Source organism: Anopheles ziemanni, chromosome X (assembly GCF_943734765.1).
Source record: "Anopheles ziemanni chromosome X, idAnoZiCoDA_A2_x.2, whole genome shotgun sequence".
Taxonomy (NCBI): Eukaryota; Metazoa; Arthropoda; class Insecta; order Diptera; family Culicidae; genus Anopheles; species Anopheles ziemanni.
The window spans coordinates 13052515-13124603 of record NC_080707.1 but is presented as its reverse complement, the minus strand read 5'-3'; the positions used below and the strand labels follow the sequence as shown (position 1 = coordinate 13124603).

Here is a 72089-nt window from a genome sequence, read left to right as displayed (position 1 = left end):
TGCACCATGGAAAGGATGAAGGAGAGTGGGATCATTTTGCGCAGGTCGGTAGTAGCGAGTGAACGGTGCGCACACATAAACGACCGAACTTCTCCTGTCCGCCAAAAGCAACTCGCCAAACTTCGACGTCCGTCCATCCGTACAAGTGGGACAAGCTTAGAGGTGGTGAAGCTGCGCTGAAATTAAAAACAATATCGTATGAGTTTCATCCGGTTGGCGAAAAGTGAAGCATGTTGCCCTACCGATTGGATGAAGTTTACCGACGCCGCTTTTTCTTCCCTCTGCTGCTCCACCGCCTAATCATGCTCGGCATGCTCGGCTGTTATCGGGGCACCCGTGTGGCCACTTACAATTTCTTCAGCGAGTGCACCTTATCCCAGTAAGGAGGAAAACTTTTGCTTGTTTCAAACCTAGGGAGCAACCGGATCGAAACAAAGAAACTCCGAAAAAAGTAGCTTAGAGCAATGTGCTTTTGATGCATGGCAACGGAACGAGCATCAGCAAACCATCACTCCCTATTTTACATAAACATCATCAAACACATTTCGGTACACGGGCGGATTACTTTAATGTAGAACAGGGGTCGGTAAAGTCCGGCCTGCGGGCCAAATCCGACCAACCAATTAACGGCCTGACGACTCGCAATTTATATTTATATTTTATAATTATTTTAGATACTCAGAGAGTAGTACGACAGTAAAACTAAGATATTATAAAAGAATTTGGGTACAGGATGAATTTCAACTACAATTTAAAAACATTCAGCAGTACAATAAACCAATAATGACCAAAATTCGACGAAAATATGCATGAAAATTATTATAAAAAATCAACGATAAAATACCAAATTTACAAAAAAAAAACAATTTGTATGTAACTTTACTATTTAGAACAGGGGTGAGCTTTAGGGTGTAACTTTAGAAAGTTGGGATTTAAACATCAATTCATCGTTTAAAGTATCCGGCCCGCGCTTTCAGTTTCTCTTTAATCATCTGGCCCAGTGTGGAAAACGTCTGCCAACCCCTGATGTAGAACATCGTTCATCGCTGTGCGGGTAATGCTCGGTGCTCTGTTGTTTTTCTTTTCCACCTACTTAAATCTATTTCATTTCATTCTCCAGGTTCCGGGTTATGTTGGCCCATGTTTTACGCTTCCATCCCATGCCACACCGGGACCTGACCTTCCCTTCGGTACCGGTGACCATTCACCCGGACGATCCAAAGCCGCTTGGGTTTCATTTACCGCCCCAAACTAGATTTGGAAGCGGTCCGTGTGCGGTTGGGGTCTTGATGGCCTGCATACGGAAACACCGAGCAAAATTGATATTGCCGGTATCGCACACGCTCGCCTCATCACCGCCAAAAGGTTCTTGAATAAATTATGCAAATCCAGGGCCACATCCCCGGGTGTGGCGGAATACGTCCTGGCTGTCGCTCATCTTTCCCGTTTTATCCGTCGCAATCAATCAGTCTCGGAGCGCACGGTTGAAAATGACCAACGAGATGCGATGGTGTTGTAGTCGCGTATCCCATCCGTTCTATTTTTATTTGCGAACGCAAAAGCTTCTCTCGCTGACGATGTGAGCTCACAAAGGAATTCCTTTTTGCCGGACGGTGTTTGAGAGGCTTGTAATTAATTTTTCAATTCCACTCCGAACGTTCGGAGTCACAGTCGGTCTCCGATTTGCGAGCCGCCGTTGGCAGCAAGTGTGCGCAACACGTAGGCAATATCTACAAGAAGCATAAAGAAAAAAATACATAAAAAATGAAAAATGAAAATGCAGCGCGAGAATGCACGTTCAAACACATCCATTTCCTTTTGAAAGCCCCTGGCCAGGATGGTTCCGCGAAAACGCGACCAATCGAGAAGTGGAATCATCATCATCGTCGTCGCCGTCGAATTCGTTCGACACACAAATGGGTTCCGGCCCGGCTCGGATCGGTTTGCTTTTCATTTCCGGTGCCAAACGGTGCGAGGGTGGGACCCTGGGAGGCCCAGAAAAAACATGTCAAAGGAATTTGGTGCTGAAATGAAAAGAACAGTCAGAGTGTGAAGCAGTACAAAAATAAGGCACATGAGTTTTTACAGCAAACGGCAGTTAGAGTTCTCGTTGGAGCCGAACGCGCGTTGATACTTTGTATCGGAACCCGCTCCGAGACTTGGTTAGTTTTTTTTACAGCAATCTGGATTTCTAGTTCTCGCTGGAACCAAATATTTGCGCGGTGCTACTTTGTATCGTCATCGGTATCCGACAGTTGGTCTTCTACAAATGTATATCTGCACGGAATGTTCAAATGGTGATACACAAAGTAGCTCAAAGACGACCGCAGTAACTAAGCCCCGGGAAAGGCTGCCACTGTACCCGAACCCGCGCCAAGTATGGACCAAGGGAATTGGCTTTTCCTCACGATTTGGCTTCCCGTCGCTGGCTTCAACGACAACAGGATGGGTCGGAGAGAATCGTTGAAGGACTAAATACACCTTCACCGCCACCGGCAGGGACTATAATTAATATTTTACAGACTACTACAACCATATCTGTAACATACAACTGCCGCGAGCGAGTGTAACTGGCGAAAGATAAAGCTAGCAAACACTGTCTGTGATACGCGAAGATGGGAGAAAGTGAATTTTGTTTGCGAACTCGTTGCAATCCTGGTGAATTCGGATGGCCGGAAGATCGCCCTCGCAGGGAAAGAGTGTGTCTGTCTAACGGTGGACGAGAATTGCTACAAAGTACCACAGCGAATTCAGTCGCGTACGAGCACATGTCGAAAAAACGGGAAGCGTACAGATATCCCTATAGTAAATATTCTTTGAAATGCACCTAATACGATTTTTTAAAATGTTAACCACTCAACACTTGACACCTTCAAGTAGCGAGGGAGTGGAAAAGTTTTAGTTCTAGCGATACATAAAAATTGAGGATTAAAAACTGCTACTGGGAGCACGAAAGATAGAACACCTCACATGAGTCCCACCCAAGAATCAATCAAGACCACCACGGGTTCGAGAATCAAGAGCGTTAGCAACCGTCGGTTCGAATACCATCCATAATTTAAGAATATTTTATCCTTCGCCGGGCTCCAAGGAAATTGAATATATTATATAATTAACCATCAACGAAAAACTATTAACCAAAATATGTACTAAACAATGTTAGGATGCACGAGCAGAAGTTTAAACTAATGTAAATACATCCGAGGTACACACACCGTGTTCGCAAATATTTCTTAAATATTCCTTTAATTTTTACAGAGTCGATGATGATCGTTCGACGCTTTCCTGATGAGTTGTGAGTGTTGGTACCTGAATTAACCGAATGATGGTTTCAATAAACGAACTATACTGTTATAGATACTTGCGTATACTGTTGCGTTCGCACCGATGAGCTTAACTTTTGCGCGTTTTGTTCGACACGCTGTGCAAAAATTGGCAAATATGGTTCAGAGGCAAAGTGTATCCAGCAACGTTCATTCCGGAGCACACTATTGACGCCGAAAGGGCCGGGGGACAGCACTATCAGGATGATGGGTGGCGATGGTACCGCTTTCCGCTTTAAACAACCACCGCGGCGCGTGTTTCGGTCGGGATCGACGTTTGCCTACGCTTCAGGGCGTCAGGAAATAAGTGACGGGACAGCATCATCTCACTCACGTTGGGGGCATTGGTGAAGGAGTTGATTAAATGCTTTGCCCTGGCACCCCCTGTCGCGGAGGAGGCGAGGGTGGGAGGTCGTATTCCGTGGGCACCCTGTGTCACATCCTTCATCCCCGATCGCCAAGAATGAAGGATTTGCGAGGCTGACGTTTCCTTTGTTTCCACTATCGAGCAAAGACGAGACGCAGCAAGGCGGAACCTTGAAAAGTAGTTTCTCCCTCCAAGGACTTTTCCATCTCACCCGGGAAAGGTGCCGCAGGGCAGCCACTCACATACACACACGCATTTCTACCCACTTTAATCATCTATAATTAATGTGTCAATAGTGGCTTCCGTTCCAATTTTCCCGAAAAGCCGTACACTCACCCCCGCTCCCTTCACTCGTTTTCCACGGGACGATGACGGGATGGCGCGGGAAAATCCCTAACCCAGTGCCCCGTGTGTTCCCCGTTTTCCCTGCCTCTTCCCACCGGCAGGGGTAAAGTTTGTCGAAGAAGTTTTTCGGAAATCATTTTTGCCTGCTTGGCGCGGCGGGAAAATCGCTACCGGGGGCTGCGTGCGGACCGACCTGCGAAATGAACGAAAAATAGGGGGACGGGTAAGTGAGAGAAACTTTTCAGCTTTTCACCATAAAATTAATTACCCATACGATACACCGAAACGGATGCGCTGGACCGGAAGAGGATGAGGTATGGGTACATTTTCCTTTCCATCGGTACCCCCCCCCCATCAACTTCTCGAAGGGAAAAAGCGATTTAGGTGTGACGTCGTATGTGTGTGTGTGCGTGTCCCTTGTACGGTGGAAAAATCTAATCCATCTTCCTTCTCCTCCACCTTCGACGGGAACAGCGACGACGGTGACGACTTGCCTTCGTTGACGGCCTTTGATCCTTTTCCGCCCGGGAAAATGGCTTTACTACCTTTTTTCCACCCACACGCTGTAAAAGAAACCAGCAAACCGAGGCGAATTAGCATAATTACACCTTTCTCCATCGCTTGCTGCTGCGTGGTTCGGGGTGAAAACTGCGCGCCACACACAGACGTCGAGTAATTACACGTGGATTAACGGGTTTCCGTTTATCCGATAATTGCGTTACCTCGGCTACCACCTCCACCACTCGCACGCACACGTGGAAAACCTTCCGCTCCGCTGCTGCCACCAGCCCGTCCTCTCTGTATCGATTCTTATCATTTCCACGTATCATCACGTTCGAGTTTTTCCTTAATCCTTTTTCCTAGCTGCTTCCGAACGCCCGCTTTTCTCGGTCGGTTCCAGCATCTACGAGTGTTGGTTGTTTGCCTGGAAAAGAAGAAACAAAAGGATGTGTCTTTATTCCTTTCTTGGTTTTCTCCAACCAGCAAGTGTTGTATCAAATTTTCGATACACGCTCCCCTTAATATTTTGTTAAAAAAAAAATTAAAACCATTTTCCATAAACCAGAAATAAAAGACACCGCCTCTTTTCTTTAATATAATGTTTACGACCAAAAGACTGTACAATACAAGCAAAAGACAAGGCAAAAATTTACAACTCTATAATTCACTCGCTCCGATACTTCCTGCTGCATGTGTCGGAGAGCTTGGCAGGTTGGTTTCCGTTCCGCTGCTATTATTTGCGTTCTAGTATTTCTGGTTTTTTTCCAGCCGGGGGAGCGTGAAGCAACAACGCGACAACATCTCTATTAGTATTTATGAGTAGATAAATAAACGGTTCATATTCTTCTCCCCCGAACCGAGGAAATCACACTCGACCCTGGTATAGATTGCGGGTAACACATTTCCCTGCACAAAGATGACCGTCCGTAGATAAGAAGGGTTTCTTTAACAACTTTTAAATGTAAAAACAAACTAGTAAAGATTTGGGAAAGCGTGACTCATCTGTGTTGTATGTAATTTCACTAAACCAATTGTATGTTGAAATTTGATGGTTTTTTATATTTGGATCATCTTTCACTAAAAGCGTTCTAAAATACCGATTTATACATAAATACATAAATTTGTTACATAAATTTGTTTAATTTAAAATGTAACTTTTATTACATGTACACTGTTTCCTTTCCCTTTTTTATAATTAAATAATTCTTGCTTATTGAATATGTACTGTATTAAACCAAACCCCAATCCGTTTTACTTATTTTCTTAGTTAGTAAGGGGTTATATCTAACAGAAACAAGATTTTAATTTTTATATTAGCTATATTAATGTTAGAATTTGTTTGAAACCGCGTTGCCATTTAGTTTTGGCCTTGAGTTATAGAGCCCAATGACGCTTACAGTCGAAGTTACAGAAGCTTAAAGATAAAAATAAGGCAAATTTCCATACAAACTAGGTAATCGGGTATGCGAACGTTGAGTAGGACATACCCCCTCACCACTCGCACCAAGAAAAGACAACAAAACCCACGGAAAACCCTCGTCGCGAGCGAAGATACGATCTCCTGCTTTCCCTTGCTTGAGCGTTTAGTTGTTCCGGTATCGGCCTTCCATTTTTCGTGCCACTTCTCTTCCCCCGCCGCAAAAGGAAGAAAGTGGATACGGTTCGAGATATGTTGCCAAGATGTGCCTCGCCCCGGGAATTTTCCTCCGCCGAACAGCGAGCGATGGAGCTGTATCGTATCCGTAAATAGTGGTGAAACGAAGCGAAACGGTACGTCAAGCTCGTAAGTAACGAAAGCGTGCGTGCGTGCGTCCGGCATGCGGAGACGACGGGTCAGTAAGTTATGTACACACCACCACCTCCAGCCCTTGCCCCGGTGGAAATACCGGGGTCGGGAAGTAGGTGAAAAATTCCCCGTTTCGGCCGTGGGAAGGAGGGAAAAGAATATCAAGGATACTCCACGACAGCCGGGCGCATTTTCTCGGACCAAAGTGGCGGTGGTTTTGGGCTGCATTTGGGAAACTATGAACGCTTCGAGAGCCGGACGGAGCTGGAAGTGGTTGCGCCGGAACAAAACAAACGATACCGTAAAGATAAAAGACACAGTGAAGAACAAACACGTTGTCCGCCCGGCGAGGACGACGGTGACTGGCGGGTGGCGGCAACCGGAACAGGCCACTCTCAGTCGAGAGGCATTTAATTAATTTCCAACACTCCCACCCTCGACGCGCTACGTCCGACGTCCCTCGCCAGCTCTCTCTACGGGTTCGGTGATTTGCGCTGTCCTTATCGGTGGACATATTTATGCATGCCTGATATCGTCCTTGCGACAATGCTTGGAGAAGGTCGGATTCCCTGCTGGAGCCCCGCACACTGGTTCACTCGCTTGCATTAGACGGGTGATTTATTTTATAATACTTTATACAAGCTTAAATGTATTAAAGCCCAAATGTATCCTACCACAATTTAAACAAATAAAAACCGCTTTATACATAAACATATGCTTTACGAAAATATGCATATGTTCAAAATGAACTTAAAAGCATAAAAAATTACTTTCACTATTGCACAATCCACAAACAAACGGTAATACACAATTTCTGGTTCTACCTCTGGTGCCCTTTCCTTAACCACGCATAACATCATCAACCTTGACAACGAAGGGCTTGGGTTCGAGCCTTCAAACCGAACGATTAAAATTTTTTTACCCAAAATTGTTTTTGGCACAATTTTTTTCTACTTCTAAAAAACAACATGATTTTTTCACGAATCGTTCACCTGTACTATCACCATCTAAGGAATCCAAAGCAATGAGAAAACAAAAAAAAAAGATTGCATCATACTTGAACAATTCATTCTTTTAAATTCTAGTAAAATTCCCTGTTCAATGATGCAATAATATGGTCCCTGGAAGCTTTCTAACGTTTACACACAATTTGTTATTTAAACATTAGGTTATATAGAAAACCAGAAACCTATAGATCTTTACCCTAAGAAAAATATATTATGAAAATCAGTTTAAGTAAACGAATAAGAAGGAACCGTATCCTTACAGAGCCACTGTGCGCCATGGGGGCCCACAGCAATCGGTTGGCAGAAATCATGTACTCGACGATGGAGCGGAACTAGATAAGTCGCCCAGCGACAACACTATTAAACTATAAATCTTATGCCCTCGCTTCGAGTCGGTTTTGCTGGGAAAGTTGTCCTACCAAACAAGCTAAAGCTGTGGCCGGTGTGTGGTGCGCGTTGACTATTGTTTTTAATGTCTCCCCGGTTCGCCCCGCCGCATTTCTTCGTCTGACTTGGGTCCGCGTGGAACGAAAGAAAGTAAACACTTGGCAGTAAGATTGGCGGAAGAAATCATTGACCGTTACGACGCACGGCTTAGGGTGTAGGGTTCTCCTTCGAGGTAGGTCGGATGTGCTAGTTGTTTTCATTAGCGCGCTAACCTTTTGCGAACCCAAAAATGCCAAATCGCCTTTCGCTTCTGAGGGGGAAGCAGGCAAACGACCAGAGCCCTTCTGACAGCTCGATGGTCATCGGTGTGTATGCCTTCTCTTCACCTCCCGTCGGTAACTCCGACGAGTGAAAAGCTGCAACCGGAACCAAGATCCCAAGCACTGCCGGGGCCGGGAAATTGATTATATCGTGTGTATCGGTTTCCACTTTCGCCTGAGAATTTTTGCCCACTTCAGGCGGGCGGCGGGAGGGGCTTTTTTCGGGCTCATCATCGTCATCATCTCGTCTTCGTAGTCATGCGCCAGCGTACGCAGGACACGACTGCTCGTTAATGAATGTTGTGTGCTGACCGTTTGTGTGGTGAAACTAATTCGATGACATTCAGAAAACTACTCCGCCACTGAACTGGACGTGCAACATCACACACACCGCCACACGCACTTGACGATTCTAATGGAATTCATTTAGTGCAGGATCCGCATTTTTTCCGCTCCTCAAAGCAAGTTCTTGTCGTTGTTGTCGTCATCTTCTCGGGATGGGCATGACGTGAACGAACGTATCCCAAAGTAATTTACGTTCACCGGGTATGGTTTTGGTTTCGTCTTGGTCATGGTCCATTTGTGGACGACATTTCCTAGGCCGACCGGTACACGCCGTGTAGAAGACGCCATTTGTGGGACGAGAGAAAATCTGCAAATAGGCCGGAATGAAAAATTGACTTTGACTGACACACAACGGTTACTCACACTGCTCGTATCACCTTAGTTCTCTATCCGGCCGAAGCATCGGGATCCTTTTCCGTGTTGCCCTCTTTATCCTCCTCCTAGCAAGACATACTGGAGTAGGTGTCGCTCATCAAACCGTCGGACGGTGTACGGATGTGGCAGTCATGGCCTCCAACTCCCGGGGCACCGGAGCAAACGTTTATCTATCAATCGAAGACTAAGGCCTGCCGGTGGTGCGCACCATTGCCGCTCGACAATGTGTCGTTTCAAGGACACAGCACGTTAAGTTATGCAAACCCTTCCGACCGATTCCTGCGGGCTAAGAAACGGGCCCGACGGCATTATAAATGCGAAAAAGATTATCTCTCCAGCGGAACGGATGACGAACGGGTGGAAGCTGGACGTTGCCGCCGTGTCCCTTTTCGTGCGAGATGTGTTGCTCCAGTGGCACGGGTGACCAGTGTCATACGCCTGTTGCCTGGCTGTTATGTCGGTGTGTTGAACCGGCGGCTCGTTGTTGTGGGAAGAAAAGCGCTGGGCGCAGGGAATCCGGACGCTTCGGGACACCCTCCGGGGATCGGCTTAAGCAGGCGACGGTGCAATCGAAACCATTCAAAAACCCCCCGGGGAGGACCGGTCATCGGAGCCTTCGCCTTCGATTAGTAGCTTTGCAGAATGGGGCGCCTTCCCAGAAGGTGACGGAGTCAATGAAGTGGACACATCTTCCAAAATGGATTTCATTGTCAGTCGCAGATGGCACGGACCCTCTTCCCTCCTCTTCGGTGACGTAAGTGGTAATCTGGCTGTGTTCCTGTGGGTTGAAGAAAAGGTGCTCTTGTGACCGACACTATTTGAAACAAATTTTCATCCTCCAACTATTCAGAACGCAAACTCACGTACGGCTTATCTCGGACGAAGGCACTCTCAAGCCCCTCATCAACGCACTGGGAATACAGTAGCACGCACACCAGACCTGTGCTCCGAAACCAGGACCGGTCAAGCTTTTTTTATGATAATGAGACCAGGCCGGGCCGGCATACGAGTGGACGGGATGGTCTTGATGGTTGTCCTTGCCGGATCTCATATAATCTAATGTTTGATTAAGTTTTGAAACAAATATTAATCTGGCTTACACTGCCGTCAGATTGAGCTGTCCGGAAAACGGATTTTGAGGCAGGCATTCGTACAGCGAACCGACCGCTACCCCATCCTACCGGGGATGCACACAACAATGACGAGCTTGCGACACGGACGGACGGACAGACCGACAGACAGCTCCCGGAGGACGACACGATGTAGCTGCAAAGTGCACTTTATCTTCCAATCGTTTTGCAAGCAACCACCTGCTGATAATAGACATTCGACTTCGTAATTACATCCCAAACTCGTAATCACCACACCAACTGGCTCGCTTCCGCCACCAAAGTCCCGGGCCGGTGTTCGTGATGATGAAGACCGCACTAACCACGACGCGCACATACACTATCTGTTCGAGCACCGTAGACCAATTATGATAATACGTAAGGATTGGCCATATCTTAAATAGCACACACACGCGTCGTTAGAATCTGGATTTATCGTAACGATGTGACCGATGTAAAGTAAATGGTTGCCCCGTGCAGTTAATGGTTAATGGCCACCGTCCAGAGGTGTCCGACAAGTTCACGCGGTAAGTAATGTTTCTTTGTTAGTAATGTTAGATTAACGGATATGACGTTAAAGATTAATCAAAAACAACTCGGGTTCGAATCCCAGTTGGAGCAAGAACTTTTATCGAAATCTTTTTTTCACGATTTTTTTTCATTACTGTTTAAGAACCGTTTGGTCATAAAAATAAAACCTGTATTCAAAATTCTCAGAAAAAAATAAATAATTCAAATGAAAACATATACCATTAGTTCCCCTCGAAGACCAAACCAAGCAAGGATCGATGCTGAATAATTAGCACGAGAGAGCTTTGTCTGGAGTGTGCGCAGGATACGAATACTAGTGCACAGGATCGACGAATAGAAATCTCAAGTTGACTAAAATTTTCGTCGTGCAGCCAATGTTGCATGGCCTAGTGGGTAAGGAGTACTCCTCCTACTTCAAGGACCTCTGATCGAATCCCAGCAGTTCCTATTTTATCTAACCCATGATATAATCTTTTTTGTTGACAATTTTTCATTAAATCTGATACTGCCTATAACTAAAAGCATCGTGAGGATACCTTAAAACAAGTCTTCTGTCGTGGGACTACTAAGGACAACTTCTAACGAACGCCAGTGGAAGACTCACTCTTCTTGGTAATATGGAACATTTCAGTTGTTTTACAAAATTACCAAAAATTAAACAAAACCAACACACGCCTGCACCAATTGAAGATGTTTTTGAGCGATGTATAATAAAAATATACCGTGTTTTACATGTAACTCTTTTCGCAGATAGGCCTAATCCTAACACGGGATGTTGTACCAAATAAAAAAAAGCAATTACACGAAAAAAAGAGCAAGAGATGTGCAGAATATTCACTGGGGATTGATCCTGAGCTGTTTGCATTAGCAAGGATGAACAAGTACTAAATACCAGTGAAGCCACGGCACATAACAAAAAACACTAGGAATTTGGACATTGTATAGTATGTGACACATCATCTCTGGCTAGAGAGTGCGCAGGATACTAGTACTAGCGCACAGGATCGACGAATAGGAGACGCAAAAGGATAGAAACCTCAACTTGGCTAAAATTTTCGTCGTGCAGCCAATGTTGCGTGGCCTAGTGGGTAAGGAGTACTCCTCGTACTGCAAGGACCTCTGATCGAATCCCAGCAGTTCCTATTTTATCTAACCCATTATATAATCTTTTTTGTTGATCATTTTTTATTAAATTTGATACTGCATCTATCAAAAGGCATCGTATATACCTTAAAAAAGTCTTGTGCCGTGGGAATTCTAAGGATAACTTCTTACGAATGGCAGAGGAAGACTCACTCTTCTTGGTAATATAGAACATTTGATTACTATTGACTCATACGGGTCTATCAAATATTTGAGTTGTTTGACAAAATTACCAATAATCAAACAAAACCAATACACGCCTGTACCAATTGAAAATGCTTTGGACCGATGTATAGCATACCGTCTTTCGGTCGCAGGTAACTTTCTTCCCCTAGGCCTTACACGGGATGTTGTACGGTATTCAAATGAAAAAAATTGCAAAACGTTAGGTTCCGTGGAACCTTACAAATGTTTCCACTACACAGCGCGTCTGATTTGTTTTGTCAGTTACACATGCAATTGCGTATTGTACTTTCAGGGTAAAACCAAACATAATTTAACTTATTTTAACTCTCAATCGTAAGTTGAATCACCCTGATTTTTTCAGCTACAGTTTGCATACTTGGATTCGCGTAGACAGTGGAATGTTCTTTCTACGAAACAATACCGAACATCGTATATGCAGTAGCAGTGCGTGTTAAGCAACTCCGATGCAACGGGACTGCAAATTTAATTGAAATCCACCATAAAGCCGTTCCCAAATGGCTCGCATTGATCGTTGTTGGGAAAAAATATGTTGTTGGGTGTGAAGTGATTCAACCACTACCAGAGGGAGGACGTTAAAAATCTCGGGATTTATAATTTTTAAATAAAAAAAAATCATTCGTAGTTCCCAGCTCGCGCACGACCCACCCTATATTATGTGTGTCCACTATTTGCTGGAGTGGAGAGTGATTTAAACACTTCCCAGGTAGCAGCATCATCATCGATCTGTTCTCTGCACCAATTGAACCAGCAATTGATACACCGCAAATCGATAACGAGCCTGCTACCAGAGCAGTGTTCGATAGGGGGCGCTGAACTACTTACAGGACAGAAGCAAAAAGTTCTATATATCTAACAGAATGTCCATTTTAGTTCTAGCGATGGATAAACAGTTTAACGACAAATCTAAAAATAGAACTCGTGACAGGCCCATTCTAGTGATTGACACATTGCGTAAGGTGATTAGTCCTGACATCGAATGTAAACAGATCGAATGTTTTGGCACGCCGTTCAATCTCAGTCGTGAAAAAGTTTTGCATAAGCTGGAAAATCCCAAAGCCCACACGAAAACGGACATTTTCCTCGACGACTCCAGCAGGCGATCGGTTTGTTTGTGTTACTCAACACGGTTGCATAAGCGGGGCAGAAGAAAATAAGGTGAAAACTCAACAATGTTTGTGTTTACAGAAATGCACCAAGCCTGCCTCCGAAGCTGTAGAGTATCGCCGCCTCAGGCCGGGAAGGACCGTGTGCAGTTTAGAGAAAGTTCCACGGGTTTGGAAGGAATCATCTCCACGAAGACGATGCTCGCCAGGGCATTACGCTGGAAAGCACCATAGAATGGATTAAGGACAGTGGGTTTTTTTCTGCGCATGTCGGTAGTAGCGAACGAGCGGTACGCACCCACAAACGACCTCACAATGATCAGCCAACGTAGCTGTTAAAACAAAACATGCAACGAGGAAAGACCGTGGAGTCGAATCTACTATTCATGGATCGGAAGCTGAAAAATCCCAAAGCCCACACGCAAACGGACATTTTCCTCAACCACTACGGCAAGCGATCGGTTTGTTTGTGTTACTCAACACGGTTGCATCAGCGGTGAAAACTATGGTGAAAACTCAACAATGTTTGTGCTTACAGAAATGCACCAAGCCTTCCTCCGAAGCTGTAGAGTATCACCGCCTCAGACCGGCCAGGACCCTGTGCAGTTCAGAGAAAGTTCCACGGGTTTGAAAGGAATCATCTCCACGAATACGATGCTCGCCAGGGCACGACACTGGAATGCAACATGGAAAGGATGTAGGACAGTGGGATCATTCTGCGCAGGTCGGTAGTAGCGAGTGAACGGTGCGCACACATAAACGACCGAACTTCTCCTGTCCGGCAAACGCGACTCGCCAAACTTCGACGTCCGTCCACCCGTACAAGTGGGACAAGCTTAGAGGTGGTGAAGCTGCGATGGAATTAAAAACAATATCGTATAAGTTTCATCTGGTTGGCGAAAAGTGAAACCGAGCAATAGGCCCGATTGGATGAAGTTTACCGATGCCGCTTTTTCTTCCCTCTGCTGCTCGACCGCCACCTCATCATGCTCGGCATGCCTGGCTGTTATCGGGGCACCCGTGTGGCCACTTACAATTTCTTAAGCGAGTGCACCTTATCCCAGTGGCGGATTTACACTCATGGCGGCCCTAAGCGGGCAAATGAACGGGCCCCCTTTGATATGCATTTCAACAAAATCATTGTTAGATATTGCTTTAATCACACAATCAATAAGTTTACTGGCTGACTTCCCGAAGTTTGAGTTTATCAATCTTGTTTAACAATTTTTATGCAATTGCAAGAGTAGGAAAATTATGTAATTTTACTTCTCCCTTTTAAATCCGTGTAAAATATTCATTTAAACACGTATCTAGTGGTACACTGACAATTTAGTTAAAATGGTTTTCAGCTTTGGCAAATGCATGACAACATCTAACAGGATAAGTCAAAAACGCGTTGCTCGCATTGAAACTGTCTTAGTATTTCATCGCATTATTTTAATCCTATGCTTGATATGAAAAAAAATCTTGTTGTTTCGATCTCAATTGCAGAAAGAACTTTTATTGAAATCATTTTCTCACGATGTTTTTTCATTACTGTTTAAGAACCATTTGGTTATAAAAATCAAACCAGTATTCGAAATTCTCAAAACAAAACAAATTATGCGAATGAAAAAATATACCAGTAGTTCGCTTCGAAGACCAAACCAAGCAAAGATCGATGCTGAATAATTAGCACGAGAGAGGATGGAAAACGGTGCGAATCTAATGAGCCTTAGTAATTTGGACTTCGTATGTGACACACCGGCTTTGTCTGGAGTGTGCGCAGGATACTAATACTAGTGCACAGGATCGACGAGTAGAAATCTCAAGTTGACTAAAATTTTCGTGGTGCAGCCAATGTTGCGTGGCCTAGTGGGTAAGGAGTACTCTTCCTACTGCAAGGACCTCTGATCGAATCCCAGCAGTTCCTATTTTATCTAACCATTATATAATCTTTTTTGTTGATCATTTTTTATTAAATTTGATACTGCATATATCTTAAACCATCGTGAAGAATACTTTAAAACAAGTCTTGTGCCGTGGGAATTCTAAGGATAACTTCTTACGAATGGCAAGAAGACTCTTCTTGGTAATATAGAACATTTGATTACTATTGACTCATACGGGTCTATCAAATATTTGAGTTGTTTGACAAAATTACCAATAATCAAACAAAACCAATACACGCCTGTACCAATTGAAAATGCTTTGGACCGATGTATAGCATACCGTCTTTCGGTCGCAGGTAACTTTCTTCGCCTAGGCCTTACACGGGATGTTGTACGGTATTCAAATGAAAAAAAAATGGCTAAACGTTAGGTTCCGTGGAACCTTACAAATGTTTCCACTACACAGCGCGTCTGATTTGTTTTGTCAGTTACACATGCAATTGCGTATTGTACTTTCAGGGTAAAACCAAACATAATTTAACTTATTTTAACTCTCAATCGTAAGTTGAATCACCCTGATTTTTTCAGCTACAGTTTGCATACTTGGATTCGCGTAGACAGTGGAATGTTCTTTCTACGAAACAATACCGAACATCGGTTATGCAGTAGCAGTGCGTGTTAAGCAACTCCGATGCAACGGGACTGCAAATTTAATTGAAATCCACCATTAAGCCGTTCCCAAATGGCTCGCATAGATCGTTGTTGGAAAAAATATGTTGTTGGGTGTGAAGCGATTTAACCACTACCGGAGGGAGGACGTTAAAAATCTCGGGATTTATAATTTTCAATGCCCTACCATTCTGTACCAATCACCCGCTTCTCGAAGGCATGCGACAAAATATCTTAATCGTGGGCAAACGGTTCGAGATATTTTTCAATCACGGTGGAGAAGCCTTCGAAATAAAAAAAAAATCAGTCGTAGTTCCCAGCTCGCGCACGACCCACCCTATATTATGTGTGTCCACTATTTGCTGGAGTGGAGAGTGATTTAAACACTTCCCAGGTAGCAGCATCATCATCGATCTGTTCTCTGCACCAATTGAACCAGCAATTGATACACCGCAAATCGATAACGAGCCTGCTACCAGAGCAGTGTTCGATAGGGGGCGCTGAACTACTTACAGGACAGAAGCAAAAAGTTCTATATATCTAACAGAATGTCAATTTTAGTTCTAGCGATGGATAAACAGTTTAACGACAAATCTAAAAATAGAACTCGTGACAGGACCATTCTAGTGATTGACACATTGCGTAAGGTGATTAGTCCTGACATCGAATGTCAACAGATCGAATGTTTTGGCACGCCGTTCAATCTCAGTCGTGAAAAAGTTTTGCATAAGCTGGAAAATCCCAAAGCCCACACGAAAACGGACATTTTCCTCGACGACTCCAGCAGGCGACCGGTTTGTTTGTGTTACTCAACACGGTTGCATAAGCGGGGCAGAAGAAAATAAGGTGAAAACTCAACAATGTTTGTGTTTACAGAAATGCACCAAGCCTTCCACCGAGTATCGCCGCCTCAGACCGGCAAGGATCGTGCGCAGTTTAGAGAAAGTTCCACGGGTTTGGAAGGAATCATCTCCGATGCTCGCCAGGGCATTACGCTGGAATGCACCATAGAATGGATTAAGGACAGTGGGTTTTTTCTGCGCATGTCGGTAGTAGCGAACGAGCGGTGCGCACCCACAAACGACCTCACAATGATCAGCCAACGTAGCTGTTAAAACAAAACATGCAACGAGGAAAGACCGTGGAGTCGAATCTACTATTCATGGATCGGAAGCTGGAAAATCCCAAAGCCCACACGCAAACGGACATTTTCCTCAACGACTCCGACAAGCGATCGGTTTGTTTGTGTTACTCAACACGGTTGCATAACCGAAGCAGAAGAAAATAAGATGAACACTCAACAATGTTTGTACTTACAGAAATACACCAAGCCTTCCTCCGAAGCTGTAGAGTACCACCGCCTCAGACCGGCCAGGACCGTGTGCAGTTCAGAGAAAGTTCCACGGGTTTGGAAGGAATCATCTCCACGAATACGATGCTCACCAGGGCACGACACTGGAATGCAACATGGAAAGGATGAAGGACAGTGGGATCATTTTGCGCAGGTCGGTAGTAGCGAGTGAACGGTGCGCACCCATAAACGAACTGCTGCTCCTGTCCGCCAAACGCGACTCGCCAAACTTCGACGTCCGTCCACCCGTACAAGTGGGACAAGCTTAGAGGTGGTGAAGCTGCGCTGGAATTAAAAACAATATCGTATAAGTTTCATCCGGTTGGCGAAAAGTGAAGCATGTTGCCCTACCGATTGGATGAAGTTTACCGACGCCGCTTTTTCTTCCCTCTGCTGCTCCACCGCCTCATCATGCTCGGCATGCCCGGCTGTTATTGGGGCACCCGTGTGGCCACTTACAATTTCTTAAGCGAGTGCACCTTATCCCAGTGGCGGATTTACACTCATGGCGGCCCTAAGCGGTCAAATGAACGGGCCCCCTTTGATATGCATTTCAACAAAATCATTGTTATCTATTGTTTTAATCACACAATCAATAAGTTTACTGGCTGACTTCCCGAAGTTTGAGTTTATCAATCTTGTTTAACAATTTTTATGCAATTGCAAGAGTAGGAAAATTATGTAATTTTACTCCTCCCATTTAAATCCCTGTAAAATATTCATTTAAACACGTATCTAGTGGTACACTGACGATTTAGTTAAAGTTATATTCAGCTTTGGCAAATGCATAACAAAGTCTAACAGGATAAGTCAAAAACGCGTTGCTCGCATTGAAACTGTCTTAGTATTTCATCGCATTATTTTAATCCTATGCTTGATATGAAAAAAAATCTTGTTGTTTCGATCTCAATTGCAGAAAGAACTTTTATCGAAATCTTTTTTTCGCGATTTTTTTTTCATTACTGTTTAAGAACCGTTTGGTTATAAAAGTCAAACCTGTATTCGAAATTCTCAAAACAAAACAAATTATGCGAATGAAAAAATATACCAGTAGTTCGCCTCGAAGACCAAACCAAGCAAAGATCGATGCTGAATAATTAGCACGAGAGAGGATGGAAAACGGAGCGAATCTAATGAGCCTTAGTAATTTGGACTTCATATGTGACACACCGGCTTTGTCTGGAGTGTGCGCAGGATACTCATACTAGTGTACAGGATCGACGAATAGAAATCTCAAGTTGACTAAAATTTTCGTCGTGTACAGGTACAAGGCCTCTGTTATAATCCGAGTAATTCCTGGATATCTTTTTGGCTCCATCATTCATCGCAAAATCTTATATTAAAATAAAAAGAAGTTGAAAATAAACATTATATCTACCAACATTTTTTTATTTCGACATAGAAAATTTTCTATTTATGCAAGCCAACAAGACCAAAAGAAAAGTAAGATTAAATTCTGCGTTTAGAGAAAAAAATGTTAGGAAGCTGTTTGTACAGTAAGCATTTAAAATATGTTTTGATGTGCATTTATGACGCAAATTTAGCAACGGAGAGGTCAGAATATCTACCTAAGGCACAGGGAAAGCTGTATTAAGCCCTAGTAGAGTCAAAGACACCGCAGAAGATAATTTACTGAGAAGGTATGAAGGTATAAGATCACAGCTAGAGCCTTATACATATTATGTTAATATGTTATGTTGAGCAGATGGTACAATTAACATAACGGTTAGTTCTGGCCTTTAAAGGTAGAAGTTTTGGTTCTTATTTTTGGATAATTGAGATGTTCTCCTCATCCAAACGTAGAATATCGTGGAAGCAAAAATCCAATCAATGCTTTAGATTTAGATTCAAAACCTCTTGGACTTTGATCAATATCCATTACTCCAGCTCATCGTGCATTACGCAATCAACAACTATTTTTCGCCCTGGGAAAACCGAGCCCATCGACTTGTCTCTAAAAGGTTATCTGTGATGTGGTCGTCGAGGAGTATATCTCCCCTCCCATGAGGCCATTACGGGCAATCGTTATTGACCTCCGCAGCGTATCGTACTGGATGGCCGCAGCTGGGGTCATTCGTCTTCGGGAAACACATCAAACTCGGCATGACGCATCGACGGATCCAGCTTGCCAGGGCTCGCCAGAAGCGATAACGACGACGATGATGATGATGATGTCGAGAGTGCCGGCGAACGCAAAAGGCATCGTCGTCGTAGAGGCCGAAAGTCATCAACATTACCCAATTGATTTCTTATGACGTTTTCTTCCGGTGGTGAGGAAGAAATAGGACACAAGGGGTAGTAGTAGTTTGTCCATCTATGTATACGTTGTGTTGATTCCGGTGGCAGCAGAAGCTGAAACGAGATTGATGAATATTTGAAAGGTACCACACACCCTTATAGTCCACGTCCAGCGTGGGTTCTCCTCCTTCCCGGGGACACAGATGGACTCTTTCGGGAATGGACTCTCCCGCCTTCACATTCGTTGCGCAAATTGTTTTGTCGCCCGGTCCCTCGCCCTTCGTTTTCTTCGGCATCGGCATCGGTGGATGTGGTGTGACGCAGGTGTGTCCTCCTCATATTCGTCAATCAAACGCCGAACATCGTTCCGTGCCACCGGACAGCAGCCAGCCGACGCTCAGTGTCAATAAAACTAAAAGCACACGCTTCCACAGGGCACTGATCGTTTGCGCACCGGGGATACAACATGTCCCTTGCATTGCGGGCGAACAACCTATCCATTTCGCTGGTTGCAGGTTTTTTGACGAACGCCTAGGTACGTGTTTCGGGACGTCCAAGACGGTACAACTGGTAACGCAAAGGTCCGGCCGACGGTTTGCGATGATGAGATGATGGTTATGGGCCAGAGTTCGGTGAATATGTTCGGTCGGGTCAAGCAAATGGGCTGCAGATTAATTAACGTTTAACGGTGGCCAAGCATTACTGCCATCATCCGGGGGCGAAAAGTTGTAGACATCCGGGCCAGAGTTTCCGTGTTCCTGCTCCTGCGCCCTTTCTCTCCCTCTTTGCATTGCACCGGCTGGTTTGGTCGTTTCTCGGGACAGAAAGACGAACACACTTCTAACAGGTTCTGCTTCTGCTGGGCCAAAACTTCAACCAGCACTCCACAGCTCTACAATGTAGACGAGAATTAATTTGAATAGTGGTCACATGAGCGGACGATGGGTGTTGTGCGCTTCGACCGCATCCGACTCCTTCCTCCTTGGCCGACATCATAATGGACACTTCTCGCCCCTTTGCTCGTCTCGTGCCAGCAAGCAAGCGGCAAGCACACTCCACTCGGATATTCATCCAACTCTCGACCGGCGGATGGTGTGGGCTTCGGGACGCAAGTGCCGAAAAGCCGTCCACTTGAAACACGTGTAATTATGATTGTTCTTGCTCCGAAAGACGCCCCCGCAAGAAACACTCCTTCCGCCTCGGGGCTCCCCCCGCCGTTTCTTCTTAGTGGTCTCTCCAGATGAAGAATTGCGTGTTTGTAATCGGAATCTGCAAAATAAAAAAAGGAATGATTTGTTTTTTATTTGCCAAAACGGTATATACCTTAAAATCTCCCCCGCCGTTATTGACCAGGAGATCGCGCACTTACACCTTTCGCCACTTCTTGCTTGCCCCGCTTCGCTTCTTCTGATTAAAGGAGATGTGTTTTTTTCACCCGGCAGGACACGGCTGGGGATATATTCGTGCTCAAGTATCGACAAATATTTGCATCGTTCGCTGACGGGGAGGAGGACCCTTTTGGGAACAGAACGCCCGCAGTCACTTTCTTTGCCCATTACACGGTTGTCCTGCTGCCTTTATTTTGTGCAAATAGTGTTTCATCTCTTCTCCTCCTCCTCCTCCACCGCCTTCCTCGTTAGCATCTTAGTGGACGTTTTTCGTGTTTTACAATGTTTTTCAGATTTACGTACACCGTTTTTTTCCGTTTGAGGAGTGATTTTTTCGGTGGCTTCGTGGATTTTTCTTTAACAAATGGACTTCGTCCTTCAGTTTCCTGCCACAGCTTCACCTTCGAAAGATATTTTTTTCTGTTTTGCTTTTCTCCTCTCTCTCCTCCTCCTTTCCTCCCGCCCTCCGGAGTGGTGCTGAGTTGGTGTAATTCACCGGAAGGAAAGGCCGGGAGGATATCGTGTGCGGTGCAAAGTGGTTTGAACCTGCCGCATCATCGAAACTCTCCCCCGCCGATTTGATGGTTTTTTTTTGTTGTTCTTGTTGCTTTGCTTGTTTATTTCGTTGTTGCTTTCCTCCGTCCAGGTTTCGCAGGACAAAAGGGCATCATGGTTGCTGCGTCACCGTGCTCCCTTTTACTCGGCCGGAGTTTTCCCGGACTCTTGACGAAAGGGTGGGTTGTGGGTGGGCTGGGTGAGATGATGGCTTTTTCCTTGAGCGGTGCTAGACAAGACGCTTTGCTCCCGGTACGTCCTTCTGCGAGCAGTCCTGGGACACCTTTCTTTGTTGGGCCTTTTATCGAGATTTTTGTGTGTTGTCCTCTATGCAAAACTGCACAAGAACAAAGAAAAAGTCGCCGGGCGGACCAGAAAAGTCATCGGGATCGGTTTGGATGATGATTGAGTTGCGGGCCGGCTGGTCGGCGGAAACGGAATGGCGAATCCTGTTAATGGAACACCACACTTCCCTGGCCCCGTCGTCACCCACCGACCCGTCTTGGATCGAGAAACAAAACCTCAGAATGCTTGCTCGAGTGGCGTGGTGTGCTCGCAGCAAAAGGATGAATTACAGCATCGAGAGGATGTCCGAAAGGTAGCCTCACGCTTCCTCCCCTCCTACCAGGGGACCCCCCACCGGATGCCAGATGTTGTATTGACAGACGGTCGAAGATGCCGTTTCGATCCAGCGTCGACGCGGAGGGCGCAGAGAAGATTAATTTTCATGAGCAATTTCGTCCTCCAAGCGAGAGCAATCGTCTTCTCACACCCACGGGAAGGGAAAAGCAGCAGGGAAATTGCGGATCGAAAAAGAAAGCCAACCAACAAGGGAGTTCTTGCGCACGCACGTTACCGTAAGGACAATATCGGCAAAACAATCCAGCTTGAAAACGCGGAAGGAATTTGGTTAAACCGAAATTATTAGTAACGGATAGCTGGCAGACGAAACCTTTCCGTCTCCATTCTTCAACGAACCGAAACGAAATCTATGAAGAGTTTTCCTAACAGAACTCACCTCTAGAAGGTATGCTATTTGTAAAACCAAGTTTTGTTAAAGTAATTAATAAGCTTTTGGGAACATTTTTTTTCGGAGACTCTAGCCTCTTTTGGGAATCTACACCGGGCATAGTTCAAATGCCAAGAAATAAAAACCATAGTCGAATGAAAAATACACAACATTTTGTATCGTTACTCCGGTGGGACCGATCCTGAAAATAAGCCCAAGAAATATACCACCTTGAAACCTACTGAGGCAGCGACTGAATTTAATCTGATCTAGCAATTTGGATTTTGTATGTGACACATCGGCTTTGGCAGGAGCGTGCGCAGGATACTAATACTAGCGCACAGGATAGACGAATAGGAGCAAAAGGATAGAAACCTCAAGTTGGCTAAAATTTTCGTCGTGCAGCCAATGTTGCGTGGCCTAGTGGGTAAGGAGTACTCCTCCTACTGCAAGGACCTCTGATCGAATCCCAGCAGTTCCTATTTTATCTAACCCATTATATAATCTTTTTTGTTGATAATTTTTTATTAAATTTGATACTGCCTAAATCTAAAGGCATCGTGAGGATACTTTAAAAACAGTCTTGTGTCGTGGGACTACTAAGGACAACTTCTTACGAACGCCAGTGGAAGACTCACTCTTCTTGGTAATATGGAACATTTCAGTTGTTTGACAAAATTACCAAAAATTAAACAAAACCAACACACGCCTGCCCCAATTGAAAATGCTTTGGGCCGATTTATAATAAAAGTAGACCGTGTTTCACATGTAACTCTCTTCGCAGATAGGCCTAGTCCTAACACGGGATGTTGTACCAAATAAAAAAAAGCAATTATACGAATAAATACCATAAGATGTGCCGCGATCCTTACTGGGTATCGATCCTGAATTGTTTGCGTTAGCAAGGATGAAGAAGTACTATATCCCAGTGAAGCCACGGCACACCTCAATATGTACTAGGAGTTTGGACTTTATATATGACACATCGGCTTGGCTGGAGCGTGCGCAGGATACTAGTACTAGCGCACAGGATCGACGAATAGGAGACGCAAAAGGATAGAAACCTCAAGTTGGCTAAAATTTTCGTCGTGCAGCCAATGTTGCGTGGCCTAGTGGGTAAGGAGTACTCCTCCTACAGCAAGGACCTCTGATCGAATCCCAGCAGTTCCTCGTATTTTAACAAACCATGTGTTTTTTATTTTTTTCGATCATTGCTTATAAAAGAAAATAAATTACATAATTCCACATGCTCCAATGTAAAATTTGAATGGATGATCCAAACAAATTCAAGAAAATAAAAAAAAAAACACATAATACCCTAGCGTAGCAATATGTAATTGTGCGAATTTGTAATTTTAAATAAATCAATAGAGTCATATCGACCGAAGCCGAAAATAGAAGAACAACAGAAGTGGGTAAAACAGCGAATCAACGTAGTGGTAAACATAGACATCATCCATTTGCTGGTTTAACATCGGTTTACGTAAAACCTGGAATTTTTAGTATAAAATCCTTCGCAGTTCTATAAGGACGCAACGTTGGCCGTAGATCGTAAATCGAGCAAAGGTTTGGAAAAACCCGATCTGTTGCAAAAATCACCAGAAAGGAACGAGAAATTGTACAACGATAAAACTTTGCCGTACGGTGTAATAAATCCGCATCAGTTTTCATCCGATCACATAATTTTGGTGTGCTGTCAACGCTGTCACCTGACACGCTTCACATCCTACATCCAGTAAACAAACATCGAATGGGATGTAAACAAACTTCATAGGGCGCGTTGCTCTACGGACGTGTAAAATAAATGGAGGGCAGCCAAATACGGAGGAACTGGTGCCAACGCGCCGATCGTAAAGCGTTGTGACACCGTCAATAGTGCGGACGTCAAAGTGATAACATTCCACATCCCATGGTTTAAGCTGTTGGAGCACCAAACTTCTTTACTCCGTGGTGAGGGTGGACATGCAGTGCCGATCTACTCCGCAGTAATATATATTTAACATAAGTATCAGCAGCGCATTGAAGAACCAAGCGGGGAAAAAGAAAGTGCCCACGTGAGGCATTTTTGCGAATACACACACCTACCAGGAGACCCTTTGGCATGCAAAAAAGTGTGGTGTATGGTTCCGGCGATGCGGGAAATCAGCAAACACCCGCTGCTCCCTTGTGTTACGGAAAACCAACCTCAACAGATTGAAATACTGAAAGTGTATGGGTGCAAGAAAACTGCCAACAAAATCCTGACGGTGGGTGACTGAAAATAACAAGAAGGATGGAGGGGGGGGGGGGGGCGAAAATTAAAACAGGCAAAAGTAAATTCCTCCCCCTAGCGCATAAACAAACGGGGCCAGTGACCGCTTGTGAGATATTGTGCTGGATTGAAAAACGAAAGGGTCACAACCGGCTGGATACGCAGAAGAAAGAAGCTGGCAGTCGAATGTGTATATATAAATACATATATCCTGCAATCAGGATTGCACCCGTCCCGGATCCTTTTTTTCTGTCACACACTTCTCTTCCCGCTTTATCTCGAATAAGCCTTGGGGAGGAGGAGAAATGATCTGGACCCTAGGCCCTTTTCCATCTTGCAGTGTTATGTGCATCTCGAGCCTTCTGATACAAATTCCACCACCTCGAGTTTTCTTTTTCGTCCAAGAAGTCGAACGAGTAATTATTTTTTTAGCTTCAAACCTAAAACCTAAACGAGCGAAAGAAGCGATTGGAGGGAGCGAGAAAAAGGGGGGATAGAACGGAAGGTGTGGAAAGCGGTGAATGTATTTTGCAATATTTGCATAAAATCTTGCGGCTACAGAGTAGAACAAAGAAATTAATGGCAATGGGCCCGCGCCTCACCGGGAGGATTGGGAGATTGTGCAGCAAATTGCAGCAGCAGCAGCAGCAAATCCCCCTTGCGTCCCGTTGCAGGGTCAATGCACTCTCAAGATCCATGGTCCTTTGTAGCGAGCAGCACACACACACACGCATCGAACGCAACACGGTCACACGCATAAAATCAAGTAACCGCCTGGGTGCACTCCTTCTTCGATGCACACACTTTCTGGAAGGTTTCTCATTTCCGATTTCCTATTGGGGCGCGAGGGTGAGAGGCATGAGGTGGCGTGAGATGAATCTTCGCCTTTCCTTTGTTTGCTGGTATCCTTTGCAAACTCCCCTTCCTCCTCTCCACCGATTCCATTTCGACGCAAACAGGTGGGGACGCAACAACATACGCACACGCAAAGTGTTTCTTTTCCTCGTAGGGAAATCTCTTTCATCCTTCTCGTCGCTAGGTTACTGGGTAAATAGGGCAAAGTGCATTTTGCATCGGCTACCGGCTGGAGGGGAGAGGGAAGCAAGAGGAGGCGTTGGTTAAGATGAACCGCATCGAACCTCCCCCCTTGACTTGTCACAGAGCTTTCCCAAACACACGCACTCCAAACAACACAAAGGGCGAGGTTATAAGGTAAGGGTTAGCCCTAGCGGAATCCTGCATTTGCGTAGGGGAATGTACTCTAAAAAAACTACTCCCTAACTTCTCCCCTATATACACACACAAACGCGTACAGGGAAGGATCGAAGGGACATTAAACGAAACGGGAGAAACGAAAACACGAAGAAGAAAAAAACAAATCAAGAACGTCTTGCAAGTGCACCGGGCAAATTTCGTCCCTAGTAACGACGAACGAGATGCACATTTTGTGGGGCGAGTGTTTTACATCACATTCCCTCCTTTTGGACATCACCACCACCAGCAGCAGCAGCAAAGGGTGAAAGGAAATAGAAAAAAAAACGCGGTATGGAAAGTGAAAAGAATTTGCAAAAACCTTGGGGTGACGCATTGAAAATGGAAAAGTGATTCCTCCAGCGGAGTATTCTTGAAAGCACAATGACACACAGAGCAGAGGTCACGGCGAAGTTCATCGGTGCCTTGTGTGTGCGTGTCTCGGAGAGTTTCATCCTCCGTCCTGATGATCCTTAAAAAATCTGATAGACGAAATAAAACCTTTAAGCTTCCTGTGTTTAAGTGTCATCTGCTGTAAGTTAAAAGTCTGATTATTTTCTTTGAACTTGGTTAATAAATTTTTATTAAAACCACAATACCCACCTTCGAACCATCCATGTAATGCAAAATTAGTACCCAGTTATAGGAAAAGAAAAGATGAGAGAACAAACCGACCCAGAACTGAAAACACCACAAGATGAGAGAACCATTCGACCCAAAAAGACAACCACAATATTCCACCAACACATCACAAAAAACAACTGGGAAAAATAACTCACTCCATCGATGGCGCTGGTTCTGCTCGGTTTTACGGAAGGCATCGGCATTCGTCCACACACACGCGAAAACAACATAAGGAACGGTTTAGAAAATTACTAAACATTTATATTTACATACGATAATTCTCCGCGAACTTGGGGCTTGGCTTACCCGAACTCAATAGTAAAAAATCGCTAAGATGGCCACCCTTTCCTGCCTTCTTTCCTGCGACATATGCGCCCCCTACTATTCCTACTGCACAGTCGCGAGTCGCGCACACACTAGTTCAGTATATATATTTTTAATTAGTTATCTGCTATTTGGCACGTTGCTCCTCAACCGCTGCCTTAGCTCGATCGTCAACCGCGGCCGGTCCTCCTGCTCCTCCTCCACCAGCCCGTGGGTTGGTGGTTTGCGAGCGGGCGTACATCAGCAGCGCCGGGCTGTGGCAGAAGCGGTCGTCGAGCGTCCTAAAGCTACCGAGAGTGTTGGCCTTGGTCCCGCGGCACATGTTGTACTGGGCCTCCTCCAGGTTCGTATCACAATGTATGGGATGAAAGATGTGCACCAGCGACGGATCCGGCGCACGGAAGATGGCCAGCTCCTCGGTGGGCGCTAGTAGTGCGGCGGATGGCGGCGCGTCCGACCCCCCGGTGGTGCTGCTGCTGGCCGTGGACGGGCGGTTGTTGTTGCTGGCGGTCAGCGGATCCCAGCGGCCGTCCGCGATCGCGGCCAACCGCTGATTGCCGCGCTGGTTGAGCGCGATCACGCTCTCGAGGAACTTGACGTCTTCGAGGCCCCAGCCGGTGATGTCGGTGCTGAAGCCCTTCAGGTCCGGGTGCAGCAGGTCGGCTTTGTAGATGCCGGCCAGCCCGTACCCGAATTGGCGGAAGTAGCCGCGCTCGTCGCTGATTGCATACGGGGTGGAAAAGTTGCGCGGCTGCTCCGTCGTTGTCGTCGGGGCGCCACCACCAACACCACCATCCACCATCGCTGCCTCCGCTTCCGCCAGGATTGTGTTCGGTGTGCGCGGATCGTACTCGCTGAACACGATCGGCAGGTAGATCTGCCGGTGCCGGATCACATGGTGACGGATACGGTCGAGCGACTGCACGGTGAAGATCATATCGACGTCGATGAAGAACAGTATGTCGTCCGGCTCGCAGTACGACGAGTGGATGGCGCGGTCGAGCGCAACGCCGCGCGAAAAGTTCCCGTGCAGCTGCAGGTAGTTGATGCGATTCGCCGGGTAACGCGCCTTCATGCCGTCCAGCAACTGCACCACTATCGGCGACTCGACCGGCTCGACAAACATCGACACCAGAAGGTCGGTATGTTGATCTTGGCGCAGTGCGACCTCCTCAAAGTTGCGCAGGAAGCGCATGAACGTGTCCGACCGGCCGGACAGCGGGATGACGAACATGATGCGATCCTTTCCGGGCGTCGGCTGGTTCCGATGTGCGCCCGCAAAGCCCGCACTCCCGCCATTCGGTACTCCGAGCGTGTCCGTCAGTCGTTCTAAACCACCGTTGAACAGTGACTTCATCCGATGGGATATCCGATCTGAGAAAGAGAGAAAAAAGGTTGATTAATATTCACTTTGTAATGTGAAGGACGATCTTCTCTATTAAATTTATGTTGAATTAATTTTTCAAACAAGAATGCTTTTGAAATATTATGATCAAAATTTGTTTTTGAATAGAAAAATAGATTATTCATTCGTTTCATTTAGGTTAGCAAGTGTCTCAATTAACACTGGACTAAAACAGAAGGAAAACATATTCCTAACCAATTCAACGAGACAAAATTATCGAAAATTTAAACGAATTTCTCAAACAATAATGCTTTTGAAATTTTTTGTTCGGAATATGTATTCCTGAACAGAAAAAAAAATATTATTCCTTCGCTTGATTTAGGTTAGCATGAGTGTATACACCTTACACTGAACTGAAACAGAAGGAAAAAAAAGTTCCTACGAAGTTCAAAGAGATCGTACAGGTAATGATTTTTATAACGATGAGAAAGTTCCAAAAACGAGCGGGAAATCTTTAGTTCAATGTTACAGTTTAAATTACAGTAAAAATACATTTTCAATACCACTTGTTTAGGATTGTCCACATTATATTATCGAAAAGTTGAACAAATTTCTTAAACAATAAATTCGCTTTTGAAATTTGCTGTTGGGTGAATATATATTCTTGAATAGAAAAATATATTATTCTTTCGTTTCATTTAGGTTAGCAAGAGTGTATGAATTAACACTGGACTGAAACAGAAGGAAAAAACAATTATTCCTAAGTAGTTGAAAGAGATCGGACAAGCAATCATTTTAATAACGATGAAAAAGAAAGTTTCAAAAACGAGCGGGAAACCTTTAGTTCTAGATTAATGTTATAGTTTAAATTAAAGTAAAAAAAAATTTCAATACCACTAGTTTAGGATTGTCCAAAATCAAGTATTATCGAAAAGTTAAACGAATTTCTCAACCAATAAATTCGCACTTTAAATTAGTTGTTCGGAATATGTATTCCTGAATGGACAAATATGTTATTCTTTCGTTTCGTTTAGGTTAAAATGAGTGTATGCAATTAGGACTGGCTTAGAAACAGGTGGACAAAATAGTCAGACTAAAGCAAAGCAATTCAAAGATATTGGACAAATAATAGTTTAAAAAACGTTGAAAGTGAAGGTCCCAAAAAAGAGCTTGGAACGTCCACTTCTAAATCAATATCATTATATAGAACACAGCTAAAATTACTTGACAAATCAAGAAAGTATTAATACTTGTTACATCACCGGATCGCGTTATAATATTATGGTAATGATGTAACAGTAATCTATAGTTTTACACTTTTCGTTAGAGATGTTTTAAATTGATTTGTAATCATTAACAAAGATGGAAAGGGGTTTGCGGCGACGTTCAAACTTGAAACCCCCTTCCTTCTAGGTTTACGGTTGCTTACCAAGTCCGGTGGCATCGATAAATCGTCCGGTCGGGTCGGAGAAGAAGGTACCGGTCTTTTGCTTCTTTACGCCCGCGGTGAGCGCCTGACTAGGTACGACGCCGTCGGTGATCTCGCGCACCTGAATCTCGGTGAACGAGCGCTGAATGTACAGGTGACGGCGCACCGGGACGGTCATCTTCTTGCCGCGGTACTTCTTGTACACGAGCAGCAGGTCCAGTATGAGATCCTGCCCGTACAGGCTGTTGACGCGCATGTACCCGTACAGCAGCTCGCGGAACTCGATCACCCGGCCGCGCTGGCGCGAGTAGTTGTTAATGTGCTCCATAATCTGGGGAGAAAAGGAAAGTGGGGACACGTCTGGTTTTTATATATCCGTCGGGGTGTGCGCCTCCTTCCTATATGCGTCCTACCTCGCGTATGACGTCGTTCAGACCCTCCTTCACCGACGACTCGATGCGGCGCTTCGGGTTCGGGTGCATGCCCGAGTACAGACTCTTGGCGATGAAGTCCCACTCGACCAGCTCGTCCAGTGCGCGCGGTCGATGCCGGTTCAGGTCTGGCGTGGCACCTTGAAAGAGAATAGTCAATAGTCGCTAGATAACCAACCATCCCCGTTGGTGCAGTTTCGTGTGCTTCACTCGAGGGTTGTGTGTGTGTGTAGGTGACTGTGGCTTGCTATACATACCGAGCACGTTGTGATCGCCGAGGTAGTCGCTGCTGCTCTCGTCCTGCGGGAATATCGGCACGCCGGGCGCTAGGTTCTTGTTGATGCGCGGTATCTGCAGCAGAGACGTCATCTGGGCAATGTCGCGGTGCAGAAGCAGCGACTCCTGGCGCAGCTCCTGCGCTCGCAGCCCGAGCATGTACGCGTGCAGCCGATACATGAAGGCGGGCTTCTTCACCGGGTGCAGCGTGATCGCACTGTGCACCTCCTTGCTCTTCAGGTTGCCGGAAAACGCTCGACTGCCGCTCGAATTGTGGTGCAGGATCGATTGCATCTGAGGAAGAGGACGAGTGATTGGAGGGGTGAGAATGCGCTCTGCGCGGGCTCTCGCCCAGTTTCTTTTACCAACTACCTCGTAATTCCAGGTGCACGGTACACCGGCAAACTTCTGCACGCACCGGCCCACCTCGACGTCCTCGTGCGTGCTGTAGAGATTCTTCAGGCAGGTCGGTATGTGCGGCGCGACCCGGCGCAGCGTCTCCCGGCTCATGATGACGCCCGGGCCGCCCATGCAAAAGTTCTCATCGAACTCGAGGGACAGCAGTCCAAACTCCTCGCTGTTGCCCCGTCCCGCCTGCCCGATGAACTGCGGCTTGGAGCTGTCGATCGAGCGGAGAAACTTCTCCAACCGATCCGTCCGGATGTAGACGTCGTCGTCGGCCCGGGCGAACCACTCGAACCGATCGATGTAGTGCTCGTACATGTAGTGCAGCATCATGAAGCTCTTCTTCTGCGGCGGGTAGCGGTCGTCGACGCCCTTGAGCGCGACCAGCGGCAACCCCGGGGCACTCGAGTCCTGCGAGCTGAAGAACGCCATCTTGCCCGGGATCTGCCGGCCCCAGGTATCGTACACGGCCCGGGCGCGCCCCTGCAGGAACTCCTTCGCCGTCATCACGCCGACAAACACGAGCGTGCTCTGGGAGTTGGTGGGCATCTCGGACGGCTGCAATCCGATGATGTCCAGTGCGGCTGGCAAAGGGGCGAGGGGAAGGAAGGAAGGTTAGAAGAAACACACCACCGGTCGGCATATATATTAACGAAAAGAACACTACATCCACACACCACATCCTCACACGACCGCAACAGATACAGAGACGCGAAGAAGACGCACGTCCGGTCAACCTATTAGCTGAACCAACCGTCCCTGTCCTCCTCATTCTCCTCCTTCGCTCCGATCACTATCTCCGATTCCAGCATCGTATTCATCATGAGCTCGGACCATATCTCGTCTCCTCCTCCTCCTTCTCCTCGGCGCGAAACGCGTGTTTGAAAAGTTAAACATCGTGTCACTTACATACCCCGCGGGCGTAGTCAGTTCAGAAACGGGGAGACCCGGCCGCACGACCCTAAATCTGAGACGTCCAACTACCAGGGAGAGTTCTACATTTCTCCACACCTCTTCCCACCCTCGGTCCACCCGAGCGCTAGGGATAGTGTTTGGAGGAGCAATTTTTCCATCAACATCAATTGACGCTCATGAGAGGTTGGACTTTCTTCTCCGGCTGCCACACCAGGGGCCTTCCTATACTGACCCGGCCGCGAGGGAGATTCTCCTCCTTGCGCATACATTGGGGTTCGAGAAATTGGAGCGAACACTACTTACATCCCACCCCACCCTCCTTTCCCCCTTTCGCGCCGGGGGAATATCCCCATGGAGTCTGGGCGGTAATTTTCTTATCAAAGATCTTCTCGCCAACCAAAACCATCTGACGAGACCTCGAGCGCCCGATATATTCCGAAACGGCTACCCTTAACCCTGCTTCTATGCGCACGTATGATGTATGGTTGAAAAATCAATTTGCCAGGTGCGCGATCGGAAAACCAAAAACAACCAATTAAAAGAAAAACGAAAGTACGTGCGTACGTTTCCTGGCGGAAAAGCGATGTAATGAGAGCCCCACGCCATTAATTGGCGTGTGTACGGCTTGCGATTGATAATCGGTAAGGAGGGAGAATGCAGCTTTTCGAAAACATTAGTAGTTCACAACCAGTCGGAAAACTAGAGAAAAGAAAACTACTCCTTTTAAGAGTCCTGCAAATGTCGCAGAGAGCTATCAACAAAGAAGATTGTTCTTAGAGATAGTTTAATGTTGACTGTTGTTAAATCTGGGACTCATTACAAATAAAAACTTTTTTCATAAACATTTCAAAATTAATTTTAACACGTAAGATCGTTATATTAGTTAAAATACGGTAAATCGGATAGTCGGTAGTGAAATATTAAATGATCCATATTAACCAAAGGAGCTACAACATAACTTGAAAGTTAAGCCATCTATTCAAAGGGTAGTTGAACATACATTTATATAAGTTCCATCATTAAAACGCAACCAATAGAAAAGAAATAGAAAGAAAACAGTATCCACTTATATGTGTGTTTGATTCTTAGAACGGAAGAAGGAAACACATTGGTTAGGGTCATATTCCATTGAGGTTAGTTGAATTGTTTTAAAAATATGTGTTCGTAATATTTTAAAATGTGTTCAATTAAACTCTTTAATGAAAAAAACAACCTTGTTGTTAAATACCGTCGTTAAACCGACGATTATTTTCATTGCAAATGCACTAAGGGGTTGTTAAAATAATCAACGGTGTTCGGGTGTAGAGAAGTGTTCCGAGTGCACGGGTGCAATCCTATTCCGCAGCCTATTGATCTGCCGGCGGCCGGAAGACCACCCCGACGTGACTGCAGTTACTACCTCATGTAAGTTTCTCTTTCCCGTACTCGCTGCTAAGCGATGCTAAGAATAGGCCAATATTTACAGCAGAAAGACCTTGCCGGGGGCATAAACAGGCGATGCTAAACTCAATCTAGCAACGAGTCCAATGCAAGCCAAGGCCACCGACGACGCACCCGGGTGGGGATCAGATGTTTTTCCCCACCACAGCACACCCTAGGTACACTCGATAAAACAGTACGGGTCAGGGAGTGAAGCTTGGCGTAAGTCGATTGCAAATTAATACATTTGAAAAGAAAAACAATCCCATCGGATCTCGATCGATGTGCCGGGAACGATTCGGTTCTAGGCCATTGCATAAACACAAGAAACTCGCTTCGACCGTGCACTCCGGTGGGGGCTCGGGAGACACAACATACCCTGTGTCTGTTTGCCTTCAGCCAGAGAGCCGGACGTTGTTGCACGGAAGGTCTCGCGTCGGGTCGTCCGTCCGTCGCCGGACTGTCTGCCCATCCATTATTCGCTACTATTATTAGAGCGCATCCTCGATCGGCGAACAAACGACCCGGTGTGTTGTAGCATCTGGCCGAGGATCTCCATCTTCCACAACAGAGCTCTTCCTACTCCTTCTAAGCACGACCGCATTCTCTTGAAAGCAGACAAGAAACACATGCCACCATGCATCGTTGCATAGCAAACCCACTTTTCCGGGCTTTTGGGTGGTGGATGCACTTCATTCTCCGGCGGCCTGGGAAACAAACACCAAACAATTGAGAAAGCGGCGCGGATTTTCCAAGCACTCAGCGGAACACCACAAAGCGGGAAGAGAGACCGCGGCACGCTGGAAAAGCCAGAGCATTCGAATAAAAGAACTATAAACCCTCGGCTCGGCTGATAGCGCGAAGTCAATGGGGTTGTGTTTAAAAACCCAATCCGAGCGCAATTCAGATCACTTTAATCTTAATCGAACCACAACAATATAAGATTCCGAGCGGAAACGTGGGGATGAATAGATGGATGAAATCGCTGCGCCGCCGTTAAAGAAGTAACTCGGTAAATTAACCCCACGCCATATGATTCACTTTTCCCCGAATATATGGGCCTGGTCGGTCGCGGCCGATTCCGAAATCGTACCAGGAAATCATATGTTTGTTTGTTTCGCTTCCATTTGCAATCACTTGCTCTCACACCAGAAGCCGGGACCAGAAGAGATGAGAGCTGGTTTACACTGTTTCGCAGCTATTTGGCTTGCCAGTGACGCGATACAGCTGCTGCGAACGGAGGAGGAGAGTGGAGGGCGGCACATTAGATCGGTAGCGAGAGATGAATGTTTAACAATAATTAACCATACGAATACACAGCGCAGCATCGGTATCTTTAGGTATCTTCTCGCGGATGGAACATGTATGTCTTCTTTTTCGCTTGTAGAAGACACAATGCGGACCGTTCGTTTGTCGAAACAAATTGTTTTACAATGCTCCTGTTGTGGCATTGCGGACCCAGGTCATAGTTTTATTGGCCTATCTGTAGTTCCTTTCTCGGTAGGTCGAAAAGACCCTTTTTTATTCGTTCTAACTGCAGTTCCCTACAAAAAGCAAGCTGTTTACTTTCGTTAACATGATACACTTAAGGTTTGATAAAAGGATGGTTCATTTTTAATCCAAATAGTTTACCTTCTATTCGTAGTCGAACCTTCAACAACAACAAACTAAATTGAAATAGCAAAAGATATTGGAAATATGTTTTCCAACGGTTAGTCGCATGTCAGTGTTATTTTAAATCTACCCTCCCTTTAACAATTGTGGTGGTATGAATGTTTGCAATCTTATTTTAAAATTAATCGCAATAATTTTATCAGTTGAAAACATAATAAAGGGATGGAATTATTCTGGTTTCATTGGTTAAAAAAGCAGGATATTAATTTCAAAGGATTTCTGAATCAAACGCACGGACAGAAAAATAATAATTTCTGTGAAAACGTTAAAAAATAGCGCTCATAATTGAATATTTTATGGTATCATACCAATACTGAACCTGGCCTTTCGAACCCATATAAAAGAGCTTGGTTTTACTGATGATGATGATGTTTACGCTTTTTTCTACTTCCGAACTGAAAGCAGCAGCAACTAACCATCGAACGAATATGCTTTCCAAAGCATTTTTAACATTCCCAAACCAGCACTAATTTGAAGAATGTGATCACTTTCGCAATTTTGATCATTTGAAGAATAAGCCTGACTAATTGTTGCTTGTTGCTTTGTTGTTGTTTGGTATGGAAAGTGTGTATTACAAAAATACCTGCTGATTGCCTTGGGTATGTGGGAACAGGGGGGTTGTTGTTGTAAATGGTGACGCGGCACTCGGGTGGTGGTACTTACATTTCTGCTTCATGTTCATCGTGTTGCACATGCTGACCATTTCCAACGTTCGATAGGTGCGTAAAAATGCACCCACGCACAGGCCGACGATGATGCCGAACAGTCCGTACAGAATCTTCTTGCGCTGCGACATGTTGCCTGCTGCATGAACCACTGATGACTGGAAACCAACCCTTCCTTGGTCGTCAAGAGAGAGAGTTCGATCTTTGCTTCGCTTCTTCGTTCCACACGCACGGGAAGGAACGGTGTTGTGTATCGGGAATACTGTGTGTTTTTTGTTTAAAATCACTATCTCCTGCCTTGTTGCCTGCTGCTGGTCGCTGCACTTGTTCCGGTTTCGAATTGGAATTCTTATCGTTAAAGTTATGTCTATGGCTGCTCACTTACGCGTCGATGCGATTTTTCCGTTCCTTTTGTATGTTGTTTGATATATTTGCCGCAGTTGCAATTTTCCCCCTCCTCCAACCGAAACCGATGTGTATGTGGCGTTGGCGGGGAGTTTGTGTTGCGAGCTTTGGTAGACTAAATAGTATGAAATGCAGTACGCCGGACCGGTGTGTGATAGCCGTAGCAGCCAGTGGGTCAAATTCACTTGCCACCGTCGCCAATCTGCAGCATCCGGGCCGGAATTCTCCGTCGATTCGTCACCGTGTGTCGCGGCGGGTTTGCTGTTTGGACGCCTTTGTCCTTGTCGTCGTCGCCGTCGTCGTTCGAACCACCGTCGCGCGCCGGTGTAGCAAAACACCCGGGACCGCAAAGCCCAGGCGCCGCACAGCCCTCTCCTCTTCCTCGCTCGCTCTCTGTATCCGCTCGCCCCTTAAAGCACGACGCCCCCGCGTCTCCGGCGGCGTCGCAACCGACACCGTTGGCCGTTACGTTTCTTGCGCAGCCGGCGGTGCTGCTGCTGGTGCGCTCCGGTACTAGTCGTGGCCGCTGCTATAGAAGTCCGCTTGCCACGCTCGACTGATACTTCCATTTGCGGCCACCGTGCGGCGCGGCACTGGGACACACCACCTTCACCTCCACCACCACCACCACCGCGCCACAAACGTCAACCTCCCACGCTTTCGTCCTCTCCTCTTCCCGTCGGCAAAGGGCGGTGCGGGCGCGCGGGGCGGAACTGTAACTTCTACGTTTCTACGGGCGCGTTCTACTCTTCGATTTGCGGTGTCTTCTGTCTTGTCCTTCCTTTCCGACTTCTCAACCGACCGTATTTGTTATTGTAAGCGGATAGTAGCAGCAAACACTAGGTAGTAAACTTCTCCGACGCTGCTGCCAACGATGCAGCTGTGCAATAATCTCCTTCATCTAAACGCCCTTTGCTGGGCCAGCTACTGCTGGAATAAGAGAGAGAAAAGGAAAGAAACAGGTAAGAATCATATCATGGGGTTGGTTGCCAATAAGCTGAAGTTAAAGTAGAAAAGAAAAACAACTAAAATAATAACACCAACTGAACGGCACCGGGAATTGCGGTGTGCACGATTACGCGAAGGCGCCAGCACCGTGTGTCTCTCGCTGGCTTCTTAACAACTGCACCCCCGACCCCCGAGGGTCACCACTAATTGCATCTTACTCGGGCGGCTGCAATCTCGAAATCGAAAGGCTCATTAGAGAAGCGAACCCCGGATGGACGGGCCGTGTTCTCAGGAACCCTATGCGACACCTTCAACCGGAGGGTGGGGGGATGAGTGGGGGAGGCCGCCTCCCTCCAAAAAGATCAAAGTGCAGCAACACGAAGGTTCCGGTCCGTATCGAAAGGCGCCAACCAACGGACCTCCCCTTCCCACCAATTCCGCGTTATCGATCGTGCGCGATTTAGTGTGGCCGGTTATTTTTCTTTCACCCTCTGACGCCACGGGTTTTGCGATAGCGCCACGCACGTACGGGATCCCGGCAAAGTCTTACCAGTTGTTCCATTACATATCCGTACGAGCTGAAGGTGTTATCTAATGTATCGTGGCGAACGAAGAAATAAATAAACCGACGATATTAACATCATCCTAAGGCACGTAACAGAAGCGTCAAAAGGCATCATACCGGCTCATAAACTCGTTTATTGATTTAGAGCCCCCACGATGGATGCTAATTATTTGAAAAAGGGTTTAAATTAGTGACAGGAAACGTCCTGTTACTGCTCGCTAACATAACCTTTGAGATGAGGTTAAACCTTGATCGGCAGGCAATCAAAAGTTTACTGCGTTTTACTCAACTGCGGATATTGTTGACGCAACCTAACAAAGGTAGCGTTTATTTGTAATGGTGCAAAAAAACAAACGCAATCTTTCACTGCACCGAACTAAATTCGACACTTTACAACGTTGCCTTCTGCCTGGGTTAATGTAAACAAGCATCAATTTCATTTCACTACCTCATTTCAGTGATCAACAATGGTGATCAATTTCAAACGATTGCAGCTTGTCAAACGTTAATTTCTCACTCATATGAAACCCAACCTGGCATGTCTTAACGCAAAATAAACAAGTAATTTTAGTAGCGCAACTAAAATGTCACTTTACGTAACCAGGAGTCCACAGTCATTTCAAATGATCGCCAAACGAAATAAACCGCGATGTAAGTTCAATCGTATGATTTGCAACGATAAATTGATAGTTATTTTTTTAATGCAATAATTTCTGCACAGTTTATTTATACGCCTAACAACACAGTTTGACGGTTAAATTCTTTTTGTTGTGAAACATGGCATTCGTCTGCCAGTACCATCATAATTGGAGATATTTTTCCGAGAACTGATACCAGATCGTACACTTTCTTGAGCAACGGTGTATGCGTCTATAGCTCTGCGTGGTATGGTTTCCGGGCGCGATAAATTTTATTCTGCTTTAAACCCTCGCGTCTGGAGCAAAAGGAAGATGGAAGAGGAGTTCGAATAATCACGGTTCGAAGCAAGTGACAAAAACAACACATTAGCACTGAGAAGTGGACGGTGAGTTGGTGAAAATTTGGATGTTTTCCTTGTGCACCACCCTCACGACCCAGTCCCGCGAGGGCTTCTAAGATAAGACCGGGCAGGGAAATGCCAGGGACGAAGTCAGCCTGTTTTGCCAGACGACATCCGGAAGGCCATACGGTCGGTCGCGGTTTGTTCGCGGAAAAAAGCGGGTCCGAGCTTTCGACGTCCTTTATCTCTTACCACACATATGAAAACGCATAGTGCATGTTTTGCCTTCTTTTTTATTTTGATTGGGTTGCTTTTTTTTCGGTGCTGATAACCATCCCGTAGACGACGCCATCCCGATTACGTGGACAAGGGCAAAACTGGAGAGAGAGAGCTTATCGATTATTTGTTTACGTCCCCAAAAATGTATGTGGCCTCCGCATGTTGCGATCAGGTCGGCGCGATAGGAAGGGTAAAAGCCGCCAGATAAGACTGGCCAGAGGCCGATGTAACAGACTGCCTTGCCGTTCTCGACCGTCGGAGAGCACACGCACGATAGACATAACACGCACAACTACCGGGGCGGAGTAAGGTTACCGGTTGCAACACACACACACACGTTAGGAGAAAAAGATATGGCAAGGGCAGAACACAAAAACAAACTACAAGAGAAGAAAACATTCCAAAGAAAAATTGCAGCTCCGATCGCAACTCTCTTCTTGAGTATAAAATCGCAACCTCGAACCGCTTGCCCCGGGTTTTGCTTAGAAAACAAATGTTTTCAAACATGCTGCAAAACCTGCACAATTATAACGAACTGGTTGTTTTGATGCGAGAATAAATACAAAACAGTGCGTAATTAACATAAACCATGAACAAGAATCGAGATAAATTAGAACATAACAAGCTACATACGAGTCTACGAGAAGACAGCATCAGTTCCCTTCTAAGAAAGACAATTGTTTCTATATTTTGAATTCGTGATAACCATCTCCGCAATGCCTAGCGTTTGAGTGATTAACTCCGATCGATCTTTTATAGACCATAAACCAGTTAAGGTAAGAGAATAAATACAAAAAAGAATAATAAACTCAAGTAAACACGAATTCAGATAAATCATTAAGTAAGAGACCAACTCTTATCGATCATTTCTAAATAAAAATTCACTTTCGTTGAGAGCATCAATACAAAACAGTGTTTAAGAAACATAAAGAACGAAGAAAAATTCAGATAAAGCATAAAACAACGCAACGTTTCCTAAAAACATCCTTTCCTACATTTTAAACAACTGCAAATAAATCTGCAGCGAATCTGTTTGTGGCCGAATTCTTTGCGCCTGAAAGCTAAACTCCCTCCCGCCCGTCCTGCGTCAAAGGCCCCCGCGTTCGACCGATGCAGTTGTTGACGCAAAGGAATTGCTCACTTCCGTTACCCGAAATAATATTATCCCCCGGCCGGGACCTGGAATGCGCAGCCACCATCATCATCATCATCGGCGCAGTACTTGAAAACTGGGTCGAAGTGTTTAAAAAAAAAAAAAACGGGCGACGTGAGCAGATTGGATTGATTATGACTGGGACGCGATATGCGTGTGTAATAGCGGGGGGGAAGGGGGCACGCATGTACACACACGAAGGTAGATTAATTTAATGCTAATTGTTGCTATTTCAGCGCACTTAGAGAAGAGAATTTCGCAAGAGATAAAGGGGAGAGTAGTGTTGAGCTATAATTTTTACCAACGAGGCGCAATGCCCGTTGGACATTTTGGCAGTTGGTGACGGGTGGATGGGAGGAAACCACAACAAAGTGAAGCGAGGGAGGGGGGGAAGAGACAGACACGCCACGCCACAGGGTTGTTTATTATTATTGTATGTTCAAAAATGTTCTTCGGTGTTACATTCCTGGTTAGGCTGTAAGAGCGCGCTTCATCTTACTTTTATGTTCTCCTTTCATCTCCATGTCCCGTGTCCCCCCCCTCATGTGTGCACATATCTCTGTCACACACAATCTTTCCGTCTTTTCGGACGGGGGATTCTTCTTCCGATCCCTTGTTTTCTTTTCACACAGCGTGCAAAGTGCAGCGCGCGCGCAAGCGATGTGTGACCAGAGACGACACGCGTGTCATGTGGTGTGTGGATGTGTGTATGGGTGCGTATCTGCGATAGCTGACCAGCGGAGACAGAGCTCCCAGAAGCCACGCAGGAAGCGCCAAGGGAAGGCCAACAACAAAGGCCGGTAAAGCGCACTCCGGAGGAGGGAAATATGACACTAACGATCAACCTCCGGTGGTGCACACGATCCTGGACAGACTGGACAGCGGCGATCCAAGTATCTGTCTTCGAGTTGGTACACATACGGGGATTCATTGTGGTGTTCCACCAGCAGACCAGAGCAGCTCGGCGACAACGCAACACGACGCACGGCCGGACGGTGCTAATTGAAGAAGTTGTATCTCTATCTCTATCTCTTGGCAAGACCGACTGACCGAGAGCCGGTTAGTTGTCGGAGCACAAGATGCTTCCGGTTTCACCTTTGCCCAACCTCCCCGAGCAATCCGAGCCAGTGTTGTAAACCATTCGATCTGACGGTGCCAGAAGTTCAAGCTTCCAAGCACACACGCTCCAAACAGCAACGTTGGGAGGTTCGTTCGATCTTTATTACCCAACACTGGCGTCGTGGTTTGTGGCTAACAGGCAACCTAAAAAACAAAAAAAGTCATTAGCTTAATCACCATAAAAACTTTTATCCATAAACGGTGATGACACTGGAAAGAGGCCTCGAGAGATTAAAGATCAAACCCGGGGGAGGCGCACTTATTAAAATCCTCCACACAACAATCAATATGAAGTACGTGATGGTAGATCATACCCTTATTTTAAGCTCCCTACCTCGACAAATCAGCTGATCGAGACTTTAATTGCAAACGCGAGCCAAGAGGAGTGTGTCTTCTTGTTTATGTACACCCCGCTCGGGAGTGTCTCAAATCGCAATCTATTTTCGCAATACACACAACCGGTCATGTGCAAACGTTAACGAGTTTAAAAAATGTGCAAATGATTGCACTTTAGGCCCCATTAGTTTTCATTAGGGGAGGGGGGTGCGACATCCTCCAAGCTCGAGCTCCTCTGTTTGTGCCTTGCCGGAAAAGTCAAGAAAGAGCTGCGGGAATGGGGCTGATTTTAAGAACTTTTCAACATAGACGGAATACATTCTCAAATACGCAACACCTTTCAGGTTAGGGAATGGTTTGCGAAAGTGTAAATGAAACAACAATCTAGAGTTTCTTAATCAATTGCACCACATCCCGGGTCTACAAGAAATGTCAAAAGGTGTAGATATAATTGAATTTTACGTTTGACCTAAAACATTGCCTGTCAAAATACACATGTGAGAGGGGGTTCTGCATTTCGTTGAAAAGGCTCCAATCTCTAAGGATTGGGGATTGCCTGGAGCGGTTGGTTGCCGCAAATGGAGCGGTTGGTTGAGTGACGTGTGTGGCCATGACACCCAGGAGATTACGGCCGTTCCAGAAATTGCACACTCTCCCGACAATCACACGCGGAATGACACACGGTCAGTTTGGGGTGATGATGGATCAGCTCTCGCAGATGACCTCGTGATCAAAGGGACGGCGACACATCGTACCTTCCTCAGGCTAGATGAGGGGGCTCGGTCCACCTTATCAATCAACGAGGTGGTTTGCCAACTGAACAACATCTCCGTTCGTTCGCCACGAGATTTATTAGTCACGTACCTCCTCCTTGGGCTGCCCACGTTCTATGTGTGTCCGCGGTCGCTCCAACCGGAAGTCTGCAACCGAAGCTCAACGCAAAATGCGGCGATCGAACGACTTTCGGGTGCTCATTTTTCCACCACGCCATCTGGTATTCTTTGCACCAGAAAACTTCTTATTTTCGGACCTTTTCTTTTCGGTGAGGTCTGAAGGGGGGAAGGAAAAGAACCTCGCGTTCGATCGGGCATCATCATCACGTGCAAAGACCCTAACCTAAGAAACCCGCGTGGCCGCACACCATGTACTTTTATTCCTCCACCACCACCCGTGTTTTTTTTGCTCATACCCCCAACACAACGTTCACAACGGACGGCGTGTATCGTTACGAAATTCTGATAATTAGGCAATTTTTGCCCCCTTTTTCCCTTCTCCGAGGTACGTCAAAGTAAAAAAAAAAAACGGCAACTCCGGAGTATTGGGAGAGCTTACGACATTAGAAACACACCGTTGCAAAAAGCAGCTCATGGCTACTGCGGGAAGGGGCTATGAGGAGGGTACTGCACCCTGCGGCTAGAGAACATAATCCAGGTAAACAAGGCAAGCAAGAGCGATAGAGAGAAAGGGAGGGAGGATCGATACCGGTGGGAGCGTGTGTATTTGTGGCCAGCCCGCGTTTCAAGGTTAAGGCGTTCGATTCTTCCTTCGCTTGGACAACCCGAAAACACACATATGCTTGTGTTCCTTGAGAGACGGGTGTGTTTCCCGGTCGGACACCTCTTCCTGAACCGGTGCAGGAGGGTTGTGGGGGGATTTTTTCTTCTCTCCTTAATCTTCCCCCCATTGCACAACGCCGTTTGCATTGGGATTTTTGGGTTTTTTCGTGGGTCATATTTTGATAGGGAAAAACCATGCGGTGTGAACGTAAACGATACGCAAATCATCGTACGATGGAAATATCAGCAGACGTACGCTAAAAGGTACTGTTTTCCAAAAGGATGTAGAACAAAAAAGCGTGTACTGCAACACACACACATTGCACAACCCCGGGGAGGGAGCATTGGAAAAAGCCTAAGTGCAAAACTGAACCAATTTTCGACTTGCACACACTGGGGAAGCAACAAGTCTAGGCTCGCCACGCAGAACAGAGGCCTGACAATTACCCTAGACGGATCGTGAGGTGGCAGTTGGTGTGGTGGTGGTGTGGGGTGCCGAACTTGAGCTTGAAATGTCAACATACCTTCCCACCGTACGCCCCGGCCCGGCAACACGGTAGCACAAGAGGGTGGAGGAATTGCAGTAAATAGGGGTGGTTGGGGGGTCAGGCGCAATGCGGCAAACGAAAATGAGCGAAATTGCGTTTTGGTTTTTTGCAGCGATTTGCGATACAACTCTCCCCCCCTCATGCCTTTCCTCCTTTCCAATCAACCAAAAAGGCAAGGGGTTATTTTCTCAAGTCGCCGAAATTAAAGAAACGACCGCGCGAGATCATCCACCACTAGGCGATGCTGAAGAAGGAGGGTGCAGCAACGTTGCTAGGTGTACGTTTGTGTGTGTAGGTATGCTAATAAAAAAAATCGCATGCCCGAGGGGAGGCGAAGGGTGGAGAGAACAAAATCGGGGATTAGAAATTACGCCAGTGATGGCGAACCTTCTCTCTCTTTAAAACATTCCATGGCGTGGGGCGAAGCTCAACCCAAACATAACCTTGGAATGGTAGGTTAGATCATCAAAAGTCAAACATATTAAACTTGTAACAGCGTATACCCAGAGATTTTGAATTCATTTCTTTTAGTAATTTAATGTAAAATATGTCTCTTGCACGTGTGTTAAATTTGCCTTATAGGAACTCAACTTTAAACTCTGGTCGGACTCGACCATTCTTAATAAATTAATCAATAAATCCCATAAAAATTGATTGTGCCAGTTTGATACAGGTATGTGGCCTTTCTATAGCGTCCTCACAGTGAAATATCCTCGTGTACGTCCATCAAACGGTTTACCAAGAGCAACCGCTACCAAGGATCAAATCGACCTTTCGAAATCAAGATGAAGAACCCCCAGAGCGCTCCTCTGGAGTAGGTCGTTCCATTTGTGGTACCGTGTTTTCCCCGGTAAGGAAGTGCTGACTGCTGGCTCGCATGGTCTGCTTTTGTAGCCGAGTTTTAGAAAACCACACACCGAAAAGAGGGTGTCGACGAAGACTGGGGGTGATAATTGGTACACATAATGGAAGCAAATATTGAATGAAAATCGAAAAGGCAACCCGGCGCCGTCGTCCAACTACTGCACACCCTGGGGTAGGAGGTTATGTTTCCGGGGGAGACGAAGACGTTCGGAGGAGAGTTTGCCAGCACTGGAGCGAAGTAATATCTACCAACCCGTTAGAGGCCGTTGCACACAGGTTGTCTTCGTCGTCGTCGTCGTCGTCGACGTCGTTCGGCGGCTGTCTGGCTTGGTGGCTGGCTAAGCCGGCCGGCCGGCCGTTCATCTGCTGGTTCTGGGCCGGTGAGATGTTGTTGTGTGTTGACTCGAGGCGGCGAGGGGAGGGAGCCGGTTGATGGAAGCCAGGTTGATCGAGCGGGATGATGATGCGGTGTGCGGGTTGTGGATTGATTCGCTCCGTTTTCCACCCCTCCCTCCCTCCCACTCCCAGCCCAACCTCCCGATCCCACGGCCAAAGGGGAGGTAAATTAGCGCGAAATTGGGCCGCGGTAAGCTGCGCCCGGCCCCGAGGAAGGTATGTGGGGAGGTAAGACACACACACACACAACACACAGCACAACAACAAAATGCGCGCACCGAGAGACACGATCCAAGCACACGAAACGCACAAGAGGAAAAAGAAATCTGCCGCAGCACACACCGCAAATCGCAAGAAAAAAAAACAAACGTTCGTTTTTTGCTGAAAACAACTAAAAAAGAAACGACGTGAGAGCAGTGTCTTTGAGAGTGACCGCGATTAGAGAGGTGCGTGTACCACTGTGCGCGGGACGTGCGTCAAAGAAACGGCACACCGGTGTTGTGACCGTGACACCTACTACCACCTCCCATATGGGCCAACGGTGCGGCCACTCTGTTGCACCTCGGCGGGGTGTTGTGGTAGGGGGGGGGTTGGTTGCGTTTCCCGAAGACGGTTCTTGCCGAGGCACGCATACACACGCACCCTTCCGTCGTGCTGCAACCCTCGCTTGGAAGCCTTTCCACGGTGTTTGCGTTGTGTTTTTCCCCACGCGGAACCACTTGAAATTGTCACACAAATTTTCCTCCAAAAACCACGCACGAAAACCCTAAAAAGGCACTATTTGGGCGAAGCTGGCAACGAAACAACACCACGGGTCGTCGATAATGTGCCGTCGTCTTCGCGGGAGATCTGTCAAAGGGAAACACACAAAAACCTCGATCCAGCGGGTGCGTTTACGTACGCGGTTCACCTTCTGGACCAAGTACGCGCGCGCACTCTTGCACCACACGCACCTTCTTTTCCGGGGGCCCCCGGGTTTTGTCGATACGAACGGACGAACGGACTTACACGAAAGCCGGGCCAAGGGGGAACCACCGTTCACCGGAATGTCAAAGCAGACACAACAGACAACACACTGCACAGAAATGCCGGGCAGTGTAAATGTGGTTCACGGGTTTCCCTGTTGTCAGCCGCCTGTGCTTCTTCGCTCGTGGCGCTGGCTCGGGTTTTGGCTTGGGCTTTGGCTGTTGCGGGACTCTACCGGGGCGTCGCATAGCGACCGCGGGGGATCGTCGTTTGCTTCTCTCACGGCACACACGGGCCAACACACGGGTTCTGTTGGTAGAGGAGGCCTCCGCGTTTTGTGTGCCTGCCACAGGCCGGAGGGAGCGTTTGCACTTCTGTTTGGTCTAACCGGTTTGCTTCGACTGACTTCTCGAGATGGCGTGCTGCTGAGCCGGCCGCGCTTCTCTGCATCACGTTTCGCTCACCGTACCAGCCAAGGCCTTGGGCTGCCGCCACTGCCTGCTCGCTCGCACAGCCCTGTGATGGCATTTTGTGCTCCCTCTTGCATCGCATTCGTACGCCCCGGCTCTCACTCTCTGCTCTGCCGGGCGGTCAAAACTCATCACGCGATGTACCGCCGCCACACTATGGGGCAAGGGCGGACACAAATGCCCCGCGGGAAAGCTTTTGCCGATTCCAGTTACCTCCGAAAAAAAAAAAAACCAATGCTGAATGAAATCTTTTTAAAAAAAATTCAGCTGAGACTTTTTTCCATCCAAAATTTTATTTGTAAAGATGGTCACTAATTATGGGAGGTTCGGGATCAGCCAGCGTCGTGATTTCTTCGACAAAAAGGACTGTCAATATACACGAATCAAACCAGACCGGTAAGCCATAAATAATAGCCACCGAACACACCAAATTGAAAAAAAATAATGCCACTACACAACTGGAAATCAAGTTGCCCAACATGGATTAAATCAAAATTAAATTATACCACACCACGACATAATAAAAGCGATGGTATTTTTTAGCACCAATCCAGAAGTGTAGCATTTTTATTTTGATTAACATAGAAAGACCGTAGTTGAACATCGTTAAAAGGGAAGAGGTACATTTTTTTATCAAACCGGTGCCAAGCAAGCGTTTTCGGGAACGACATTTTATTATTGTACAAAATACCGTACACAAAATATTTCTTCCCATTTTCCATGAACATCGGTGCCCACAGTGCGGTACGAATTTTCCACCGAAGCCTTTGGTGCACACAGTCGAACACGCATACACACGGACAGATTGCGGTGGCCGCCGACACGCCGAGAGTGCAGCAGCATACGATGACCACATGTGTTTTGGATGTTGTTTTTTTATTTCTCGTTTGAAGACCCTGAAGGGCTGGCCAGGGTCCTGCCCGAGACGGTTCCTTCCTGGCACAAACCCTGAACCGTCGCCCTTCGTTTGCATGCAGGCCCTTCCCTTAGGCCGGAGTGCGTGTGCTGTTGTGCCGTGGCTGCTCTCTCGTCGACGAAATTTGTTTGGATTTGCCTTCCCTTTCGCGCGAGATAAGTCGGTGGCCGAGGCGCGCGCTCTCGCGTTTCTTACCAAGAAAAAGATCTGAGAGAATTTCTTACTCACGTTCTCTCTAGCTGTTCCACGCTCGACACATCTTACGCTCCAAACGACGGCGGCCGTCTTAACCCTTCGGTGTGCAGAGTGTGTCTTGGATAATGCGCAACCCGCGCCACTTCGCGACTTCATTCTAGGAACGGGGCCTTAGCGATCCCCGGTGTGTCTCCTTCCCGCTCGCACTACCGGACAATAATGCGCACTTGGCGAGCAATGAGATTCGATACACTCCGGCGGTACTGCCCGGAACCTGGCGAGACTGACCGATTCCCGGATGAATGTGGTCCGGGGGGTACGTGCGTCTCCGCGGTCCATTAGCTGATGGTTATTGGAGGAAGTGAATAGTACGTACAACAGGGCCAACAAAAAAGACTGCTTCCCCAGAGAGGGGACGACGATTTGTGTTCGACACGGCACAAACGAACGGGGCAGTACAACATAACCTAAAACAGGTACGCGCGTCAGGTGAACGCAGTTAAACCAAACAAAACGAAACTAAAAAGCCATTCTGACTATCGGTCTTCTTTCATATTCGCAAACGCTACACGGAGGCTTCGGGGCGGAAGAAGACATTCAAAAGTTGGCAACGCGGAATCGGCGAGGACTCCCAGACAGGAGGGATGGCGGGGGTGAAATGCTGCGTGCTGTGTAGTGCAAGAATGTCATGGGCAAAAATCGATAAAAATAATACCTGTTGTTGGCCTGTTTTACTACCACCGGCTTGTGGCTTGCGACGTCTTGTCTTTGCAAGCGCCCCCTCCCCCCCCCCCCCCCCCCCCCCACCCCGTCAGCCGTTTTTCCCTGTGCACTTCAACCATGTATCGAAGAACTCCACAAAACGGACAAGTGTTCCGAAAACACGGGCCATAATGCAATTAGTGCCGATGAAAACCTCGCGCCACGACGATGGTGTGTGGACAAAACTGGGCGAGAGAAAAAAAAGAAAAGAAATGCAATTCCCGGAACTCCGTCAGAAGCGGGATAGAATCGCTTTCGGCACACATATGCTCGGCAGACGATGGTGAAGACGGAAAGCAAAATGCAACCAAATCCAGGCACATGGGCCTGCTGGCGTAAGGACACAGAGCCAGACGACGACACACCATGTGTTCCGGTCGTGTCCTGCATCATATAGTGCATTTTGTGCCCGCCAGCCAGCCCCCGGAGATGAGGATGTGATTTTTGCTGCGCAAACGAGACACGCTGAAGTGACGTTAATGGCCGCCCCGCACCTTGTCCCCGCACACGACCCACATTACGGAAACCTTTTCGCTTTCTCTTGACGGGCCTCCGCAAAGATGCCAGAGATCTTTAAATGGGTTTTGCCGAATCTCGTCATTTCAATTTCGGCACACAGAGATGCACGCACAAAACAGCCTACACACGCTACAGCAGTTCACTTTTAACGACACCAGTACTTCCCCGTTTTAAGACAGAAACTTGCCCTGTCGAGGGTATTGAAAAATTTAGAAGAATCGTAAACCGTCGACGCAAAACCCAAAAGAAATCTTTGATGGGCAAACGAAGATCGGGAGATTGCTTACAACCTCGTTACCTTGTTAACACTCCATTAACGCCATTGGCGAGGCAATTTTCATTCGTTGGAAAAATGGCCTATGTTGGCATTCACTCAGAAGGTGCATTAAAAAAACCAACCAATAATTTTCAATCCAGAGATAATAGCGCCATAGCTACTGGTGACCAGTGTGATAAAGGCTATTCGAATGCAGTTTCGCAATTGATGTTTCATCTACGCCTGACGCTTTAACGACGCCATCTTGTTACCGATGCTTACTAGATGGGATTTTTACAAATACGCCCGCGAGCTACAAATTGGTTTGCTAAATCTCATCATTCTAAGTACTATAAGACATAGAAACTCACGCCCGCACAACGACTCGCTACAAAAGCACACTTTTCACGACACTGGTACTTTCATTCAAGGCGTTTTTAGACTTTTAGATGAATATTAACCCCAGGAGGAACACACCACGCACTAGAACCACTTGCAAACTGATGAGGCGAAGAAAATCGGCACTGGCAAGGGAGCCAGACATCACTGGAAAAAGTAGGAAGCATTCACTAAGAAGGTGAATTAAAAAAACCAACCAATAATTTTCAATCCAGAGATAATGGTGCCATATCGCTACTGGTGACCAGTATGATAAAGGCTATTAGAATGCAGTTTCGCAATTGATGTTTCATCTACGCCTGACGCTTTACCGACGCCATCTTGTTACCGATGCTTACTAGATGGGATTTTTACAAATACGCCCGGGAGCTACAAATTGGTTTGCTAAATCTCATCATTCTAAGTACTATAAGACATAGAAACTCACGCCCGCACAACGACTCGCTACAAAAGTACACTTTTCACGACAATGGCACGTTTTTAGACATTTGGATGAATATTAACCCCAGGAGGAACGCAGCACGCACTAGAACCATTTGCAAACTGAACTGAAAATCGACACTGGCAAGGCAGCCAGACTTCACTGGAAAAAGTAGGAAATTCTATTTTTTGCAAGGTAATTCAAAAAGCAACTACAGGAAAACTACATATCAGAGAAATGAGAATAGACGGATATCGTACCGATTTATAACAGGATTTGTAGTGCAAAGTTATGTGCTGTTTCGCCAATGATGCTCCAACTACGACTGACGCTTCACCGACGCCATCTTGTTTGGCACGCACAACGAAACTCTACAAATGTACACTTTTTACGCATGCTAAACCGGAACAATAACGAACGGGAAACCGCTTGCAAACTAATAGGAAAATCGTGATTGTTAGCAATCTTGTAAAAACAGCTGCCCGCTTGCTATTTCTCGGAAGAAATTTTTAACTATAACTTGGTTCATTGGTCAATTGGTTACTACTTACATCGCTATTTCGCTCCAGACTTCGTTTGACGCTTCACCGCCGCCACCTTTCGACCAAGCCGTTGAAAAAGTCGCACGCACCAATGCAGGAAATAAATGCAAAATATAATCAAACCTAGCAAAGCATGGATGGTATCAAATATCATTTTGATCGAATGCAAAACCGGGAACGCCGGTATTCGGACACAGAACAAGTTCAATCGTAACACCGAGGTTTCACACTAGACGCTCCAACTCCAACTGACACGTCACGAACTTTCGATCGAAGCTAACTAGATGGGATTTTGACAATTGATGTTTATGTCATTTCGCGGTTGGTGTTGTGCAGGTTCCGTTATTTCGAATGAGTGTCCAGCGAAAAGTGAATTCCAGGCAAAGAATTTTGTGAACAGTCCGTCGAACGATAAGCGAAGTTACCAAGTCGTCAAGAAAATTACGGTGAACAAAAATTTATGGTCATCGGATGATTCAAGTGCAATGCTGAACAAACCCGGAGCAGTGCAGACATAAACGCCACCAAGTTCGCCTCCCACTGGGAGTTTATACAGGTAGCCGTGGTTCCAATTGCGTAGTGCCAAAGTGGTTTCGGTTCTGACCAATGTCTGCCAAGTGGGGCGCTCCTGCTGACGGCTCGAAAGTGTGGCGAAATGCGTCGAATGCGGTATTTTAGCGAAGTACGTGAAATATGTACGTCTCGAAACAAACGCGGAAGCAATAGGGTGGTGGTAAAAGTATGGCACACAAAACGACCCATGGAAAATGGTTAAACCGAAGCAGAGGATGGCAGCGGCGGACCCGTAAGCAGGCCCGGTGGAAATAATCACATCTACAGGATAATCAGCGGGATGTCGCTAACCCGCGGGGGGAACGGTGAGTTCCCGGCTAAGGACGTTGATAAATTAACGTGCCATTTGATCACAATAAAAATCCATTAATCCTTTGCCTCCCCGGGGTCGATTGTTTTGAAAACAGCCAGCAGCACCCCTTGGCCCTTGGTCCCCGGACGAACGCGAACCATATTTTTTGCCCGATGCCGCGCAGAACCCTCCCGGATGCACCGGGTACGGTAAGGCCAGGGACTGTCGGATACGGTGGGACTTGCGAGTGACATTTTTTCCTCTTTTCTCATTGCAGTTGTTGCTCTTTGCTGTGCTCCTGTGGTTCATTTTATGTTATCACTCGACCCAAACCTTCGAAACCAGGAAGAAAGGGACTGACTAAATGGAAAGTAAAAAAAACTGCTATGATTCGTATAGTTTGACGAACAATGAAAACAAAAAATGTGTCACCGTAGTGCAGGGATTAGATGGACGTGAAAAAAACGATATCTTAATTACATCAAGCTTCCTAGTGCTGTGCAGCCGGTGTACATAGTTCCACCCCGTTTCGCCGGTTCGGGGTGTCGTAGGAAAGCAATAAAACTCAATATCTAAAATCGCTTAAATGCACTCAAAACGTCCATAGCGACAGCCCGCCCGTACTACCCCCGGTAAGTAAACCGGCACCCCTACGCGGAGCAACGACAAAAAACACGCAACTGAAAAGCAACAAGGATACGGAACACTTGGAAAAAAATTACACACAACACAGAACACAGAAAAAAATAACAGCTCGTAACGAGACGGAGAAGAGGCTGAAAAAAATGACACCCATTACTGGCAGAAGGGGGAAAAATTAACTTCGTGCAATTTGATAATGCTGACAACGAGCAGGAGATGCCGCGACCCATCAGACATGGCGTGGTGGTTTTTTTTTCCTTTTTTGGTGGTGTTTTTGACCGGGTTGCGCCCTGGTAATGGGTCGGCTTAATAATGGCTCGCTGAAAAGCTGATATTGTCTAATGATACAAATATACGTCATCCTTTAAAACCACCCCCTGATGATGCTGATGTGCTTGTGCTGCCCGCTTCTGTGATACATACTCATCCATTTTTTTTTTTGTTTGTTGCCTTACAGCTCATCGGGATCACGCTCCTCCGGTACAAACCACCCGTGGTGCGCGCAGGACAGAGTAATACAGAGCACCGGAGAATGATGATGGACTCTCGGTGGGGCTTCCAAACCGGTGGATGGATGGAAAGATCACCCACCCGGTCCCTATCGCGGGTCAACTATTATGCGGATTATGGACGCGATTGGGAATGTAGAGCGAAACCAGGTGTTCCGGGATACGGTTGCCATGTCCCGAAGAAGAGCTGGAATGAGAAGCACATGTGGAACATAGCTGGTGATAGCATTATTCAGCTTCTGATAGAGCAAATTGAAGGATACAAGATGCCAACGCAAGGGGTAAGCATCACCGCTTGAATGTTGTCAACAAAAATGTTTAAACTTTTCCGAATATGTGACCAGAGGCTGATCAATCCGTTCCAAGCGGTGGGATAAGGCCCTCCAGAACGTTACATTACCCTATATGTTTCTTTGTTTGCTAGTCCCATGGACGCGGATTTATTCAAACATGTTGTACCATCACCAGCAAGAACTCCAAATTAATGACATCATTACTTAATGGGTTTTTATTTGACTTTATTATTTGCTTAAATCAATTTTCTTCTAGAGTTTTTTTCAGCAAATTGGCGAATGATTACGCCAGTATTTATGCTATTTGGAAATTCGTGTTCTATGTCAAACTGATTAAATGTTAAACTGCTCCATTGAAGAAAACAAAAACCCACCAAACGAAAGCGTTAATATAAATATTTTTAGCATCTCTATCAATTTTAAATTTATATACTGTACGTATTTCAACATAGGAATTTTTTAAAACTGAAAATAAGAAAATTGTTCTATTTTGTCCTAGAAATTAAATTAATAGATGTGGTTTTTGTATACTTTTATAACTAAAACCTTATAGATCCATCATGTAGTACCTTTCTATTTGAATCATGCTCTTTACTATGGCCTCGAAATCTGACTCCGAGCTGGATTAAAAATTGTATAGTATGAGCTAATCTTTTTTTACTTCGCTTCAGTCATCTCTTTAATCATATCTATTATATTGTAAATAAGTTCAGGATCTTTTTTATAAAATGTGAATAGTTACCACATGATATTGCGATTTCCTTCCTGATGCCCCCTTAGACTTTCCACCTCTGTATACCGTGTAGATGTTTACTTATTTTACACAACATGTCATTGATTATTACCAGTATACAAATGTTAAATTTTTTTTCTCAAATTCTTGTAGACATTTAATGATAGCTTTTAATTTTCTACATTGTGTTTTTCAGCTAAAAATACACTGTGAAACACACGCACGGCATATTCCGCCCTGACTAAAAGAGAATAATTGTCATAAATGTCGCCTGAAAGAAAAACAAACAGTATGCAGAACCTAGAGGATAGAGCAGCGAGCACAAAAAAGCATAAGCAGTCCGTAGCAGTTCCACCGGCCATTACTATCCATCTTCAGCCGAGTCTTGAATGGGCGAACGAGTGACAGCTCGGGAATGAATTATGTAACCGATGCAACATACCACCCGCATGTGTGTGTTTTCCGGGCTGGACCCTTCGCCCGACCATGGACCACTTCCTTCCAGCAACACGCCGTAACCGCAAACCCACCATCGGAGGTCCGGCGCGCAGATGCGCGGTCCCGTCGTAGCCGTACATTATGATTATGTTTATTAATCTAATTTTTATGGTGATCGAACTGCCCGAAGCCGGTCGGACGCTGACCGGTTGGTCCATGGGGCCTCGGTTATTATTGGCAATGTGCAGCGGCAACGGTGTCCGAGTGGTGCCCGTAATCGGAGAACTGCAGTAATAATGATTTACGGCTGCTGTGGCAGTACATAAATGTAACAACAAACCCGTGGCCGGCAAACCAACGCGGACGGGGGAAAGAGGGCAAAAAGGGGGAAAAAGAAAAATTACAACAAACGCGCCAGCATCTAACACCCCGCGTCAACAGGCGGGCAGAGAGGAAATGGCAACCAGTTTTTCCGGCGTCGTGTGCACGTGCTTACAGCGGGTCGTTGGTCCGGTTCTCTCGCTTGCCGAGAAGTGTGTCCCCCTCCCGGAAGGCCGAAGGAATTGATTTGGTGTTATTTCTTCACTTTTCTTTGCCCCGCACCTGTCGCGATTTGCCTGTTTGATGCTTCCGGTAGTTCATCACAACTGTTACATGGCGCCGGACATTTGCGGTTAACTTGCGTTAATGCGTTCGGACCGTCGTTGATTGAACGTTATTTATTCGACCCCACCGTTGCACGCAGATGGTACGCGAAATCGTTCTCGCCAGAAAGTGGCAAGCTTTGCTTGTTGCTCTTCGTCGCTTAAACAACCTTGATTAAAGTGCACAAACAAAACTGGAAACAAAGAACGCAACAATCTGCTGGCGGTACCGAACGGGGTTAAAAAATCATGCGTCGTCGCGCCTGTCATGAGCAGGATTAGCAAACTGCAACTGGCAAACGCCCCCAAGAAGAGGACGACTGCTACCGACGGGCGGGAACAACGGAACCGTGACGCAGCAACAGATAATTCGGTAACATTGTTTAAACAAAGGGCTCGATGAGATCGCCGGTAAAGTAGTGTCATCGACGAGTAAAGGGCACATCCCCGGGCGAGTATAAAGCAACCCGTAGACGTTGCGAACTTGTACGCGCGAACAATTTGACAACCTGGCATTGCCTATGTTAAGGAAAGGAAAGGAAGATTTCCTCTTATATCTTCCTTTCCTTTCCTTAACATAGGCAATGCCTGGTTGTCAAATTGTTCGCGCGTACAAGTTCGCAACGTCTACGGGTTGCTTAAGAACGATGACAACGCCTGGAACACCCAAACAAACACAAGCCTGCTGAGCGATGGGCTGTACAGCGGGCGGTGATGAGCAGTTGAGGCAAGGACAGTTTCAATTAATTTGCTCTATCTCTATCAGGAATGGTTCGGCAGTCAACCACGGTAAACTTTGTTATGTACTTGTTAACCTGTGTTCCAGTGTTTCTAACGAGGTTTTATAAAAATGCTTGATAGATGAAGTTTTTTGTATTCACAGAATAGTTTGAAAAGATATTATAACCTTTTTACAACTTACTAGCACTTTTCTTGTTAGGAAACATAACAACCAGAAATCAAGCATCTCGTTTCTATCTGTTAATCTAACAAATTGGCTGTGATATATTGATACTATACAGTACATCCTTTTCAATACATAATGGGAATAATAGTTATAAACCGTTCAACATAAATATTCTTTTCATGGATAACACTGGTGTTTCGGGTTTCTATTTGTTGTTTAAATAACATTGTTTTGTTTATTATTAAACTTGCATATCACGTTGTAAAGTCAGCATTCATTTTACATTTGATTTATTTGTGGAAGATGCTAAATAGTTCTTCATCATTCATTCATCTTATTACATAATAGCTCTTTATGGAATTTAATAATTGTGTTAGAATTACTTTTAGGTTGTGAAACAAATGAGCTGTTTATAGCAATATTTGCAGCGCGGGCTTCATTTGTTTGGGTGATCGTTTCAATTCATGAACCCTGCGTTTCATTCCACAAGTGGTGCGTGATCAATTAACATATTATCAACATCCGGCAAAATCGAGCCCTAAGGCGCCCCGAGGCGTATTGTTGCTGGGTCAAGTGGCACCGCATGCAGATTCCCGTGAAAAGTTTGTGTGTCATCTTGGCTTCCCTGGACGGCCTATGTTTCTCCTTCCTTTCTCGTTTCTATTCTTCCCGACTGTGATGCTTTTCTTTCGGGATTTTTCTTTACATCATCCTTCGCTCGCTCGGTTTGTTTGATCCCTTCAAACCCATGCGTTGCCCCTGGCAGGAGATCCGCTGACTGCAACCCCGTCCTGCCGTTTTCCTCCCTGCCCTCAGGGGGCCGAACAGGGAATCATCAGCCGGGCGTAAAGCGGCGTGTAATGTGTTGCGATGACAGCTCAGTGCCGGTGGCTTGTTGACTCAGAAGAAAAAGTTTCCGCTGGAAAGTTCGCCCGACCAAGGCGGACGAGCGACCCGGAGTTGTTTGGTAGGAAAATATTTGGCTTAGCAAATTCATCCGGCAAGCCCCGCGCGCTTCGCATTGTCGAATCCTCCGGGCGAAACCGGCGGAGAAATTGTCGAGTGCAATCGTGGAGTGAATTTATCGCTTGATTTGTCGGTAAATTAGCTCGTTCCCTTTCGCTCTCCCGTTCCAGGGCGGGGTGTTTTTGCGCTACGTCCCCAAGGTAAACGGGATGCTAATCAATCGGCCGTGAAAACCACCGTGTCCTCGGGACGGGTTTCCAGGGCTCACAGCCAATTCCCGCTCAACCGTTGCGTGGACGCGCAGTCGAGCGTGATTTCTTGAATGCGTGCGAATTAATTTGTGCGCCTGCAATCAGAGACAAACCCACGGGCGGTTAAATGAGAAAATCAGCCTACACCGGGTCCTGGAGAAACCCTCCATCCCCCTTCCTCGAGACGACCAATCAACCGCCGATTGTTTCGGTCTGCTTTCTCGGCTTCACCTTTCCTGGTCGATGCATGAACATCCGTCTATATTCCGATGCATCAATATACATATCCTCACAGGTTGTTTTCGCACAGTCATCGTGAAAACTTGGATGCATCGGTTGGTGGAAATTTACCACTCTTTATTTGACTACCTGCAGAGGAGTTTCAGGGACTTAAAACCATCCCGCAACTGCTGGCCATTAACCATTGGGTGTTTTTCTATAAAAACGAAGATAATGAAAATCGTTACAAATAGCCCACCATTCACCCAGTTTAAGTTCGTTTTACAGTCCTCGTGTTTACCACCCACAAGGGACGATCGGATATCATACGGATGCCGTTAAATCGCTCCCTTCGCTGTCGGCACGGTGGAGTTTTTATTTTCCAATTTCTGCCCCGCGGATTTTCATTTCGATCCGATGACGATGGTTATTGTTGGCGGAATTTAATACATTTCCATATCACCTGGGCGACGCAGTGAAGTGTACTGTACGGCGTTGTGGATATATGTTGCTTATTTATCACCCAATCCGATCGTTCGATGAGCTATAAATGTTTTTCCGGCACTCCGCTCGCGCTTGCAGGTTGCTCTAATTCATCTCCAGGACGAAGCAACACAAACATAAATGGACGAAAAATATACACACGCCGCTGGTGTGGAAAAACTCACCTGTGACAGTTTAGGTGCCGCCTTTCGAACGCAACATGCGATGGCGTGTTACGATTGATAAATTACCCGGTGTTTCGTGGTTCACTCTCCATGCCCCGCTTCCGGTGGTGAGGGAAAGGGAAAGGAGTGTGTGTCATCTGCATCACTGCGGTACGATTAGGTGAGCATGAATAACACATAAATTTTCCCAACACCTTTCCGCCCTTTATTGGCATGCGGTGCCGCGCAAGGGTATTTTATTTTATATTTTAATTTAACGGTTTCGTTTCTTTTTAGGAAAAAAAATGGAAACAGGCTCCTGGAGTCGGTTGCTGTCGGGAGTTGGAATGATGCTGAATGGGAACGCAAATTCGATCACCGACAAATCCGTTGCCAAGCGCGTGACGGGGCAACTTTTGTTTCCCAGTTCGAGGTTTGCCAAAACCGAGAATCCAGATGGGTACGTTCTCCTTCCCGCAACATGATCCATCGATCCGGTATGATGTAACGGAAAGAAAAGAACTGATTGCTTTTAATTGTGATTTCCTCCTGATGAGGACGGTAGGTTTTCCTACACAAAAAGAAATTGGTGAGTAATTTGAATGCAGGTGAAAATCAGAAGGGGCACCAAGTGATTAAACATTTTTCCTATATTTTAATCCCACAGGGGAACAACTAGTTGAGTCATCTCTACACTTCGGTTTCTATCGATGAACCCTCGCGAACGACAATGGACCTTATCTGCAAGCAGGGCGATAGGAAGATTTGAATACATGAAGGAAATAAAATTCAGTCGTTGGCAAAATCGATTTCCCTCGCTCGTACAACGGATTACGTTATTATGGTCGGTCCGTATTATTATACGGTTACTATGTTTGGTTTGTTTTATGGCCTCGATTCGGTAAGCCAGTTAAATTATTTTAAATGTGACACACCGCTGATGCAGAAACTTTTATTTTAGGCCACTTTTTCCCGCCCATGATGCCATGCCCCTCGAGCATTAGGGGGTGTTTACGAGCCGCGTGATGGAATGGAAAATCTCATAGCGTCCCCCCATAGCCTGTCCCCGTGTTTCCCGCACATACACACATGGAGCGTGCGGAATGCGCTCGGAGCACGAACCGCGGCGCCACATTACGATGTGCACAAACCCCGTCGCCGACAGTCAGATTATTGCCAGGACTTATTATCACCTTCCGGTGGCGACGTCCCTTGGCATCACACCCTTCACCGCCCACCGGGTGCAAGTCACACGTGGGGCGCAACTTGTGTGGTGGTCGTAAAAAAAACAGGGAACCCGATCGGCGATTCACGCCGGCTCTTCCAAACGCCGTACCGAATGCGCTTTATGAGGCTACCGTTCTTCGGACGCCTTATGCTCCGACATCCGGCGACCCGGCCCCGCTTTCTTCTCCAGCCCTCCAGCCGGCGCAACATCCTACACATACATCATCGTCCGGGATTGCTCGACTTCCTCCCACCCATTTGCTCCTATTTGTTTCCGTCCTTTCCAGCACAATATATGCACACATCCACATGTCATCACTGTGCAATCGTGTTTCCTGCCCCAGTTTTTCCATCGGGTTCCGGTTTTTACGACCTCAACATTCCGTGCTTCGAAAAGTAATAATCCCGACATATACATACGAGTCCACGGCGTTCGGTTTGGCATTGATCAACAAAAAGGACACCCACACCTCCTGCCGCCGTGTGCGTGTTTTCGACCGGTTTCCTTCCTCCCTCCTCGCCGGGGTGTGATGTCTTACTTAGGCGCTCGCAAGGACACATTTTTTTCCACCAAAAACGCACGGACATAGCCATAAAACGGGAGGCGTGAAATACGCAGGTGGATGGGGCGGTGGTGGTGATGGAAGGTCTATAAAATGGAATGGAATAGGCAACCAAAAAAAAGAACGAAGTTTATCAATATGTGCGTGAATGGTGTGGAAAACGGTGATTAAAACTCCGTCCAGAGGATGGACCGTCCTTTATTGGGCCGGACTCCTTCGTTCCTGACGTTGCACAGGAGCAACTGTTTATTAATGCGCTTCTGGACACGCGATCGTCAACATACGCACCATAACACCTCCCACCCGCTCCCCATCCCTAGTGAGAAAAGAGGAAATAGAAACGGACAGAAAATAGATACACGATAAAAAGGCCCGCAAGGAGAAAACATTGGAGGAAACGCAGAAAAATGAAAAGAAAAAACAACAAGACACTTCCTAATCCCCCTCCCCACCCACTGGCATAGTTAGGAATGTCTAACTCACTCCCAAACCCACACCCGGTCGACAAACGTCCCGGCAAACGTAATCAAAATAATGTGTGAAGGAAAATAAATATTTTCCACCGGCCCGTGGTCGGACGGTGTGGGCGGGCGGGAAATCTTCGAACGGCGAGGTTTTTCCTTTAAAAACCATTCCGGAAAGTGTTATTATATTGCGTTATTGTATTACGTGCGGTAGCAGAATGGAGGAGGGTGCAGAAAACACAACATAAAACCACTCGCCGGACGGACTGCTCCCCCTCCCCCCTAGCCAGAACCGGACCATGGTCGGAAAAATGCGGCCACTCGGACACAAACACACACACGAGCTACGAACGCGCTATAGCACACACTTGGAGGGTGTTGATGTATGGCTGTTTGGATTTTGATTATGTCTCGGTTATAAACGGTCGTAAAAGATGCATTAATTTAATCCTTAATTATTTGTTTGACGCATTAAGACGTCTCCGGTTCGGGCTTTCGGGACACTCGAGTCGCGGGCGCCAGTGCAGTGCGGGGAAAGGGACCGGGACGTGCATCGGTCGCCGGTCGTCTCGGGAGGCCTGTTCTCGGGTCTAATCCGTGAATTACGAGCTTTGAGGCGTACGGTTTTGTGCACGGTTCACACGTGCATATTACCAGCATCGGACCTTATCGCGATGGCCGTAAATCCTGACTGCCAGCTCGGGCAGCAATTCGTCCACCAACCGTTGCGGCCGGGCGTAAACAATATAAGGTCCGGCAGCTCGGCTGATCCAGCGAGAAGCTGGCACGGTTTCGATGGACGACGGCAGGATCCTTCTTCGGTAACCTTGGCTTCTTATTTCTCTGGTAAACGTGTAGTTCCTTTAACTCGGGCATATTGTGATGGAAAGCACTTTACCCTAGCGAGGTGTTAAACTGTTTGAAAGGAAAGGTGTGGCACTATGTAACCCATATCGATTTCTTGCCTTCCATTGAGGGCAACTATTTGAAAACTGTTCACAGATCTATTTCCTGGCATCTTTTCTATTGCCATAAAATACCAAAACGGCAATCAAACTCTCTGATTGTTTGTAACTCCGAGATTTTTAAGAGCACTTTCTTTAATTATTTTGTTAGAGATTGTGACTTTTTTCTGTGTACGTATAAATTTAAAAAAGTGGATCAAATTGAATTTGTTATAACGGATTTTATGGAGACGATTTTGACGACGGGTAATTTTTTTTTTATCGGCTTCAGTTTTAGGGGCCTGGTTTCTTTAATTAATGACCAGAAACATGTAACATAAGGAGTACTTTTTCTATTAGTTCAGCTGTGTAACGTTACTGTTCTCATTCGAAAAGAAAAGAACAACAAAAAATCGAAACACGATACTACCGAAAATACATCTTTTATATTTGAGCACACAGTTTTATACGAGAATATCGAGCAGACAAGTTGATTAAGTGACAGAGAGAAAGTTAAAACTAGAAAATATGTACCTCAAGGTTTAACTCGATCCTATTTTTATAGTTTGTTTTGATTTAGCATGTTCGTCATGTTTCCATCGAAAGGTGGAGGAGGCAAGTTTTCATCAGAAGCTGGCAGGGAAAAAGAAAATTTTGTTCAAATATGACAGTGTCCTATCCTATTTGAAACCACTTATAGTAGTTATGCAATTTATTCAACAGTGGGATGGTTTGATTTGCAGGAGCCTCTCTGTATCTGTCTCTAACTGTATTATTATTTTAAGGTTTTCCAATCGGTTTACTTTGATTTACAGAAATACCTGTATTCATTAAGGAACAAATACCTACTTCTTCGCGATGTGTGTTTAGTCCAACATGTTTATTAACAGTAGAATACTTTGCTTTAGGACTTTGCCGGAATACTTTGAATACACCATTTGATGATTTTTGTGTTCTGTTAACGGCTGCTGTTTCGTTTACGTTTTTTGGTTGCTTGATGTACCTCTTCGTAATTTCGTTAACACGGTTGAAAGGAACAAGGATCCTTATATACTACCAAGATACCCTACTTTACTGCACATTTGGCATAGAAAACGATCGATTATTGTATTTGAAACTATATAAATTCGGTTATACTACTGTAGGAATTTTGAAAACTCATGCTACGGCACATTAAACAAATTTTCGTAAACAATTTAAAAAACGCAAATTTTTAAAAGTACTGAAGTACTTAAATTTAAGTTTTTTCAAGTTTTTCAATTCTGTCCTAGAACTTTGAATACCTCAACGAAGGTATATTAAAACATTTTAAGGTTGTTTGTGCAAATTCTTTGTTTATTTGTGTTTAGGGTGATTGACGCGTCTTCACAATGCGCAACAAACACGGTTTGCACGAACTTTTCACCGTTTCGTATTAGTTGAGTATCCTCCATGGCCATCCCGATCCATTAAATGGTCCTTTATTAGCGACTCCTGCTCGTTCCGTGCACGGGTTTGATTTACTTTGAGCTACAGACGGGAAGCGTCGGTACGGCCAAGTGCTGTGTCATGAGGTTGCCCAACCCCGACCTCAACCAAACCCCCTCCCCGGTCGAAGGGTGGGAGACCAAGCAACACAATAGGCTGCACGGTACGCGGCAAAACAATGGCCACAACAACTCGCGGACGCGCCCACGCCGCACGGTGCGTCCGAAACGTCCAACAGCACGTGTCACGTGTTCGGTTTCGATCCGCGCGCTGTCGAACGATGTTTACCGGATTCCCAGTGTGGAAAACCTGCGTCACCTCCACCACACAAGGGGTGGGGGTGGATGAATCACGGCGAAACATCGAACCGGAACCGGGACACTCCGCAGTTCGATGGCGTTTTCATTAGCGTAAATTTACTCAAATAAATACGACCGCGGCTCGGTCACGTGCACTCGCTTCCACTTCCTGTTTCCCGACCCGTTCGCATCTTTCCTTGCGGTCGCAAGTGGTTTATTGTGAGAAAGGCCGCCCTTAACCCCCGGGTCCCTGCCCGGGCGGTGGTGGTTGGGGCTTGAGCCGGGTCGAGCTTTGCGCGAGCATTTGAACGTAAACAAATGGAAACCAACCCCACCCAAGGGCCCCGATTTTCCAGCCCCGGGTGGTGAAAACTCGCCCGATTATTCCTAATGGACCCCATCCGATGCCGATTGCCATCACCGTTGATGAGTTTTTGAGTGAAGTCGTTCGCGAATGACATTTTGGACTGAAGAAAAAAAAAACACACAAAAACCCCGTTCTAACCTCAATTTTTCTTTTTTTTTCGTTTCCCATTTTAGGGCACATGTCACGGACGGAAGCGAAAAAGAAAAATCACACAACCGAAGGTGGTTTGCCGAACCGTGCGCATCGCAGAATCCGTACCTTGACGAGGTGATAACCACAGGTTTTTGCTTGTCGTCATTTTTTAATTACGAATCCCCCGGTGGAAGCCCCGGTGCACGGCGTCGGCACTCCAGGGAACGTCTTCCGCCGGGAAGGAAGATCCGTCCTTTGTGTCGCATCGGAAAGGACGTCCCCAAGCAGCACCACACTGAGGGTGGAGGGAGGAGGGGGAGCAAAAAGCATCCCCAACGGCTAACAATGAGCAAACACTTTTCCGCCTGGATCTTACCACCATCTTCCGTTGCATCTGGAGAGTTGGTCGCGGTGGAAAATCGCTTTGATCTTCTTTGAACGGTACGTTTTTCACTCTCTCCATATAGCTCCGATAGTAGAGCAAGGATCTATTCTTGATTCCTGTGTTTTTTTTTTTATATTTTTTTTCTTTCTTCTTTTCTAGCTGTTTCCAACAATTATAATTTTCCATCGGCGAAGCGTCGTGCAGCAACAGGCCGCGGAAGGAAGTTTATTTTTGGGTTGTGCATCATTACCAAAAAGAAATTAAGTTCCGGAGTTTCGAAACAATGTATGGCAGCTAAAAACTCCCAGGAAAAAAATGGCAAAACCCGCACCCGCGGTTTGCGAAACGTCGCGGAAAATATGGTCGACAACCACCTTCGCCGACTAATAAAGGGACGGATCCTGTTTGCCGATGGAGATGCAATTGTGCAAACATGCTTTCTACCACATTTCACCTCCCCCACTTCCACCTTGCCCGATGTATTGGCCCTTTGATCTCGGTTCATCCCTTTCCTTGTTTCGCCGGCAACGGAAAAGCGCCCGAAGAAAAGGGAAAGATTTGCCGGTTCGGGGCAACATTCATAATGACACACTGAGCGACAACTATAAGGTGGTGCGAGAAGGATTTTATGAAAAAGAAAAGAAACACACACACACACACGAACAAATAATCCCAGCCACCGTTCAGCCGGGAAGGATGAAAATGGAAGTTGATTGTTTATTTTCCATGCTTTGATGCTTTTACCAGATTGACTGGTCTCAATGTCTCCTCGCCGTCGCTTCACTCCTTATCTTCCCTACTGCAACAGTTTTGCAGTAGCGGCTCCATCCGCTTCCGAATCCAAAGTTTACGCTGGCTTCCGCCGGTGTCGCGGGTTTTCCCTTTTGAAGTATCGAAGTGCATCGCGCGACTGCGAGGGTGTGTTTTTTTTATTTCCGCTTTGCGGCAACAGTTTTCCATAACGCTGAAATAAAATATAAAAATGAAAACAAAAGAAACTTGCCAATCGATGGGAAGAGGGACAGAGAACAATTCGATAGAAAAGGAACGGCGTTCCTTTCAGGAACTAACTGTTGCAAGTGATAATCATATCCTATAAGAAACCAATATTTGATTGTGCATTAGAATGAACTGTTAATATTGATGAGTTAAACAGTATTCCATGAAGCAGGGTTTTCAAACATTAAGTGAAAAAGTCTATTAATACTGCTGGAAGCGTTAACTAAACCCAACAAGAAACCAATATTCGATTGTGCATAACAATGATCTGTTTATGTTCAAGTGCTAGATATTTATTTTTAAGTACAGCTGGGGTTTAAAACTCTAAGTAAAATAAAAATGTATTCAACCTGTTGTAAGCGTTAATGACAACCTATAAACACAATATTCTGTTGTTCATTAGAATGAACTGTTAGTGTTGATACTTTAGAAACATTATGAGCTGAAGCAAGACCTTAGGAACTGTAAGTAAAATAAAAATGCAGTAACAATGTTGCAAGAGTTAATGGTACCCGATATAAAAGCATTGTTCAATTTCCCGTTACAATAAACTGATAACGCTGATATGTTAGAAATATGTTTAATGAAAGCAGGGTTTTAGAAGGTTTAAGTAACATAAAAATGTAGAAATACACGCTGAAAAGTCTAAATAGCTACTTTTACGGTTCAACTGAAATCAATTTCTTTTGCTACATTTACAAATAATGTTCTTTACGAGGTTATCATGCTGTTGGCATCTGTCCTCCTGTTTTTGTAATTTTGAAATTATTTACTTTTGCCACTCGTGTTCCTTGAACGCCGGAAATTACACCGTTAATACTCCGGCCGACCTTATCCTCTGCGTCGCCGTCGGAGGGGAAACCTTAAAGCCTGTCAGCAAACAACAAACGGTCCCAAAAGAAAACCCACTCCGACCGACGAAGGGCAGTTGCTGTGGGAGAGTGTGAAAATTCGGAAACGGTCCTCCTCCGGGGGGCCTTAATGGTCCGGTAAATCGATCGGTTAAGATTCCGGGCCGTCGAGCGTGCGACGCTCGTCGCTGGCGATGTTGGACAAATCACAAACCAAACATCCATTAGCGGCCACTGGTCAATCGCCGGCACCGGAAGCCCGGCCATTAAGCGCAAATTTGTCACGTTCCTCACGCCCGCATCCGGTGCGTGCGTACCTGGCCGAAGGCAATCCTCGTGGGAAGCTTCACGGGAACCGATTGATCGGTTTTATTGGTCGTTAAGGACCATTTCGTTTGCTTTGCGCATTCGTTCCGCGTTCGAGAGGGCTTGCGAATTATGTTGTTCGTCGTACAGCTATGCTTTTAAAATAATACACACGCTGGCCTGGCCTTTCCTGGCTTACCCATTGTAAGAAGTTAAGCCGAACGCACGTCTGTTTCTGTCCACTTCAATTTCGCTGCTAATCTACGTTGTAAGTCTTTTGACAATAAACCATGGGGAAACATGTTTTCCATCTAGTAGTCAGTATGAAAAAAAGAGTTGAATGTTTAAAAAAAAGGGATACAACTCCCAAGACAGCCGCACGCTTGCTGAACACTCGAAGGGTCGCGAATCGAAGACGGACCTTTCTTACAAAAAGGAGCAAAAATAAAACAAAAAAATTCGAAACAGGAAGCGCACGTCTGTTGGCGAATTGAAAACGAAATTATATTTAATAATTAATGTCAATTCGGGTTTTTTCTTCGCTTCTTACAGCTTCGATTTCTTTTTTCCACTCTCCTCGAAAACATTTCTGGCTTGTATCGTTCTTGGTTTGTGCTCTTTTTCATCTCGATGCCGGCATTATGCAATTACCTTCCCGTGCGCCTTTTTTCTGCTCGCCCGGCTTTACACGCAGTCCGGAGTAATTAATCACATTATTGTTCACTTTTCGCTGGTCGGTTTCGTTGGGTAGCGGGCGGCCGGAGATAATCCTTCGGGCAGACTAGGATGGATCTTTGGAAAGGTAGAATAAAGAAAAGTAAAAGGATAGTTGGCAATAAGAAGGACGAAAAAATAAAAACCCGAACCAAACGAATAAACAGTACAATTCGAATAGGCCGAGAAGTTGAGACCTTTTATTTGACGCCAGCAACGTTTCCGGTTGCATCTTTGCCTTGTTTTTTTTTTGGTGGAAGTAATTTTTGTGGACTTGGACCTGACGCTTGCTCAAAAAAAAATCTGCAAAGGGATGGAGGAAAAAAACAGTCTAAAGTTTGAAAAAAAGGACTCCTGCGCCAACTCTACTCCTTCCTTTCACACTCGAATTGATTTGTTTGAACTACGTCTTAGCCAGTTTTTTTTTCTGCTTCCAGTCATTTGAAGTCATTTACTTGCGTTTTGCATTTTATTTTCTATTTCTCATTTTGCGCTTCCCTAATTCCCGGCATGCCTTTGATCTAGGGCCCGAAGGTGGCAGCTAACAGCTCATTTTTTCCGGCGATCCGGCGGCGACAAATTTTCCACCCCCCGTCGGCGGAGGGAAAGCGTGGGGTTTGGTTTCTCTCGGGAGATTAATTGTAATTAGAATAAAACCGAGTTCGCGACGCGTCAAACGAGCCGAGAATGACGGTTGGTGCGACCTTTTTTTTCTTATTTTTGTAAACGACCCTCTCGCTCGCTAATTCCTTTCACCTTTGCCTGGCGGGCGGCAAAGGGGCAAAGGGAGTGATGGGGGAGGGAACAATCCTGCTTAGTACCGGTTTCCAACACCCAACGGGGCGTGCATGTCGGAGCAGTTTATTTTTTATGTTTCGCTTTTGCAATGAAAAACCCCATCTAGCCTTTCGCACCTTTTGCGCTTCGTTAGCTTCTCGTAAATAATCTTGTTTTTTATGTAAGACTCTACTAATACTCTTTAGTGTATGATTTACGAAACTTGGTGACGCGTGAGGGCTTATCGGTAGAGGTGAAAATGAACTTTACAACTTTCTCGTTGTTTCTCTCTTTTCTTATTAAACAAATCAGACTAAATGATTCCGGCGCTTCTTTTCGAATTATGCTTCAAATCCTAAGCCAAATTCGATCAAACCAGCGAACCGTTTTCGGAAAGTGAGGCTCTTTCCACCCTCGGAAGAGAACTTATAAGTAACGAAAAGTATCAGAATGCTGCCACCCGGAACCTATCCACCTCCGCCATCCCGAACGGGAAGGTGCCAAAGAACAAATAGAATCTCGTAATCCACCTGAGTAAACTCCCGGAGTCTCGTTTTTTTATTAAATCATTTTTTGTCTTGCTCTCCAGTTTTGCATACTTTAAAAGTACACGTGAAAACAAACCGCCGCCTATTGCGATCAGATTAGCAGAAAGTCCACCCCAACCTGTCGCATTTTTCTCCACCCGGGGAAACCTTTTCTTTCTTTTCCGCTCGTCCATTTGTCATTGCGGAAGATGCCGACAAATCCTGCCGCTTCCCCGAAGGGATTACTGCCTATTTTCTTTTTTCTTTTTTGGTTTTCTTATGTTCGCACCATGTATTCTTTTTTTTTTTATTGTGGTGCGGTTCGCCCCCTCGCAAAAGGTTTCCTTAGCCCTTCTCGCTTGTATCGCACCTTTGGCGTGTAATTGCCAGTTTGGTGGGCATCTTTCCAAGTGCTTCGCTTTTACTCATCACACTGATCTTCATCTTTTCAACGGGCGACAGAAATAAAGCCTTGTCTTCGTACTCCCCCGGGGTCTTTTTGTCTGAAGGAGCGATTTTCGAATCAATCCGTGAGTCTTAACAAGAATGGAACGTTAGCAAATGATCAGAAAACGTATTCGCCAAGTTTTTGGTTTCAACAGAAAGATAGACTGTTGATGTTGATTTCTAAAATTCTTTTAGAAAACAGCACCAGTGCCTTCTGAAAAGTAATAGTGGTAGTGGAAGTCGCGGACCCCCTTAAATGATTGTAAAGCTAGAACCCAAAAATCACAGGTTCCCGGTCCCGAATGGTCATTCACTTTTATGTCGGTTGGCAAAAGTTTGCCTCTGATTTCTTCGATTTGAATTTGCCTAATCGTGTCCTACCTGGATCCTGGAACTCGGTAGAGTGGTTGGAACTACCAGGAAATTAGGTATTTCCAGTCACAAACTGTTACGAGATGCAACCATTCGATTTCTGCAGCAGATTTCCTCAACTCCAGAAATTCCAAGCGAGTTCTGGATGTGTACTCTCATGGAGATAACTAATATTAATATCATTAGGGATTCGAGGAAATGGGAAACGGAGAATGGAATATTGAGTTGTTAGTATTACATCTCCATTCGTCTATTTGGAACAAAATTCCGGATCAATGTTGGAGAAGGTGAGGACATCTAGTATTGCTTGCACCAGGAACTAGTTCGCTGAAAGCTCGTACCTTTGCTTGGCTACTACCTCCACCGAGCGTTCTGCGTGGTGCTACTAGTAGGCACAGTAGGCACAAAATCGCAAAGGGCATAACAGAGCCTGGTAACACCTTCTACGTAATATGGACACCCGCCACATCCTACTAGCTTTAAACTGAATGTAAACAAACGTTACAGGAATCTGTGCTGTATGTACGCCTATTCGAAAAAAGGAAAAAAGAAACGGTATTACAAGGGTGGCCAAAAGAAAGCTGCTTCTTCTAAGTCTGCGAGGATTTATACCAGTACGACTGTTGAATCCAGCTTCCTGGGCCTTCGCCAGCTAACCGGGTGATGTAGACCTCTAAGCGTTAAGGACCGGCAACTAAGGCCATATGTCCCGGTGGCCAAGCTTTGCAGCACTGGAAAACAACCTGGTGTGCTGTCAACGCTATCAGTGGATACCCGCCTCATCCTACGGTAAACAAACAATGTAAACAAACTTTACACCACGCTTTGCTGTAAGTACGGAGGAACTGGTGCAAACGCGCCGATCGTAAAGCGTTGTGACACCACGAATTATGCGGATGTCCAAATATTAACACGTAATCTACGTGTACACGATTTCTATATTATACAAACAACGAATTTCGGTTATGAGACCAGATTTCAACAATAACCCCAATCTGGTAATCGGTTGAGCCTAACCTTGTCCTTAAAGACCATGGTTGACGTTACACCCACCTTGTATGACTATCCTATCAGACCGCCGCTATGTGTGTTTGTTCCTCCCCTGTTCCATCCGAACGTGTCCCCTTGCGGAATTGTGGTAATGTCCACGTTGATTGAAGAAAAGGATTGGCGTCCGCCGGGCAACATTAAACAGATTCTACTGGATATTCAGCGTTTGTTAAACGCACCAGAAATGGAACATCATGCACACCCGGAAGCAACCATGGTCTACCGCCGTTTCCGTCCGCTGTATAGAGCGCGCGTACGTGCACAAGCACGCGCAAATGCAATCGAATTTTAAGCTGCACTTATGGTGACGTTCCGTGTTTCACATGAAGTTCCTACTAAGCTGATGACCGGGAGGATGAGCTGCTGTTATTTCTATTCATCGGGAATGTGAATCATATTTAAATAATAATAAATAAAAAAAAACTCTGTCTAAAACAACTGTCTTACTAACGTGAATTATATTTAAGCTGTGGATGTCCGAAACTAAAATAGCGCCTAGCTTGTGTTCCTTATCTTTCTCTCCTGGTTACGTTTCTTCTCTTCGGTCAATCGGTTGTTGTGCCTCAATTCCTCAAATATTACGGTTTTTGCATCTAACTCTTCTCTTCTCTGATAGGGGTTTGATCTTCTTATTCTTCTTCTTAGCGTAACGGAACTTTCTACACTTGTTTACCTTATGTGTACGTGGATGGTCAGTCCTCTCGTACAGAGGACGGTACCCGGTCTCGGTCTGGATTCGAACCCACGCCGTCGAGGTGGTGAGCCTTGGCGCTTATGGGCCGATTATGGAGGCGCCCCATCTTTTCTTTATTTATCTTAATTTCTAAATTTAAAGTATTCCTTTTCTTCCATTCACTTTGTTTTCTCTATCTTGTCGCCATCGTCTCTGGTCAAGATGAATCCCAAGTAGTAGTATATATATTTTTTATAGAGGTTTTGAGCCGGGTGGCTTCTTTCACCTCTTAGGCGAATCCCAAGGTTATGCAATGGTTCTCACTTCCATATATCTACTTTTCGGTACTTTTACTTTGTGCAGAATTATTTCAGCTCTAATAGGCCATAGCTCTTCCAATATTCATTTCCAATTAGGTTGCGAATGATTTCGGGTTTTCTTTTCAAATTAATTTCGAGTACGACGTTTCGTTGCATCGCATTCATTTAATTATTCATTATTCATTTCTGCATCAGGACGTCTAATTGTTATTATTCCAACTAACTCTGCTCAATCTGATGCACATTTAACTAAATTTCTACCTAGTGTTGCCATTACAAATGCTTAAAAAATATAATGTAGATAAATAGCTCTAATTAAATAATTATTAGCTGTTTTGTTGTTAACTCTCAATTCTACTTTACGCTTGTAAAAAAAAAGCTACTCTGGAAAACATCATTTTTTGAGCCATGTGATGCCAATGTGAGAGTTTTAATGTCGTTTTATTAATTTTTGGATAGCGACTCGATCGGTGAACATTTGGGGAATTTTTGATGAATGAATTGCGAGAAAGAAAAGCTTTCCGATCAAGGTAGGATATGTAAGTTGTTTGTTGTTTTATTTACAACAATTAAATTTGTTTTACATCTAAATCAAATCTATTTAGGTGACTTAAGGTACATTTTGTATTATATTTTCTTATACATTTTTTTTTGTTCTATAATTCAATTACTTCAAGAGACTATTATCTCTTTAGTTCGATTTTACTTTAGTATGTTTCGTGTGAAAAAAAGCGATTGGAAATAATTCGTGACCTGTTTAACGAAATGAATCTCCAATCTAAATCAAATAAATAAATAAATCCTCAATCCTTTTGACGGCAATCTATCGGGGAATAGAAATCTAGGCAATAGTAATCATAACATTCACGCTTCACGTCGCCTTTCCGGTCGGTGAGAAAAAAAACTTCTTTCCAGCTTCACGCCCCATCCACCTAAGTTTTTCGGAGCTTCCGCTGGCAAATCTAATTTTACGCCTATTAGCCATCGATTTGCACGGATGCCACGTTTGTTGTGGTTGCACCGCAGCATGCACCCATCCATTGGTGATTGATTTGTCCTTAGAGGGCATTTTTTTTTGTGTTTCCCCCAGTTCGAATCCTGGGAAAGTTGACGGACGGTGCCTTGTTTGCCAGCTCCGAAAGGGTTCGCCGGGCGGCTGTCCACAATCGCGCGGAATTATCCTATTAGGTCCAGCTAGGTGGTCGGGCTTGTTTTTCCGATCGCTATCAGTGTCGATCGCCGGCCGGACGATTTAATCCTTTCCTCTCGAAGACCGTAAGCGGTCACCGCAAGGACACCGTGCGATTGCTGCGTTGTTTCGATAAAATCCCGTCCAAGAAGGGAATCAATTCGCTCGGTGATTGATTTCGTGGCGAGCCGTAAGGCAAAGGGATAAGTCGACGGGAACAAACCGGGGAAAGCCATCCGTTCCGGTGCCTGATAGGAAGGCATGCGAACATACGCCGTGTTGCAAGTGGCCAGCGAAGAGAAGACAAAGGAAAGGAAAATCTGGAAACATCATCATCATCACCATTCCCGTTCTCCTTGCGTTTTGCGTGGCGGATTTTCCCGAAACCCCGAACCCAGACGAAGTCACCGTAGAGGGAAGAATGAACAATAATATTTTCCTCCCGGCGCTCGCATCCTGGGGGATCATTAGCAATGGTGGGACGGGGGGTAACAAAATGGGATTGTTTTCCCTTCCTCCGGGTAAGGAGAGAAGAGCGAAAGGTGGGGGGGGGGGGGGGGGAGGAAGTAATGGCGCTCTCTGCCGGCCGTCGGATAACATTTTTATTTCTAATGATTTTTCCATAAATTAATTGCCTCTCGTTTCGGGCCTTGGTTTCATCCATCTTCGTCTTCTTTGGCGTGGAAACGGGAGTATGTGGTGACGGAGGTGGTGGTAGGGTGTAGAGACGCCACTTTGTTGACCCCATTCAACATCCTCCGCCCTCCTCCCCGGTGGCATCCCGCGGTACTACGACATTTATTAATGATGTGTGGAATTTATTTTGTGGATTAAGAGATAAGTTCCATTTTCGTACCGGCGATGCGATGACCACCGAACCGTGGCCAGGATGGATGAGCGGTTGCGGGGATTGGCAGACGGATTGTGCCTTTATATTTCCGCACGCACCCAAACCCCCTTTTCGCCCTCGAACGTTCGCCGAGAGGTGGTCGAGGAAAACATCTTTCAATGCAAAAATTATGTGCAACCGTTTGCGTTGGCGACTTTTGGGGCGGAAATTGGGACTATCGTTTCCCTTTTTTTCGTGGGTAAGGAATGCTGCCTTCCGGCTTCCTAGTAGGAAGTGATTAATTAAATGTACCACTTCCACCCCCTCCTGCTCGGGAAGAAAAAGTTAGCCAGTGGAAGATAAGAAGAAGGACAAAACCGAAGCACAAACGACGGTTGGAAACGCGGATCTTTTACCGCGGGACGCACTTGGCGGAAGGAAAAACAAAACGGAACGACATCTCCGACCTCCGTGGAGCGTAACGTGGTGCGGTGACACCGGGAGGCCTGTTATTGTTGTCGTTGTTGGTTGCGCTGGAGA

At 45.9% G+C, this 72089-nt stretch overlaps 1 protein-coding gene across 3 annotated transcripts; it reads right to left on the bottom strand.

The window, feature by feature from the left end:
- Positions 1–26423: 26423 nt before the first annotated feature.
- LOC131290600 (chondroitin sulfate synthase 1) lies at positions 26424–35171 on the bottom strand. Of its 3 annotated transcripts, XM_058319761.1 has the most exons (7): positions 34938–35171; positions 30234–30850; positions 29843–30155; positions 29568–29725; positions 29225–29485; positions 26862–27731; positions 26424–26795 (listed from the first exon to the last, which is right to left on the bottom strand). In XM_058319761.1, exons 1-7 carry the CDS (start codon positions 35068–35070, stop codon positions 26508–26510), a joined length of 2640 nt encoding a protein of 879 aa, XP_058175744.1. In that variant the 5' UTR covers positions 35071–35171; the 3' UTR covers positions 26424–26507. The 3 variants fall into 3 exon arrangements, with proteins under 3 accessions (XP_058175744.1, XP_058175742.1, XP_058175743.1); XM_058319759.1 differs by having other exon boundaries at positions 26424–27754; positions 29155–29485; XM_058319760.1 differs by having other exon boundaries at positions 26424–27754; positions 29155–29485; positions 29568–29713.
- Between the last annotated feature and the right edge of the window lie 36918 nt (positions 35172–72089).

What these genes read in the sequence shown, in the direction of transcription:
- LOC131290600 (XM_058319759.1), bottom strand. Translation starts at nt 35,070, where the DNA reads ATGTCGCAGCGCAAGAAGATTCTGTACGGACTGTTCGGCATCATCGTC. An exon ending in GATGAACATGAAGCAGAAAT is followed by an intron (nt 30,851 to 34,937) that starts GTAAGTACCACC and finishes CCCCTTTGCCAG; the next exon opens with CCGCACTGGACATCATCGGA. An exon ending in TATCGATGCCACCGGACTTG is followed by an intron (nt 27,755 to 29,154) that starts GTAAGCAACCGT and finishes TCTCTTTCTCAG; the next exon opens with ATCGGATATCCCATCGGATG.